Raw genomic sequence first — 72,089 nt, 5'->3', positions numbered from 1 at the left:
ACGATGACCCGTGACCTGTCGAACTTTCTCCAAATGGTCAGAAATGATCATTTTTTTTATGTTACATTTTTTGACTGTAGATTAATATTGAATGTGAATTAGAACTCTTGGAACTAAAATAGGTGTGTTTAGAGTCATTTTAATGCCTGAAATTGGTCAAAATAGAAGCTTCTGAGTAGGAGAAAAAGTCTGTAAAAATTGCAATTTTGGTCACATTGAGGATATAAAAAGTAGTTATTCAACATGGGGCACAATCCAAATGACATTTTGAATACATTTTTCTACAGTCCAAAAAATCAATTTTCTGATGAAAAACGATGACCCGTGACCTGTCGAACTTTTTCCAAATGGTCAGAAATGATCATTTTTTTTATGTTACATTTTTTGACTGTAGATTAATATTGAATGTGAATTAGAACTCTTGGAACTAAAATAGGTGTGTTTAGAGTCATTTTAATGCCTGAAATTGGTCGAAATAGAAGCTTCTGAGTAGGAGAAAAAGTCTGTAAAAATGGCAATTTTGGTCACATTGAGGATATAAAAAGTAGTTATTCAATAAGAGGCACAATCCAAATGACATTTTGGAATCAATTTTTCTACAGTCCAAAACATCAATTTTCTGATGAAAAACGATGACCCGTGACCTGTCGAACTTTCTACAAATGGTCAGAAATGATAATTTTTTAATGTTATATTGTTTGACTGTAAATGAATATTGAATGTGAATTCGAACTCTTGAAACTAAAATACATGTGTTTAAAGTCATTTTAATGCCTGAAATGGGTTGAAATAGAGGCTTCTGAGTAGGAGAAAAAGTCTGTAAAAATGGCAATTTTGGTCACTTTGAGGCTATAAAAAGTTGTTATTCAACATGAGACACAATCCAAATGACATTTTGAATTAATTTTTGTACATTCCAAAAAATCTATTTTCTGATGAAAAACGATGACCCGTACCTGTCGAACTTTTTCCAAATGGTCTGAAATGATCGTTTTTTTATGTTACATTTTTTGACTGTAGATGAATACCGAATGTGAATTAGAACTCTTGGAACTAAAATAGGTGTGTTTAGAGTCATTTTAATGCCTGAAATTGGTCGAAATAGAAGCTTCTGAGTAGGAGAAAAAGTCTGTAAAAATGGCAATTTTGGTCCCTTTGAGGCTATAAAAAGTAGTTATTCAACATGAGACACAATCCAAATGACATTTTGAATCAATTTCTCTACAGTCCAAAAAATCAATTTTCTGATGAAAAACGATGACCCGTGACCTGTCGAACTTTCTCCAAATGGTCAGAAATGATAAGTTTTTTAATGTTTAATTTTTTGACTGTAAATGAATATTGAATGTGAATTCGAACTCTTGGAACTAAAATAAGTGTGTTTAGAGTCATTTTAATGCCTGAAGTTGGTCAAAATAGAAGCTTCTGAGTAGGAGAAAATGTCTGTAAAAATTGCAATTTTGGTCACATTGAGGATATAAAAAGTAGTTATTCAACATGAGGCACAATCCAAATGACATTTTGAATAAATTTTTCTACAGTCCAAAAAATCAATTTTCTGATGAAAAACGATGAGCCGTGACCTGTCGAACTTTTTCCAAATGGTCAGAAATGATCATTTTTTTTATGTTACATTTTTTGACTGTAGATTAATATTGAATGTGAATTAGAACTCTTGGAACTAAAATAGGTGTGTTTAGAGTCATTTTAATGCCTGAAATTGGTCGAAATAGAAGCTTCTGAGTAGGAGAAAAAGTCTGTAAAAATGGCAATTTTGGTCACATTGAGGATATAAAAAGTAGTTATTCAACAAGAGGCACAATCCAAATGACATTTTGAATCAATTTTTCTACAGTCCAAAACATCAATTTTCTGATGAAAAGCGATGACCCGTGACCTGTCGAACTTTCTCCAAATGGTCAGAAATGATAATTTTTTAATGTTATATTGTTTGACTGTAAATGAATATTGAATGTGAATTCGAACTCTTGAAACTAAAATACGTGTGTTTAAAGTCATTTTAATGCCTGAAATGGGTCGAAATAGAGGCTTCTGAGTAGGAGAAAAAGTCTGTAAAAATTGCAATTTTGGTCACTTTGAGGCTATAAAAAGTTGTTATTCAACATGAGACACAATCCAAATGACATTTTGAATTAATTTTTGTACATTCCAAAAAATCAATTTTCTGATGAAAAACAATGACCCGTACCTGTCGAACTTTTTCCAAATGGTCTGAAATGATCATTTTTTTATGTTACATTTTTTGACTGTAGATGAATATTGAATGTGAATTAGAACTCTTGGAACTAAAATAGGTGTGTTTAGAGTCATTTTAATGCCTGAAATTGGTCATAATAGAAGCTTCTGAGTAGGAGAAAAAGTCTGTAAAAATGGCAATTTTGGTCACATTGAGGATATAAAAAGTAGTTATTCAACATGAGGCACAATCCAAATGACATTTTGAATCAATTTTTCTACAGTCTAAAAAATCAATTTTCGGATGAAAAACGATGACCCATGACCTGTCGAACTTTCTCCAAATGGTCAGAAATGATAATTTTTTAATGTTTAATTTTTTGACTGTAAATGAAAATTGAATGTGAATTAGAACTCTTGGAACTAAAATAAGTGTGTTTAGAGTCATTTTAATGCCTAAAATTGGTTGAAATAGAAGCTTCTAAGTAGGAGAAAAAGTCTGTAAAAATGGCGATTTTGGTCACTTTGAGGCTATAAAAAGTGGTTATTCAACATGAGACACAATCCAAATAACATTTTGAATCAATTTTTCTACAGTCCAAAAAATCAATTTTCTGATGGAAAACGATGACCCGTGACCTGTCGAAATTTCTCCAAATGGTCAGAAATGATCATTTTTTAATGTTTAATTTTTTGACTGTAAATGAATATTGAATGTGAATTAGAACTCTTGAAACTAAAATACGTGTGTTTAAAGTCATTTTAATGCCTGAAATTGGACGAAATAGAAGCTTCTGAGTAGGAGAAAAAGTCTGTAAAAATGGCAATTTTGGTCACTTTGAGGCTATAAAAAGTGGTTATTCAACATGAGACACAATCCAAATGACATTTTGAATCAATTTTTCTACAGTACAAAACATCAATTTTCTGATGAAAAACGATGACCCGTGACCTGTCGAACTTTCTCCAAATAGTCAGAAATTATAATTTTTTAATGTTTAATTTTTTGACTGTAAATGAATATTGAATGTGAATTAGAACTCTTGGAACTAAAATAAGTGTGTTTAGAGTCATTTTAAAGCCTGAAATTGGTCGAAATAGAAGCTTCTGAGTAGGAGAAAAAGTCTGTAACAATGGCAATTTTGGACACTTTGAGGCTATAAAAAGTAGTTATTCAACATGACACAATCCAAATGACGTTTTCAATCAATTTTTCTACAGTCCAAAAAATCAATTTTCTGATGAAAAATGATGACCCGTGACCTGTCGAACTTTCTCCAAATGGTCAGAAATGATAAGTTTTTTAATGTTTAATTTTTTGACTGTAAATGAATATTGAATGTGAATTAGAACTCTTGGAACTAAAATAAGTGTGTTTAGAGTCATTTTAATGCCTGAAGTTGGTCAAAATAGAAGCTTCTGAGTAGGAGAAAAAGTCTGTAAAAATTGCAATTTTTGTCACATTGAGGATATAAAAAGTAGTTATTCAACATGGGGCACAATCCAAATGACATTTTGAATACATTTTTCTACAGTCCAAAAAATCAATTTTCTGATGAAAAACGATGACCCGTGACCTGTCGAACTTTTTCCAAATGGTCAGAAATGATAATTTTTTTTATGTTACATTTTTTGACTGTAGATTAATATTGAATGTGAATTAGAACTCTTGGAACTAAAATAGGTGTGTTTAGAGTCATTTTAATGCCTGAAATTGGTCGAAATAGAAGCTTCTGAGTAGGAGAAAAAGTCTGTAAAAATGGCAATTTTGGTCACATTGAGGATATAAAAAGTAGTTATTCAACAAGAGGCACAATCCAAATGACATTTTGAATCAATTTTTCTACAGTCCAAAACATCAATTTTCTGATGAAAAGCGATGACCCGTGACCTGTCGAACTTTCTCCAAATGGTCAGAAATGATAATTTTTTAATGTTATATTGTTTGACTGTAAATGAATATTGAATGTGAATTCGAACTCTTGAAACTAAAATACATGTGTTTAAAGTCATTTTAATGCCTGAAATGGGTCGAAATAGAGGCTTCTGAGTAGGAGAAAAAGTCTGTAAAAATGGCAATTTTGGTCACTTTGAGGCTATAAAAAGTTGTTATTCAACATGAGACACAATCCAAATGACATTTTGAATTAATTTTTGTACATTCCAAAAAATCAATTTTCTGATGAAAAACGATGACCCGTACCTGTCGAACTTTTTCCAAATGGTCTGAAATGATCGTTTTTTTATGTTACATTTTTTGACTGTAGATGAATACTGAATGTGAATTAGAACTCTTGGAACTAAAATAGGTGTGTTTAGAGTCATTTTAATGCCTGAAATTGGTCGAAATAGAAGCTTCTGTGTAGGAGAAAAAGTCTGTAAAAATGGCAATTTTGGTCACATTGAGGGTATAAAAAGTAGTTATTCAACATGAGGCACAATCCAAATGACATTTTGAATCAATTTTTCTACAGTCTCAAAAATCAATTTTCTGATGAAAAACGATGACCCATGACCTGTCGAACTTTCTCCAAATGGTCAGAAATGATAATTTTTTAATGTTTAATTTTTTTACTGTAAATGAATATTGAATGTGAATTAGAACTCTTGGAACTAAAATAAGTGTGTTTAGAGTCATTTTAATGCCTAAAATTGGTTGAAATAGAAGCTTCTAAGTAGGAGAAAAAGTCTGTAAAAATGGCAATTTTGGTCACTTTGAGGCTATAAAAAGTGTATTCAACATGAGACACAATCCAAATGACATTTTGAATCAATTTTTCTACAGTCCAAAAAATCAATTTTCTGATGGAAAACGATGACCCGTGACCTGTCGAAATTTCTCCAAATGGTCAGAAATGATCATTTTTTAATGTTTAATTTTTTGACTGTAAATGAATATTGAATGTGAATTAGAACTCTTGAAACTAAAATACGTGTGTTTAAAGTCATTTTAATGCCTGAAATTGGACGAAATAGAAGCTTCTGAGTAGGAGAAAAAGTCTGTAAAAATGGCAATTTCGGTCACATTGAGGATATAAAAAGTAGTTATTCAACATGAGGCACAATCCAAATGACATTTTGAATCAATTTTTCTACAGTCCAAAACATCAATTTTCTGATGAAAAACGATGACCCGTGACCTGTCGAACTTTCTCCAAATGGTCAGAAATGATAATTTTTTAATGTTTAATTTTTTGACTGTAAATGAATATTGAATGTGAATTAGAACTCTTGGAACTCAAATAAGTGCGTTTAGAGTCATTTTAATGCCTGAAATTGGTCAAAATAGAAGCTTCTGAGTAGGAGAAAAAGTCTGTAAAAATTGCAATTTTGGTCACATTGAGGATATAAAAAGTAGTTATTCAACATGGGGCACAATCCAAATGACATTTTGAATACATTTTTCTACAGTCCAAAAAATCAATTTTCTGATGAAAAACGATGACCCATGACCTGTCGAACTTTCTCCAAATGGTCAGAAATGATAATTTTTTAATGTTTAATTTTTTTACTGTAAATGAATATTGAATGTGAATTAGAACTCTTGGAACTAAAATAAGTGTGTTTAGAGTCATTTTAATGCCTAAAATTGGTTGAAATAGAAGCTTCTAAGTAGGAGAAAAAGTCTGTAAAAATGGCAATTTTGGTCACTTTGAGGCTATAAAAAGTGTATTCAACATGAGACACAATCCAAATGACATTTTGAATCAATTTTTCTACAGTCCAAAAAATCAATTTTCTGATGGAAAACGATGACCCATGACCTGTCGAAATTTCTCCAAATGGTCAGAAATGATAATTTTTTAATGTTTAATTTTTTGACTGTAAATGAATATTGAATGTGAATTAGAACTCTTGGAACTCAAATAAGTGTGTTTAGTATCATTTTAATGCCTGAAATTACTCGAAATAGAAGCTTCTGAGTAGGAGAAAAAGTCTGTAAAAATGGCAATTTTGGTCACTTTGAGGCTATAAAAAGTAGTTATTCAACATGAGACACAATCCAAATGACATTTTGAATCAATTTTTTTACAGTCCAAAAAATCAATTTTCTGATGAAAAACGATGACCCGTGACCTGTCGAACTTTCTCCAAATGGTCAGAAATGATAATTTTTTAATGTTACATTTTTTGACTGTAAATGAATATTAAATGTGAATTAGAACTCTGAAACTAAAATAAGTGTGTTTAATGTCATTTTGATGCCTGAAATTGGTCAAAATAGAAGCTTCTGAGAAGGAGAAAAAGTCTGTAAAAATGGCAATTTTGGTCACATTGAGGATATAAAAAGTAGTTATTCAACATGAGGCACAATCCAAATGACATTTTGAATAAATTTTTCTACAGTCCAAAAAATCAATTTTCTGATAAAAAATGATGACCCGTGACCTGTCGAACTTTCTCCAAATGGTCAGAAATGATAATTTTTTTATGTTAAATTTTTTGACTGTAAATGAATATTGAATGTGAATTAGAACTCTTGAAACTAAAATACGTGTGTTTAAAGTCATTTTAATGCCTGAAATTGGACGAAATAGAAGCTTCTGAGTAGGAGAAAAAGTCTGTAAAAATGGCAATTTTGGTCACTTTGAGGCTATAAAAAGTTGTTATTCAACATGAGACACAATCCAAATGACATTTTGAATTAATTTTTGTACATTCCAAAAAATCAATTTTCTGATGAAAAACGATGACCCGTACCTGTCGAACTTTTTCCAAATGGTCTGAAATGATCGTTTTTTTATGTTACATTTTTTGACTGTAGATGAATACTGAATGTGAATTAGAACTCTTGGAACTAAAATAGGTGTGTTTAGAGTCATTTTAATGCCTGAAATTGGTCGAAATAGAAGCTTTTGTGTAGGAGAAAAAGTCTGTAAAAATGGCAATTTTGGTCACATTGAGGGTATAAAAAGTAGTTATTCAACATGAGGCACAATCCAAATGACATTTTGAATCAATTTTTCTACAGTCTAAAAAATCAATTTTCTGATGAAAAACGATGACCCATGACCTGTCGAACTTTCTCCAAATGGTCAGAAATGATAATTTTTTAATGTTTAATTTTTTTACTGTAAATGAATATTGAATGTGAATTAGAACTCTTGGAACTAAAATAAGTGTGTTTAGAGTCATTTTAATGCCTAAAATTGGTTGAAATAGAAGCTTCTAAGTAGGAGAAAAAGTCTGTAAAAATGGCAATTTTGGTCACTTTGAGGCTATAAAAAGTGTATTCAACATGAGACACAATCCAAATGACATTTTGAATCAATTTTTCTACAGTCCAAAAAATCAATTTTCTGATGGAAAACGATGACCCGTGACCTGTCGAAATTTCTCCAAATGGTCAGAAATGATCATTTTTTAATGTTTAATTTTTTGACTGTAAATGAATATTGAATGTGAATTAGAACTCTTGAAACTAAAATACGTGTGTTTAAAGTCATTTTAATGCCTGAAATTGGACGAAATAGAAGCTTCTGAGTAGGAGAAAAAGTCTGTAAAAATGGCAATTTCGGTCACATTGAGGATATAAAAAGTAGTTATTCAACATGAGGCACAATCCAAATGACATTTTGAATCAATTTTTCTACAGTCCAAAACATCAATTTTCTGATGAAAAACGATGACCCGTGACCTGTCGAACTTTCTCCAAATGGTCAGAAATGATAATTTTTTAATGTTTAATTTTTTGACTGTAAATGAATATTGAATGTGAATTAGAACTCTTGGAACTCAAATAAGTGCGTTTAGAGTCATTTTAATGCCTGAAATTGGTCAAAATAGAAGCTTCTGAGTAGGAGAAAAAGTCTGTAAAAATTGCAATTTTGGTCACATTGAGGATATAAAAAGTAGTTATTCAACATGGGGCACAATCCAAATGACATTTTGAATACATTTTTCTACAGTCCAAAAAATCAATTTTCTGATGAAAAACGATGACCCATGACCTGTCGAACTTTCTCCAAATGGTCAGAAATGATAATTTTTTAATGTTTAATTTTTTTACTGTAAATGAATATTGAATGTGAATTAGAACTCTTGGAACTAAAATAAGTGTGTTTAGAGTCATTTTAATGCCTAAAATTGGTTGAAATAGAAGCTTCTAAGTAGGAGAAAAAGTCTGTAAAAATGGCAATTTTGGTCACTTTGAGGCTATAAAAAGTGTATTCAACATGAGACACAATCCAAATGACATTTTGAATCAATTTTTCTACAGTCCAAAAAATCAATTTTCTGATGGAAAACGATGACCCATGACCTGTCGAAATTTCTCCAAATGGTCAGAAATGATAATTTTTTAATGTTTAATTTTTTGACTGTAAATGAATATTGAATGTGAATTAGAACTCTTGGAACTCAAATAAGTGTGTTTAGTATCATTTTAATGCCTGAAATTACTCGAAATAGAAGCTTCTGAGTAGGAGAAAAAGTCTGTAAAAATGGCAATTTTGGTCACTTTGAGGCTATAAAAAGTAGTTATTCAACATGAGACACAATCCAAATGACATTTTGAATCAATTTTTTTACAGTCCAAAAAATCAATTTTCTGATGAAAAACGATGACCCGTGACCTGTCGAACTTTCTCCAAATGGTCAGAAATGATAATTTTTTAATGTTACATTTTTTGACTGTAAATGAATATTAAATGTGAATTAGAACTCTGAAACTAAAATAACTGTGTTTAATGTCATTTTGATGCCTGAAATTGGTCAAAATAGAAGCTTCTGAGAAGGAGAAAAAGTCTGTAAAAATGGCAATTTTGGTCACATTGAGGATATAAAAAGTAGTTATTCAACATGAGGCACAATCCAAATGACATTTTGAATAAATTTTTCTACAGTCCAAAAAATCAATTTTCTGATAAAAAATGATGACCCGTGACCTGTCGAACTTTCTCCAAATGGTCAGAAATGATAATTTTTTGATGTTAAATTTTTTGACTGTAAATGAATATTGAATGTGAATTAGAACTCTTGAAACTAAAATACGTGTGTTTAAAGTCATTTTAATGCCTGAAATTGGACGAAATAGAAGCTTCTGAGTAGGAGAAAAAGTCTGTAAAAATGGCAATTTTGGTCACTTTGAGGCTATAAAAAGTTGTTATTCAACATGAGACACAATCCAAATGACATTTTGAATTAATTTTTGTACATTCCAAAAAATCAATTTTCTGATGAAAAACGATGACCCGTACCTGTCGAACTTTTTCCAAATGGTCTGAAATGATCGTTTTTTTATGTTACATTTTTTGACTGTAGATGAATACTGAATGTGAATTAGAACTCTTGGAACTAAAATAGGTGTGTTTAGAGTCATTTTAATGCCTGAAATTGGTCGAAATAGAAGCTTCTGAGTAGGAGAAAAAGTCTGTAAAAATGGCAATTTTGGTCACATTGAGGATATAAAAAGTAGTTATTCAACATGAGGCACAATCCAAATGACATTTTGAATCAATTTTTCTACAGTCTAAAAAATCAATTTTCTGATGAAAAACGATGACCCATGACCTGTCGAACTTTCTCCAAATGGTCAGAAATGATAATTTTTTAATGTTTAATTTTTTTACTGTAAATGAATATTGAATGTGAATTAGAACTCTTGGAACTAAAATAAGTGTGTTTAGAGTCATTTTAATGCCTAAAATTGGTTGAAATAGAAGCTTCTAAGTAGGAGAAAAAGTCTGTAAAAATGGCAATTTTGGTCACTTTGAGGCTATAAAAAGTGTATTCAACATGAGACACAATCCAAATGACATTTTGAATCAATTTTTCTACAGTCCAAAAAATCAATTTTCTGATGGAAAACGATGACCCGTGACCTGTCGAAATTTCTCCAAATGGTCAGAAATGATCATTTTTTAATGTTTAATTTTTTGACTGTAAATGAATATTGAATGTGAATTAGAACTCTTGAAACTAAAATACGTGTGTTTAATTTCATTTTAATGCCTGAAATTGGACGAAATAGAAGCTTCTGAGTAGGAGAAAAAGTCTGTAAAAATGGCAATTTTGGTCACATTGAGGATATAAAAAGTAGTTATTCAACATGAGGCACAATCCAAATGACATTTTGAATCAATTTTTCTACAGTCCAAAACATCAATTTTCTGATGAAAAACGATGACCCGTGACCTGTCGAACTTTCTCCAAATGGTCAGAAATGATAATTTTTTAATGTTTAATTTTTTGACTGTAAATGAATATTGAATGTGAATTAGAACTCTTGGAACTCAAATAAGTGTGTTTAGTATCATTTTAATGCCTGAAATTACTCGAAATAGAAGCTTCTGAGTAGGAGAAAAAGTCTGTAAAAATGGCAATTTTGGTCACTTTGAGGCTATAAAAAGTAGTTATTCAACATGAGACACAATCCAAATGACATTTTGAATCAATTTTTTTACAGTCCAAAAAATCAATTTTCTGATGAAAAACGATGACCCGTGACCTGTCGAACTTTCTCCAAATGGTCAGAAATGATAATTTTTTAATGTTACATTTTTTGACTGTAAATGAATATTAAATGTGAATTAGAACTCTGAAACTAAAATAAGTGTGTTTAATGTCATTTTGATGCCTGAAATTGGTCAAAATAGAAGCTTCTGAGAAGGAGAAAAAGTCTGTAAAAATGGCAATTTTGGTCACATTGAGGATATAAAAAGTAGTTATTCAACATGAGGCACAATCCAAATGACATTTTGAATCAATTTTTCTACAGTCCAAAAAATCAATTTTCTGATGAAAAACGATGACCCGTGACCTGTCGAACTTTCTCCAAATGGTCAGAAATGATAATTTTTTAATGTTATATTTTTTGACTGTAAATGAATATTGAATGTGAATTAGAACTCTTGAAACTAAAATACGTGTGTTTAAAGTCATTTTAATGCCTGAAATGGGTCGAAATAGAGGCTTCTGAGTAGGAGAAAAAGTCTGTAAAAATGGCAATTTTGGTCACTTTGAGGCTATAAAAAGTTGTTATTCAACATGAGACACAATCCAAATGACATTTTGAATTAATTTTTGTACATTCCAAAAAATCAATTTTCTGATGAAAAACAATGACCCGTACCTGTCGAACTTTTTCCAAATGGTCTGAAATGATCATTTTTTTATGTTACATTTTTTGACTGTAGATGAATATTGAATGTGAATTAGAACTCTTGGATCTAAAATAGGTGTGTTTAGAGTCATTTTAATGCCTGAAATTGGTCGAAATAGAAGCTTCTGAGTAGGAGAAAAAGTCTGTAAAAATGGCAATTTTGGTCACATTAAGGATATAAAAAGTAGTTATTCAACATGAGGCACAATCCAAATGACATTTTGAATAAATTTTTCTACAGTCCAAAAAATCAATTTTCTGATAAAAAATGATGACCCGTGACCTGTCGAACTTTCTCCAAATTGTCAGAAATGATCATTTTTTTATGTTAAATTTTTTGACTGTAAATGAATATTGAATGTGAATTAGAACTCTTGGAACTAAAATAAGTGTGTTTAGAGTCATTTTAAAGCCTGAAATTGGTCGAAATAGAAGCTTCTGAGTAGGAGAAAAAGTCTGTAACAATGGCAATTTTGGACACTTTGAGGCTATAAAAAGTAGTTATTCAACATGACACAATCCAAATGACATTTTCAATAAATTTTTCTACAGTCCAAAAAATCAATTTTCTGATGAAAAATGATGACCCGTGACCTGTCGAACTTTCTCCAAATGGTCAGAAATGATAAGTTTTTTAATGTTTAATTTTTTGACTGTAAATGAATATTGAATGTGAATTCGAACTCTTGGAACTAAAATAAGTGTGTTTAGAGTCATTTTAATGCCTGAAGTTGGTCAAAATAGAAGCTTCTGAGTAGGAGAAAAAGTCTGTAAAAATTGCAATTTTGGTCACATTGAGGATATAAAAAGTAGTTATTCAACATGGGGCACAATCCAAATGACATTTTGAATACATTTTTCTACAGTCCAAAAAATCAATTTTCTGATGAAAAACGATGACCTGTGACCTGTGACCTGTCGAACTTTTTCCAAATGGTCAGAAATGATCATTTTTTTTATGTTACATTTTTTGACTGTAGATTAATATTGAATGTGAATTAGAACTCTTGGAACTAAAATAGGTGTGTTTAGAGTCATTTTAATGCCTGAAATTGGTCGAAATAGAAGCTTCTGAGTAGGAGAAAAAGTCTGTAAAAATGGCAATTTTGGTCACATTGAGGATATAAAAAGTAGTTATTCAACAAGAGGCACAATCCAAATGACATTTTGAATCAATTTTTCTACAGTCCATAACATCAATTTTCTGATGAAAAACGATGACCCGTGACCTGTCGAACTTTCTCCAAATGGTCAGAAATGATAATTTTTTAATGTTATATTGTTTGACTGTAAATGAATATTGAATGTGAATTCGAACTCTTGAAACTAAAATACATGTGTTTAAAGTCATTTTAATGCCTGAAATGGGTCGAAATAGAGGCTTCTGAGTAGGAGAAAAAGTCTGTAAAAATGGCAATTTTGGTCACTTTGAGGCTATAAAAAGTTGTTATTCAACATGAGACACAATCCAAATGACATTTTGAATTAATTTTTGTACATTCCAAAAAATTAATTTTCTGATGAAAAACGATGACCCGTACCTGTCGAACTTTTTCCAAATGGTCTGAAATGATCGTTTTTTTATGTTACATTTTTTGACTGTAGATGAATACTGAATGTGAATTAGAACTCTTGGAACTAAAATAGGTGTGTTTAGAGTCATTTTAATGCCTGAAATTGGTCGAAATAGAAGCTTCTGTGTAGGAGAAAAAGTCTGTAAAAATGGCAATTTTGGTCACATTGAGGGTATAAAAAGTAGTTATTCAACATGAGGCACAATCCAAATGACATTTTGAATCAATTTTTCTACAGTCTAAAAAATCAATTTTCTGATGAAAAACGATGACCCATGACCTGTCGAACTTTCTCCAAATGGTCAGAAATGATAATTTTTTAATGTTTAATTTTTTTACTGTAAATGAATATTGAATGTGAATTAGAACTCTTGGAACTAAAATAAGTGTGTTTAGAGTCATTTTAATGCCTAAAATTGGTTGAAATAGAAGCTTCTAAGTAGGAGAAAAAGTCTGTAAAAATGGCAATTTTGGTCACTTTGAGGCTATAAAAAGTGTATTCAACATGAGACACAATCCAAATGACATTTTGAATCAATTTTTCTACAGTCCAAAAAATCAATTTTCTGATGGAAAACGATGACCCGTGACCTGTTGAAATTTCTCCAAATGGTCAGAAATGATCATTTTTTAATGTTTAATTTTTTGACTGTAAATGAATATTGAATGTGAATTAGAACTCTTGAAACTAAAATACGTGTGTTTAAAGTCATTTTAATGCCTGAAATTGGACGAAATAGAAGCTTCTGAGTAGGAGAAAAAGTCTGTAAAAATGGCAATTTTGGTCACTTTGAGGCTATAAAAAGTAGTTATTCAACATGAGACACAATCCAAATGACATTTTGAATCAATTTTTTTACAGTCCAAAAAATCAATTTTCTGATGAAAAACGATGACCCGTGACCTGTCGAACTTTCTCCAAATGGTCAGAAATGATCATTTTTTTTATGTTACATTTTTTGACTGTAGATTAATATTGAATGTGAATTAGAACTCTTGGAACTAAAATAGGTGTGTTTAGAGTCATTTTAATGCCTGAAATTGGTCAAAATAGAAGCTTCTGAGTAGGAGAAAAAGTCTGTAAAAATTGCAATTTTGGTCACATTGAGGATATAAAAAGTAGTTATTCAACATGGGGCACAATCCAAATGACATTTTGAATACATTTTTCTACAGTCCAAAAAATCAATTTTCTGATGAAAAACGATGACCCGTGACCTGTCGAACTTTTTCCAAATGGTCAGAAATGATCATTTTTTTTATGTTACATTTTTTGACTGTAGATTAATATTGAATGTGAATTAGAACTCTTGGAACTAAAATAGGTGTGTTTAGAGTCATTTTAATGCCTGAAATTGGTCGAAATAGAAGCTTCTGAGTAGGAGAAAAAGTCTGTAAAAATGGCAATTTTGGTCACATTGAGGATATAAAAAGTAGTTATTCAACAAGAGGCACAATCCAAATGACATTTTGGAATCAATTTTTCTACAGTCCAAAACATCAATTTTCTGATGAAAAACGATGACCCGTGACCTGTCGAACTTTCTACAAATGGTCAGAAATGATAATTTTTTAATGTTATATTGTTTGACTGTAAATGAATATTGAATGTGAATTCGAACTCTTGAAACTAAAATACATGTGTTTAAAGTCATTTTAATGCCTGAAATGGGTTGAAATAGAGGCTTCTGAGTAGGAGAAAAAGTCTGTAAAAATGGCAATTTTGGTCACTTTGAGGCTATAAAAAGTTGTTATTCAACATGAGACACAATCCAAATGACATTTTGAATTAATTTTTGTACATTCCAAAAAATCTATTTTCTGATGAAAAACGATGACCCGTACCTGTCGAACTTTTTCCAAATGGTCTGAAATGATCGTTTTTTTATGTTACATTTTTTGACTGTAGATGAATACCGAATGTGAATTAGAACTCTTGGAACTAAAATAGGTGTGTTTAGAGTCATTTTAATGCCTGAAATTGGTCGAAATAGAAGCTTCTGAGTAGGAGAAAAAGTCTGTAAAAATGGCAATTTTGGTCCCTTTGAGGCTATAAAAAGTAGTTATTTAACATGAGACACAATCCAAATGACATTTTGAATCAATTTTTCTACAGTCCAAAAAATCAATTTTCTGATGAAAAACGATGACCCGTGACCTGTCGAACTTTCTCCAAATGGTCAGAAATGATAAGTTTTTTAATGTTTAATTTTTTGACTGTAAATGAATATTGAATGTGAATTCGAACTCTTGGAACTAAAATAAGTGTGTTTAGAGTCATTTTAATGCCTGAAGTTGGTCAAAATAGAAGCTTCTGAGTAGGAGAAAATGTCTGTAAAAATTGCAATTTTGGTCACATTGAGGATATAAAAAGTAGTTATTCAACATGAGGCACAATCCAAATGACATTTTGAATAAATTTTTCTACAGTCCAAAAAATCAATTTTCTGATGAAAAACGATGAGTCGTGACCTGTCGAACTCTTTCCAAATGGTCAGAAATGATCATTTTTTTTATGTTACATTTTTTGACTGTAGATTAATATTGAATGTGAATTAGAACTCTTGGAACTAAAATAGGTGTGTTTAGAGTCATTTTAATGCCTGAAATTGGTCGAAATAGAAGCTTCTGAGTAGGAGAAAAAGTCTGTAAAAATGGCAATTTTGGTCACATTGAGGATATAAAAAGTAGTTATTCAACAAGAGGCACAATCCAAATGACATTTTGAATCAATTTTTCTACAGTCCAAAACATCAATTTTCTGATGAAAAGCGATGACCCGTGACCTGTCGAACTTTCTCCAAATGGTCAGAAATGATAATTTTTTAATGTTATATTGTTTGACTGTAAATGAATATTGAATGTGAATTCGAACTCTTGAAACTAAAATACGTGTGTTTAAAGTCATTTTAATGCCTGAAATGGGTCGAAATAGAGGCTTCTGAGTAGGAGAAAAAGTCTGTAAAAATGGCAATTTTGGTCACTTTGAGGCTATAAAAAGTTGTTATTCAACATGAGACACAATCCAAATGACATTTTGAATTAATTTTTGTACATTCCAAAAAATCAATTTTCTGATGAAAAACAATGACCCGTACCTGTCGAACTTTTTCCAAATGGTCTGAAATGATCATTTTTTTATGTTACATTTTTTGACTGTAGATGAATATTGAATGTGAATTAGAACTCTTGGAACTAAAATAGGTGTGTTTAGAGTCATTTTAATGCCTGAAATTGGTCATAATAGAAGCTTCTGAGTAGGAGAAAAAGTCTGTAAAAATGGCAATTTTGGTCACATTGAGGATATAAAAAGTAGTTATTCAACATGAGGCACAATCCAAATGACATTTTGAATCAATTTTTCTACAGTCTAAAAAATCAATTTTCGGATGAAAAACGATGACCCATGACCTGTCGAACTTTCTCCAAATGGTCAGAAATGATAATTTTTTAATGTTTAATTTTTTGACTGTAAATGAAAATTGAATGTGAATTAGAACTCTTGGAACTAAAATAAGTGTGTTTAGAGTCATTTTAATGCCTAAAATTGGTTGAAATAGAAGCTTCTAAGTAGGAGAAAAAGTCTGTAAAAATGGCGATTTTGGTCACTTTGAGGCTATAAAAAGTGGTTATTCAACATGAGACACAATCCAAATAACATTTTGAATCAATTTTTCTACAGTCCAAAAAATCAATTTTCTGATGGAAAACGATGACCCGTGACCTGTCGAAATTTCTCCAAATGGTCAGAAATGATCATTTTTTAATGTTTAATTTTTTGACTGTAAATGAATATTGAATGTGAATTAGAACTCTTGAAACTAAAATACGTGTGTTTAAAGTCATTTTAATGCCTGAAATTGGACGAAATAGAAGCTTCTGAGTAGGAGAAAAAGTCTGTAAAAATGGCAATTTTGGTCACTTTGAGGCTATAAAAAGTGGTTATTCAACATGAGACACAATCCAAATGACATTTTGAATCAATTTTTCTACAGTACAAAACATCAATTTTCTGATGAAAAACGATGACCCGTGACCTGTCGAACTTTCTCCAAATAGTCAGAAATTATAATTTTTTAATGTTTAATTTTTTGACTGTAAATGAATATTGAATGTGAATTAGAACTCTTGGAACTAAAATAAGTGTGTTTAGAGTCATTTTAAAGCCTGAAATTGGTCGAAATAGAAGCTTCTGAGTAGGAGAAAAAGTCTGTAACAATGGCAATTTTGGACACTTTGAGGCTATAAAAAGTAGTTATTCAACATGACACAATCCAAATGACATTTTCAATCAATTTTTCTACAGTCCAAAAAATCAATTTTCTGATGAAAAATGATGACCCGTGACCTGTCGAACTTTCTCCAAATGGTCAGAAATGATACGTTTTTTAATGTTTAATTTTTTGACTGTAAATGAATATTGAATGTGAATTAGAACTCTTGGAACTAAAATAAGTGTGTTTAGAGTCATTTTAATGCCTGAAGTTGGTCAAAATAGAAGCTTCTGAGTAGGAGAAAAAGTCTGTAAAAATTGCAATTTTGGTCACATTGAGGATATAAAAAGTAGTTATTCAACATGGGGCACAATCCAAATGACATTTTGAATACATTTTTCTACAGTCCAAAAAATCAATTTTCTGATGAAAAACGATGACCCGTGACCTGTCGAACTTTTTCCAAATGGTCAGAAATGATCATTTTTTTATGTTACATTTTTTGACTGTAGATTAATATTGAATGTGAATTAGAACTCTTGGAACTAAAATAGGTGTGTTTAGAGTCATTTTAATGCCTGAAATTGGTCGAAATAGAAGCTTCTGAGTAGGAGAAAAAGTCTGTAAAAATGGCAATTTTGGTCACATTGAGGATATAAAAAGTAGTTATTCAACAAGAGGCACAATCCAAATGACATTTTGAATCAATTTTTCTACAGTCCAAAACATCAATTTTCTGATGAAAAGCGATGACCCGTGACCTGTCGAACTTTCTCCAAATGGTCAGAAATGATAATTTTTTAATGTTATATTGTTTGACTGTAAATGAATATTGAATGTGAATTCGAACTCTTGAAACTAAAATACATGTGTTAAAAGTCATTTTAATGCCTGAAATGGGTCGAAATAGAGGCTTCTGAGTAGGAGAAAAAGTCTGTAAAAATGGCAATTTTGGTCACTTTGAGGCTATAAAAAGTTGTTATTCAACATGAGACACAATCCAAATGACATTTTGAATTAATTTTTGTACATTCCAAAAAATCAATTTTCTGATGAAAAACGATGACCCGTACCTGTCGAACTTTTTCCAAATGGTCTGAAATGATCGTTTTTTTATGTTACATTTTTTGACTGTAGATGAATACTGAATGTGAATTAGAACTCTTGGAAGTAAAATAGGTGTGTTTAGAGTCATTTTAATGCCTGAAATTGGTCGAAATAGAAGCTTCTGTGTAGGAGAAAAAGTCTGTAAAAATGGCAATTTTGGTCACATTGAGGGTATAAAAAGTAGTTATTCAACATGAGGCACAATCCAAATGACATTTTGAATCAATTTTTCTACAGTCTAAAAAATCAATTTTCTGATGAAAAACGATGACCCATGACCTGTCGAACTTTCTCCAAATGGTCAGAAATGATAATTTTTTAATGTTTAATTTTTTTACTGTAAATGAATATTGAATGTGAATTAGAACTCTTGGAACTAAAATAAGTGTGTTTAGAGTCATTTTAATGCCTAAAATTGGTTGAAATAGAAGCTTCTAAGTAGGAGAAAAAGTCTGTAAAAATGGCAATTTTGGTCACTTTGAGGCTATAAAAAGTGTATTCAACATGAGACACAATCCAAATGACATTTTGAATCAATTTTTCTACAGTCCAAAAAATCAATTTTCTGATGGAAAACGATGACCCGTGACCTGTCGAAATTTCTCCAAATGGTCAGAAATGATCATTTTTTAATGTTTAATTTTTTGACTGTAAATGAATATTGAATGTGAATTAGAACTCTTGAAACTAAAATACGTGTGTTTAAAGTCATTTTAATGCCTAAAATTGGACGAAATAGAAGCTTCTGAGTAGGAGAAAAAGTCTGTAAAAATGGCAATTTCGGTCACATTGAGGATATAAAAAGTAGTTATTCAACATGAGGCACAATCCAAATGACATTTTGAATCAATTTTTCTACAGTCCAAAACATCAATTTTCTGATGAAAAACGATGACCCGTGACCTGTCGAACTTTCTCCAAATGGTCAGAAATGATAATTTTTTAATGTTTAATTTTTTGACTGTAAATGAATATTGAATGTGAATTAGAACTCTTGGAATTCAAATAAGTGTGTTTAGTATCATTTTAATGCCTGAAATTACTCGAAATAGAAGCTTCTGAGTAGGAGAAAAAGTCTGTAAAAATGGCAATTTTGGTCACTTTGAGGCTATAAAAAGTAGTTATTCAACATGAGACACAATCCAAATGACATTTTGAATCAATTTTTTTACAGTCCAAAAAATCAATTTTCTGATGAAAAACGATGACCCGTGACCTGTCGAACTTTCTCCAAATGGTCAGAAATGTTCATTTTTTTGATGTTACATTTTTTGACTGTAGATTAATATTGAATGTGAATTAGAACTCTTGGAACTAAAATAGGTGTGTTTAGAATCATTTTAATGCCTGAAATTGGTCAAAATAGAAGCTTCTGAGTAGGAGAAAAAGTCTGTAAAAATTGCAATTTTGGTCACATTGAGGATATAAAAAGTAGTTATTCAACATGGGGCACAATCCAAATGACATTTTGAATCAATTTTTCTACAGTCTAAAAAATCAATTTTCTGATGAAAAACGATGACCCATGACCTGTCGAACTTTCTCCAAATGGTCAGAAATGATAATTTTTTAATGTTTAATTTTTTTACTGTAAATGAATATTGAATGTGAATTAGAACTCTTGGAACTAAAATAAGTGTGTTTAGAGTCATTTTAATGCCTAAAATTGGTTGAAATAGAAGCTTCTAAGTAGGAGAAAAAGTCTGTAAAAATGGCAATTTTGGTCACTTTGAGGCTATAAAAAGTGTATTCAACATGAGACACAATCCAAATGACATTTTGAATCAATTTTTCTACAGTCCAAAAAATCAATTTTCTGATGGAAAACGATGACCCGTGACCTGTCGAAATTTCTCCAAATGGTCAGAAATGATCATTTTTTAATGTTTAATTTTTTGACTGTAAATGAATATTGAATGTGAATTAGAACTCTTGAAACTAAAATACGTGTGTTTAAAGTCATTTTAATGCCTGAAATTGGACGAAATAGAAGCTTCTGAGTAGGAGAAAAAGTCTGTAAAAATGGCAATTTTGGTCACATTGAGGATATAAAAAGTAGTTATTCAACATGAGGCACAATCCAAATGACATTTTGAATCAATTTTTCTACAGTCCAAAACATCAATTTTCTGATGAAAAACGATGACCCGTGACCTGTCGAACTTTCTCCAAATGGTCAGAAATGATAATTTTTTAATGTTTAATTTTTTGACTGTAAATGAATATTGAATGTGAATTAGAACTCTTGGAACTCAAATAAGTGTGTTTAGTATCATTTTAATGCCTGAAATTACTCGAAATAGAAGCTTCTGAGTAGGAGAAAAAGTCTGTAAAAATGGCAATTTTGGTCACTTTGAGGCTATAAAAAGTAGTTATTCAACATGAGACACATTCCAAATGACATTTTGAATCAATTTTTTTACAGTCCAAAAAATCAATTTTCTGATGAAAAACGATGACCCGTGACCTGTCGAACTTTCTCCAAATGGTCAGAAATGATAATTTTTTAATGTTACATTTTTTGACTGTAAATGAATATTAAATGTGAATTAGAACTCTGAAACTAAAATAAGTGTGTTTAATGTCATTTTGATGCCTGAAATTGGTCAAAATAGAAGCTTCTGAGAAGGAGAAAAAGTCTGTAAAAATGGCAATTTTGGTCACATTGAGGATATAAAAAGTAGTTATTCAACATGAGGCACAATCCAAATGACATTTTGAATAAATTTTTCTACAGTCCAAAAAATCAATTTTCTGATAAAAAATGATGACCCGTGACCTGTCGAACTTTCTCCAAATGGTCAGAAATGATAATTTTTTGATGTTAAATTTTTTGACTGTAAATGAATATTGAATGTGAATTAGAACTCTTGAAACTAAAATACGTGTGTTTAAAGTCATTTTAATGCCTGAAATTGGACGAAATAGAAGCTTCTGAGTAGGAGAAAAAGTCTGTAAAAATGGCAATTTTGGTCACATTGAGGATATAAAAAGTAGTTATTCAACATGAGGCACAATCCAAATGACATTTTGAATCAATTTTTCTACAGTCCAAAACATCAATTTTCTGATGAAAAACGATGACCCGTGACCTGTCGAACTTTCTCCAAATGGTCAGAAATGATAATTTTTTAATGTTTAATTTTTTGACTGTAAATGAATATTGAATGTGAATTAGAACTCTTGGAACTCAAATAAGTGTGTTTAGTATCATTTTAATGCCTGAAATTACTCGAAATAGAAGCTTCTGAGTAGGAGAAAAAGTCTGTAAAAATGGCAATTTTGGTCACTTTGAGGCTATAAAAAGTAGTTATTCAACATGAGACACAATCCAAATGACATTTTGAATCAATTTTTTTACAGTCCAAAAAATCAATTTTCTGATGAAAAACGATGACCCGTGACCTGTCGAACTTTCTCCAAATGGTCAGAAATGTTCATTTTTTTTATGTTACATTTTTTGACTGTAGATTAATATTGAATGTGAATTAGAACTCTTGGAACTAAAATAGGTGTGTTTAGAGTCATTTTAATGCCTGAAATTGGTCAAAATAGAAGCTTCTGAGTAGGAGAAAAAGTCTGTAAAAATTGCAATTTTGGTCACATTGAGGATATAAAAAGTAGTTATTCAACATGGGGCACAATCCAAATGACATTTTGAATACATTTTTCTACAGTCCAAAAAATCAATTTTCTGATGAAAAACGATGACCCGTGACCTGTCGAACTTTTTCCAAATGGTCAGAAATGATCATTTTTTTTATGTTACATTTTTTGACTGTAGATTAATATTGAATGTGAATTAGAACTCTTGGAACTAAAATAGGTGTGTTTAGAGTCATTTTAATGCCTGAAATTGGTCGAAATAGAAGCTTCTGAGTAGGAGAAAAAGTCTGTAAAAATGGCAATTTTGGTCACATTGAGGATATAAAAAGTAGTTATTCAACAAGAGGCACAATCCAAATGACATTTTGAATCAATTTTTCTACAGTCTAAAAAATCAATTTTCTGATGAAAAACGATGACCCGTGACCTGTCGAACTTTCTCCAAATAGTCAGAAATTATAATTTTTTAATGTTTAATTTTTTGACTGTAAATGAATATTGAATGTGAATTAGAACTCTTGGAACTAAAATAAGTGTGTTTAGAGTCATTTTAATGCCTGAAATTGGTCGAAATAGAAGCTTCTGAGTAGGAGAAAAAGTCTGTAAAAATGGCAATTTTGGTCACATTGAGGATATAAATAGTAGTTATTCAACATGAGGCACAATCCAAATGACATTTTGAATAAATTTTTCTACAGTCCAAAAAATCCATTTTCTGATAAAAAATGATGACCCGTGACCTGTCGAACTTTCTCCAAATGGTCAGAAATGATCATTTTTTGATGTTAAATTTTTTGACTGTAAATGAATATTGAATGTGAATTAGAACTCTTGGAACTAAAATAAGTGTGTTTAGAGTCATTTAAAAGCCTGAAATTGGTCGAAATAGAAGCTTCTGAGTAGGAGAAAAAGTCTGTAACAATGGCAATTTTGGACACTTTGAGGCTATAAAAAGTAGTTATTCAACATGACACAATCCACATGACATTTTCAATCAATTTTTCTACAGTCCAAAAAAATCAATTTTCTGATGAAAAACGATGACCCGTGACCTGTCGAACTTTCTCCAAATGGTCAGAAATGATAAGTTTTTTAATGTTTAATTTTTTGACTGTAAATGAATATTGAATGTGAATTAGAACTCTTGGAACTAAAATAAGTGTGTTTAGAGTCATTTTAATGCCTGAAGTTGGTCAAAATAGAAGCTTCTGAGTAGGAGAAAAAGTCTGTAAAAATTGCAATTTTGGTCACATTGAGGATATAAAAAGTAGTTATTCAACATGGGGCACAATCCAAATGACATTTTGAATAAATTTTGCTACAGTCCAAAAAATCAATTTTCTGATGAAAAACGATGACCCGTGACCTGTCGAACTTTCTCCAAATGGTCAGAAATTATAATTTTTTTAATGTTTAATTTTTTGACTGTAAATGAATATTGAATGTGAATTAGAACTCTTGGAACTAAAATAAGTGTGTTTAGAGTCATTTTAATGCCTAAAATTGGTTGAAATAGAAGCTTCTAAGTAGGAGAAAAAGTCTGTAAAAATGGCAATTTTGGTCACTTTGAGGCGATAAAAATAGTTATTCAACATGAGACACAATCCAAATGACATTTTGAATCAATTTTTCTACAGTCCAAAAAATCAATTTTCTGATGAAAAACGATGACCCGTGACCTGTCGAACTTTCTCCAAATGGTCAGAAATGATAATTTTTTTAATGTTTAATTTTTTGACTGTAAATGAATATTGAATGTGAATTAGGACTCTTGAAACTAAAATACGTGTGTTTAAAGTCATTTTAATGCCTGAAATTGGTCGAAATAGAAGCTTCTGAGTAGGAGAAAAAGTCTGTAAAAATGGCAATTTTGGTCACTTTGAGGCTATAAAAAGTAGTTATTCAACATGAGACACAATCCAAATGACATTTTGAATCAATTTTTCTACAGTCCAAAAAATCAATTTTCTGATGAAAAACGATGACCCGTGACCTGTCGAACTTTCTCCAAATGGTCAGAAACGATAATTTTTTAATGTTTAAAATTTTGATTGTAAATGAATATTGAATGTGAATTAGAACTCTTTGGAACTAAAATAAGTGTGTTTAGTATCATTTTAATGCCTGAAATTGGTCGAAATAGAAGCTTCTGAGTAGGAGAAAAAGTCTGTAAAAATGGCAATTTTGGTCACATTGAGGCTATAAAAAGTGGTTATTCAACATGAGACACAATCCAAATGACATTTTGAATCAATTTTTCTACAGTCCAAAAAAATCAATTTTCTGATGAAAAACAATGACCCGTGACCTGTCGAGCATTCTCCAAATAGTCAGAAATGATAATTTTTTAATGTTTAATTTTTTGACTGTAAATGAATATTGAATGTGAATTCGAACTCTTGAAACTAAAATAAGTGTGTTTAAAGTCATTTTAATGCCTGAAATTGGTCGAAATAGAAGCTTCTGAGTAGGAGAAAAAGTCTGTAAAAATGGCAATTTTGGTCACTTTGAGGCTATAAAAAGTTGTTATTCAACATGAGACACAATCCAAATGACATTTTGAATTAATTTTTGTACATTCCAAAAAATCAATTTTCTGATGAAAAACGATGACCCGTACCTGTCGAACTTTTTCCAAATGGTCTGAAATGATCATTTTTTTATGTTAGATTTTTTGACTGTAGATGAATATTGAATGTGAATTAGAACTCTTGGAACTAAAATAGGTGTGTTTAGAGTCATTTTAATGCCTGAAATTGGTCGAAATAGAAGCTTCTGAGTAGGAGAAAAAGTCTGTAAAAATGGCAATTTTGGTCACATTGAGGATATAAAAAGTAGTTATTCAACATGAGGCACAATCCAAATGACATTTTGAATCAATTTTTCTACAGTCTAAAAAATCAATTTTCTGATGAAAAACTATGACCCATGACCTGTCGAACTTTCTCTAAATGGTCAGAAATGATAATTTTTTAATGTTTAATTTTTTGACTGTAAATGAATATTGAATGTGAATTAGAACTCTTGGAACTAAAATAAGTGTGTTTAGAGTCATTTTAATGCCTAAAATTGGTTGAAATAGAAGCTTCTAAGTAGGAGAAAAAGTCTGTAAAAATGACAATTTTGGTCACTTTGAGGCTATAAAAAGTGCTTATTCAACATGAGACACAATCCAAATGACATTTTGAATCAATTTTTCTACAGTCCAAAAAATCAATTTTCTGATGGAAAACGATGACCCGTGACCTGTCGAAATTTCTCCAAATGGTCAGAAATGATAATTTTTTAATGTTTAATTTTTTGACTGTAAATGAATATTGAATGCGAATTCGAACTCTTGAAACTAAAATACATGTGTTTAAAGTCATTTTAATGCCTGAAATGGGTCGAAATAGAGGCTTCTGAGTAGGAGAAAAAGTCTGTAAAAATGGCAATTTTGGTCACATTGAGGATATAAAAAGTAGTTATTCAACAAGAGGCACAATCCAAATGACATTTTTAATCAATTTTTCTACAGTCCAAAAAATCAATTTTCTGATGAAAAACGATGACCCGTGACCTGTCGAACTTTCTCCAAATGGTCAGAAATGATAATTTTTTTAATGTTTAATTTTTTGACTGTAAATGAATATTGAATGTGAATTAGAACTCTTGGAACTAAAATAAGTGTGTTTAGAGTCATTTTAATGCCTAAAATTGGTTGAAATAGAAGCTTTAAGTAGGAGAAAAAGTCTGTAAAAATGGCAATTTTGGTCACTTTGAGGCTATAAAAATAGTTATTCAACATGAGACACAATCAAAATGACATTTTGAATCAATTTTTCTACAGTCCAAAAAATCAATTTTCTGATGAAAAACGATGACCCGTGACCTGTCGAACTTTTTCCAAATGGTCAGAAATGATAATTTTTTTTATGTTACATTTTTTGACTGTAGATTAACATTGAATGTGAATTAGAACTCTTGGAACTAAAATAGATGTGTTTAGAGTCATTTTAATGCCTGAAATTGGTCGAAATAGAAGCTTCTGAGTAGGAGAAAAAGTCTGTAAAAATGGCAATTTTGGTCACATTGAGGATATAAAAAGTAGTTATTCAACATGAGGCACAATCCAAATGACATTTTGAATCAATTTTTCTACAGTCCAAAACATCAATTTTCTGATGAAAAACGATGACCCGTGACCTGTCAAACTTTCTCCAAATGGTCAGAAATGATAATTTTTTAATGTTATATTTTTTGACTGTAAATGAATATTGAATGTGAATTCGAACTCTTGAAACTAAAATACGTGTGTTTAAAGTCATTTTAATGCCTGAAATGGGTCGAAATAGAGGCTTCTGAGTAGGAGAAAAAGTCTGTAAAAATGGCAATTTTGGTCACTTTGAGGCTATAAAAAGTTGTTATTCAACATGAGACACAATCCAAATGACATTTTGAATTAATTTTTGTACAGTCCAAAAAATCAATTTTCTGATGAAAAACGATGACCCGTACCTGTCGATCTTTTTCCAAATGGTCTGAAATGATCATTTTTTTATGTTTCATTTTTTGACTGTAGATGAATATTGAATGTGAATTAGAACTCTTGGAACTAAAATAAGTGCGTTTAGAGTCATTTTAATGCCTAAAATTGGTTGAAATAGAAGCTTCTAAGTAGGAGAAAAAGTCTGTAAAAATGGCGATTTTGGTCACTTTGAGGCTATAAAAAGTGGTTATTCAACATGAGACACAATCCAAATGACATTTTGAATCAATTTTTCTACAGTCCAAAAAATCAATTTTCTGATGGAAAACGATGACCCGTGACCTGTCGAAATTTCTCCAAATGGTCAGAAATGATCATTTTTTAATGTTTAATTTTTTGACTGTAAATGAATATTGAATGTGAATTAGAACTCTTGAAACTAAAATACGTGTGTTTAAAGTCATTTTAATGCCTGAAATTGGACGAAATAGAAGCTTCTGAGTAGGAGAAAAAGTCCGTAAAAATGGCAATTTTGGTCACTTTGAGGCTATAAAAAGTGGTTATTCAACATGAGACACAATCCAAATGACATTTTGAATCAATTTTTCTACAGTACAAAAAAATCAATTTTCTGATGAAAAACGATGACCCGTGACCTGTCGAACTTTCTCCAAATAGTCAGAAATTATAATTTTTTAATGTTTAATTTTTTGACTGTAAATGAATATTGAATGTGAATTAGAACTCTTGGAACTAAAATAAGTGTGTTTAGAGTCATTTTAAAGCCTGAAATTGGTCGAAATAGAAGCTTCTGAGTAGGAGAAAAAGTCTGTAACAATGGCAATTTTGGACACTTTGAGGCTATAAAAAGTAGTTATTCAACATGACACAATCCAAATGACATTTTCAATAAATTTTTCTACAGTCCAAAAAATCAATTTTCTGATGAAAAATGATGACCCGTGACCTGTCGAACTTTCTCCAAATGGTCAGAAATGATACGTTTTTTAATGTTTAATTTTTTGACTGTAAATGAATATTGAATGTGAATTAGAACTCTTGGAACTAAAATAAGTGTGTTTAGAGTCATTTTAATGCCTGAAGTTGGTCAAAATAGAAGCTTCTGAGTAGGAGAAAAAGTCTGTAAAAATTGCAATTTTGGTCACATTGAGGATATAAAAAGTAGTTATTCAACATGGGGCACAATCCAAATGACATTTTGAATACATTTTTCTACAGTCCAAAAAATCAATTTTCTGATGAAAAACGATGACCCGTGACCTGTCGAACTTTCTCCAAATGGTCAGAAATGATAATTTTTTTAATGTTTAATTTTTTGACTGTAAATGAATATTGAATGTGAATTAGGACTCTTGAAACTAAAATACGTGTGTTTAAAGTCATTTTAATGCCTGAAATTGGTCGAAATAGAAGCTTCTGAGTAGGAGAAAAAGTCTGTAAAAATGGCAATTTTGGTCACTTTGAGGCTATAAAAAGTAGTTATTCAACATGAGACACAATCCAAATGACATTTTGAATCAATTTTTCTACAGTCCAAAAAATCAATTTTCTGATGAAAAACGATGACCCGTGACCTGTCGAACTTTCTCCAAATGGTCAGAAATTATAATTTTTTAATGTTTAAAATTTTGATTGTAAATGAATATTGAATGTGAATTAGAACTCTTTGGAACTAAAATAAGTGTGTTTAGTATCATTTTAATGCCTGAAATTGGTCGAAATAGAAGCTTCTGAGTAGGAGAAAAAGTCTGTAAAAATGGCAATTTTGGTCACATTGAGGCTATAAAAAGTGGTTATTCAACATGAGACACAATCCAAATGACATTTTGAATCAATTTTTCTACAGTCCAAAAAAATCAATTTTCTGATGAAAAACAATGACCCGTGACCTGTCGAACATTCTCCAAATAGTCAGAAATGATAATTTTTTAATGTTTAATTTTTTGACTGTAAATGAATATTGAATGTGAATTCGAACTCTTGAAACTAAAATAAGTGTGTTTAAAGTCATTTTAATGCCTGAAATTGGTCGAAATAGAAGCTTCTGAGTAGGAGAAAAAGTCTGTAAAAATGGCAATTTTGGTCACTTTGAGGCTATAAAAAGTTGTTATTCAACATGAGACACAATCCAAATGACATTTTGAATTAATTTTTGTACATTCCAAAAAATCAATTTTCTGATGAAAAACGATGACCCGTACCTGTCGAACTTTTTCCAAATGGTCTGAAATGATCATTTTTTTATGTTACATTTTTTGACTGTAGATGAATATTGAATGTGAATTAGAACTCTTGGAACTAAAATAGGTGTGTTTAGAGTCATTTTAATGCCTGAAATTGGTCGAAATAGAAGCTTCTGAGTAGGAGAAAAAGTCTGTAAAAATGGCAATTTTGGTCACATTGAGGATATAAAAAGTAGTTATTCAACATGAGGCACAATCCAAATGACATTTTGAATCAATTTTTCTACAGTCTAAAAAATCAATTTTCTGATGAAAAACAATGACCCATGACCTGTCGAACTTTCTCTAAATGGTCAGAAATGATAATTTTTTAATGTTTAATTTTTTGACTGTAAATGAATATTGAATGTGAATTAGAACTCTTGGAACTAAAATAAGTGTGTTTAGAGTCATTTTAATGCCTAAAATTGGTTGAAATAGAAGCTTCTAAGTAGGAGAAAAAGTCTGTAAAAATGACAATTTTGGTCACTTTGAGGCTATAAAAAGTCGTTATTCAACATGAGACACAATCCAAATGACATTTTGAATCAATTTTTCTACAGTCCAAAAAATCAATTTTCTGATGGAAAACGATGACCCGTGACCTGTCGAAATTTCTCCAAATGGTCAGAAATGATCATTTTTTAATGTTTAATTTTTTGACTGTAAATGAATATTGAATGTGAATTAGAACTCTTGAAACTAAAATACGTGTGTTTAAAGTCATTTTAATGCCTGAAATTGGACGAAATAGAAGCTTCTGAGTAGGAGAAAAAGTCTGTAAAAATGGCAATTTTGGTCACATTGAGGATATAAAAAGTAGTTATTCAACATGAGGCACAATCCAAATGACATTTTGAATCAATTTTTCTACAGTCCAAAACATCAATTTTCTGATGAAAAATGATGACCCGTGACCTGTCGAACTTTCTCCAAATGGTCAGAAATGATCATTTTTTTTATGTTACATTTTTTGACTGTAGATTAATATTGAATGTGAATTAGAACTCTTGGAACTAAAATAGGTGTGTTTAGAGTCATTTTAATGCCTGAAATTGGTCGAAATAGAAGCTTCTGAGTAGGAGAAAAAGTCTGTAAAAATGGCAATTTTGGTCACATTGAGGATATAAAAAGTAGTTATTCAACATGAGGCACAATCCAAATGACATTTTGAATCAATTTTTCTACAGTCTAAAAAATCAATTTTCTGATGAAAAACGATGACCCATGACCTGTCGAACTTTCTCTAAATGGTCAGAATTGATAATTTTTTAATGTTTAATTTTTTGACTGTAAATGAATATTGAATGTGAATTAGAACTCTTGGAACTAAAATAAGTGTGTTTAGAGTCATTTTAATGCCTAAAATTGGTTGAAATAGAAGCTTCTAAGTAGGAGAAAAAGTCTGTAAAAATGGCAATTTTGGTCACTTTGAGGCTATAAAAATAGTTATTCAACATGAGACACAATCCAAATGACATTTTGAATCAATTTTTCTACAGTCCAAAAAATCAATTTTCTGATGAAAAACGATGACCCGTGACCTGTCGAACTTTCTCCAAATGGTCAGAAATGATAATTTTTTTAATGTTTAATTTTTTGACTGTAAATTAATATTGAATGTGAATTAGGACTCTTGAAACTAAAATACGTGTGTTTAAAGTCATTTTAATGCCTGAAATTGGTCGAAATAGAAGCTTCTGAGTAGGAGAAAAAGTCTGTAAAAATGGCAATTTTCGTCACTTTGAGGCTATAAAAAGTAGTTATTCAACATGAGACACAATCCAAATGACATTTTGAATCAATTTTTCTACAGTCCAAAAAATCAATTTTCTGATGAAAAACGATGACCCGTGACATGTCGAACTTTCTCCAAATGGTCAGAAATGATAATTTTTTAATGTTTAAAATTTTGATTGTAAATGAATATTGAATGTGAATTAGAACTCTTGGAACTCAAATAGGTGTGTTTAGAGTCATTTTAATGCCTGAAATTGGTCGAAATAGAAGCTTCTGAGTAGGAGAAAAAGTCTGTAAAAATGGCAATTGTGGTCACATTGAGGCTATAAAAAGTAGTTATTCAACATGAGGCACAATCCAAATGACATTTTGAATCAATTTTTCTACAGTCCAAAACATCAATTTTCTGATGAAAAACGATGACCCGTGACCTGTCGAACTTTCTCCAAATGGTCAGAAATGATAATTTTTTAATGTTATATATTTTGACTGTAAATGAATATTGAATGTGAATTCGAACTCTTGAAACTAAAATACGTGTGTTTAAAGTCATTTTAATGCCTGAAATGGGTCGAAATAGAGGCTTCTGAGTAGGAGAAAAAGTCTGTAAAAATGGCAATTTTGGTCACTTTGAGGCTATAAAAAGTTGTTATTCAACATGAGACACAATCCAAATGACATTTTGAATTAATTTTTGTACAGTCCAAAAAATCAATTTTCTGATGAAAAACGATGACCCGTACCTGTCGAACTTTTTCCAAATGGTCTGAAATGATCATTTTTTTATGTTACATTTTTTGACTGTAGATGAATATTGAATGTGAATTAGAACTCTTGGAACTAAAATAGGTGTGTTTAGAGTCATTTTAATGCCTAAAATTGGTTGAAATAGAAGCTTCTAAGTAGGAGAAAAAGTCTGTAAAAATGGCAATTTTGGTCACTTTGAGGCTATAAAAATAGTTATTCAACATGAGACACAATCCAAATGACATTTTGAATCAATTTTTCTACAGTCCAAAAAATCAATTTTCTGATGAAAAACGATGACCCGTGACCTGTCGAACTTTCTCCAAATGGTCAGAAATGATAATTTTTTTAATGTTTAATTTTTTGACTGTAAATTAATATTGAATGTGAATTAGGACTCTTGAAACTAAAATACGTGTGTTTAAAGTCATTTTAATGCCTGAAATTGGTCGAAATAGAAGCTTCTGAGTAGGAGAAAAAGTCTGTAAAAATGGCAATTTTCGTCACTTTGAGGCTATAAAAAGTAGTTATTCAACATGAGACACAATCCAAATGACATTTTAAATCAATTTTTCTACAGTCCAAAAAATCAATTTTCTGATGAAAAACGATGACCCGTGACATGTCGAACTTTATCCAAATGGTCAGAAATGATAATTTTTTAATGTTTAAAATTTTGATTGTAAATGAATATTGAATGTGAATTAGAACTCTTGGAACTCAAATAGGTGTGTTTAGAGTCATTTTAATGCCTGAAATTGGTCGAAATAGAAGCTTCTGAGTAGGAGAAAAAGTCTGTAAAAATGGCAATTGTGGTCACATTGAGGCTATAAAAAGTAGTTATTCAACATGAGGCACAATCCAAATGACATTTTGAATCAATTTTTCTACAGTCCAAAACATCAATTTTCTGATGAAAAACGATGACCCGTGACCTGTCGAACTTTCTCCAAATGGTCAGAAATGATAATTTTTTAATGTTATATATTTTGACTGTAAATGAATATTGAATGTGAATTCGAACTCTTGAAACTAAAATACGTGTGTTTAAAGTCATTTTAATGCCTGAAATGGGTCGAAATAGAGGCTTCTGAGTAGGAGAAAAAGTCTGTAAAAATGGCAATTTTGGTCACTTTGAGGCTATAAAAAGTTGTTATTCAACATGAGTCACAATCCAAATGAGATTTTGAATTAATTTTTGTACAGTCCAAAAAATCAATTTTCTGATGAAAAACGATGACCCGTACCTGTCGAACTTTTTCCAAATGGTCTGAAATGATCATTTTTTTATGTTACATTTTTTGACTGTAGATGAATATTGAATGTGAATTAGAACTCTTGGAACTAAAATAGGTGTGTTTAGAGTCATTTTAATGCCTGAAATTGGTCGAAATAGAAGCTTCTGAGTAGGAGAAAAAGTCTGTAAAAATGGCAATTTTGGTCACATTGAGGATGTAAAAAGTAGTTATTCAACATGAGGCACAATCCAAATGACATTTTGAATCAATTTTTCTACAGTCTAAAAAATCAATTTTCTGATGAAAAACGATGACCCGTGACCTGTCGAACTTTCTCCAAATGGTCAGAAATGATAATTTTTTAATGTTAAATTTTTTGACTGTAAATGAATATTGAATGTGAATTAGAACTCTTGGAACTAAAATAAGTGTGTTTAGAGTCTTTTTAATGCCTAAAATTGGTTGAAATAGAAGCTTCTAAGTAGGAGAAAAAGTCTGTAAAAATGGCAATTTTGGTCACTTTGAGGCTATAAAAAGTGGTTATTCAACATGAGACACAATCCAAATGACATTTTGAATCAATTTTTCTACAGTCCAAAAAATCAATTTTCTGATGGAAAACGATGACCCGTGACCTGTCGAAATTTCTCCAAATGGTCAGAAATGATCATTTTTTAATGTTTAATTTTTTGGCTGTAAATGAATATTGAATGTGAATTAGAACTCTTGAAACTAAAATACGTGTGTTTAAAGTCATTTTAATGCCTGAAATTGGACGAAATAGAAGCTTCTGAGTAGGAGAAAAAGTCTGTAAAAATGGCAATTTTGGTCACTTTGAGGCTATAAAAAGTGGTTATTCAACATGAGACACAATCCAAATGACATTTTGAATCAATTTTTCTACAGTACAAAAAAATCAATTTTCTGATGAAAAATGATGACCCGTGACCTGTCGAACTTTCTCTAAATATTCAGAAATTATAATTTTTTAATGTTTAATTTTTTGACTGTAAATGAATATTGAATGTGAATTAGAACTCTTGGAACTAAAATAAGTGTGTTTAGAGTCTTTTTAATGCCTGAAATTGGTTGAAATAGAAGCTTCTAAGTAGGAGAAAAAGTCTGTAAAAATGGCAATTTTGGTCACATTGAGGATATAAAAAGTAGTTATTCAACATGAGGCACAATCCAAATGACATTTTGAATAAATTTTTCTACAGTCCAAAACATCTATTTTCTGATAAAAAATGATGACCCGTGCGTGACCTGTCGAACTTTCTCCAAATGGTCAGAAATGATCATTTTTTGATGTTAAATTTTTTGACTGTAAATGAATATTGAATGTGAATTAGAACTCTTGGAACTAAAATAAGTGTGTTTAGAGTCATTTTAAAGCCTGAAATTGGTCGAAATAGAAGCTTCTGAGTAGGAGAAAAAGTCTGTAAAAATGGCAATTTTGGACACTTTGAGGCTATAAAAAGTAGTTATTCAACATGACACAATCCAAATGACATTTTCAATCAATTTTTCTACAGTCCAAAATATCAATTTTCTGATGAAAAACGATGACCCGTGACCTGTCGAACTTTCTCCAAATGGTCAGAAATGATAATTTTTTTAATGTTTAATTTTTTGACTGTAAATGAATATTGAATGTGAATTAGGACTCTTGAAACTAAAATACGTGTGTTTAAAGTCATTTTAATGCCTGAAATTGGTCGAAATAGAAGCTTCTGAGTAGGAGAAAAAGTCTGTAAAAATGGCAATTTTGGTCACTTTGAGGCTATAAAAAGTAGTTATTCAACATGAGACACAATCCAAATGACATTTTGAATCAATTTTTCTACAGTCCGAAAAATCAATTTTCTGATGAAAAACGATGACCCGTGACCTGTCGAACTTTCTCCAAATGGTCAGAAATGATAATTTTTTAATGTTTAAAATTTTGATTGTAAATGAATATTGAATGTGAATTAGAACTCTTTGGAACTAAAATAAGTGTGTTTAGTATCATTTTAATGCCTGAAATTGGTCGAAATAGAAGCTTCTGAGTAGGAGAAAAAGTCTGTAAAAATGGCAATTTTGGTCACATTGAGGCTATAAAAAGTGGTTATTCAACATGAGACACAATCCAAATGACATTTTGAATCAATTTTTCTACAGTCCAAAAAATCAATTTTCTGATGAAAAACGATGACCCGTGACATGTCGAACTTTCTCCAAATGGTCAGAAATGATAATTTTTTAATGTTTAAAATTTTGATTGTAAATGAATATTGAATGTGAATTAGAACTCTTGGAACTCAAATAGGTGTGTTTAGAGTCATTTTAATGCCTGAAATTGGTCGAAATAGAAGCTTCTGAGTAGGAGAAAAAGTCTGTAAAAATGGCAATTGTGGTCACATTGAGGCTATAAAAAGTAGTTATTCAACATGAGGCACAATCCAAATGACATTTTGAATCAATTTTTCTACAGTCCAAAACATCAATTTTCTGATGAAAAACGATGACCCGTGACCTGTCGAACTTTCTCCAAATGGTCAGAAATGATAATTTTTTAATGTTATATATTTTGACTGTAAATGAATATTGAATGTGAATTCGAACTCTTGAAACTAAAATACGTGTGTTTAAAGTCATTTTAATGCCTGAAATGGGTCGAAATAGAGGCTTCTGAGTAGGAGAAAAAGTCTGTAAAAATGGCAATTTTGGTCACTTTGAGGCTATAAAAAGTTGTTATTCAACATGAGACACAATCCAAATGACATTTTGAATTAATTTTTGTACAGTCCAAAAAATCAATTTTCTGATGAAAAACGATGACCCGTACCTGTCGAACTTTTTCCAAATGGTCTGAAATGATCATTTTTTTATGTTACATTTTTTGACTGTAGATGAATATTGAATGTGAATTAGAACTCTTGGAACTAAAATAGGTGTGTTTAGAGTCATTTTAATGCCTGAAATTGGTCGAAATAGAAGCTTCTGAGTAGGAGAAAAAGTCTGTAAAAATGGCAATTTTGGTCACATTGAGGATGTAAAAAGTAGTTATTCAACATGAGGCACAATCCAAATGACATTTTGAATCAATTTTTCTACAGTCTAAAAAATCAATTTTCTGATGAAAAACGATGACCCGTGACCTGTCGAACTTTCTCCAAATGGTCAGAAATGATAATTTTTTAATGTTTAATTTTTTGACTGTAAATGAATATTGAATGTGAATTAGAACTCTTGGAACTAAAATAAGTTTGTTTAGAGTCATTTTAATGCCTAAAATTGGTTGAAATAGAAGCTTCTAAGTAGGAGAAAAAGTCTGTAAAAATGGCAATTTTGGTCACTTTGAGGCTATAAAAATAGTTATTCAACATGAGACACAATCCAAATGACATTTTGAATCAATTTTTCTACAGTCCAAAAAATCAATTTTCTGATGAAAAACGATGACCCGTGACCTGTCGAACTTTCTCCAAATGGTCAGAAATGATAATTTTTTTAATGTTTAATTTTTTGACTGTAAATTAATATTGAATGTGAATTAGGACTCTTGAAACTAAAATACGTGTGTTTAAAGTCATTTTAATGCCTGAAATTGGTCGAAATAGAAGCTTCTGAGTAGGAGAAAAAGTCTGTAAAAATGGCAATTTTCGTCACTTTGAGGCTATAAAAAGTAGTTATTCAACATGAGACACAATCCAAATGACATTTTGAATCAATTTTTCTACAGTCCAAAAAATCAATTTTCTGATGAAAAACGATGACCCGTGACATGTCGAACTTTATCCAAATGGTCAGAAATGATAATTTTTTAATGTTTAAAATTTTGATTGTAAATGAATATTGAATGTGAATTAGAACTCTTGGAACTCAAATAGGTGTGTTTAGAGTCATTTTAATGCCTGAAATTGGTCGAAATAGAAGCTTCTGAGTAGGAGAAAAAGTCTGTAAAAATGGCAATTGTGGTCACATTGAGGCTATAAAAAGTAGTTATTCAACATGAGGCACAATCCAAATGACATTTTGAATCAATTTTTCTACAGTCCAAAACATCAATTTTCTGATGAAAAACGATGACCCGTGACCTGTCGAACTTTCTCCAAATGGTCAGAAATGATAATTTTTTAATGTTATATATTTTGACTGTAAATGAATATTGAATGTGAATTCGAACTCTTGAAACTAAAATACGTGTGTTTAAAGTCATTTTAATGCCTGAAATGGGTCGAAATAGAGGCTTCTGAGTAGGAGAAAAAGTCTGTAAAAATGGCAATTTTGGTCACTTTGAGGCTATAAAAAGTTGTTATTCAACATGAGACACAATCCAAATGAGATTTTGAATTAATTTTTGTACAGTCCAAAAAATCAATTTTCTGATGAAAAACGATGACCCGTACCTGTCGAACTTTTTCCAAATGGTCTGAAATGATCATTTTTTTATGTTACATTTTTTGACTGTAGATGAATATTGAATGTGAATTAGAACTCTTGGAACTAAAATAGGTGTGTTTAGAGTCATTTTAATGCCTGAAATTGGTCGAAATAGAAGCTTCTGAGTAGGAGAAAAAGTCTGTAAAAATGGCAATTTTGGTCACATTGAGGATGTAAAAAGTAGTTATTCAACATGAGGCACAATCCAAATGACATTTTGAATCAATTTTTCTACAGTCTAAAAAATCAATTTTCTGATGAAAAACGATGACCCGTGACCTGTCGAACTTTCTCCAAATGGTCAGAAATGATAATTTTTTAATGTTAAATTTTTTGACTGTAAATGAATATTGAATGTGAATTAGAACTCTTGGAACTAAAATAAGTGTGTTTAGAGTCTTTTTAATGCCTAAAATTGGTTGAAATAGAAGCTTCTAAGTAGGAGAAAAAGTCTGTAAAAATGGCAATTTTGGTCACTTTGAGGCTATAAAAAGTGGTTATTCAACATGAGACACAATCCAAATGACATTTTGAATCAATTTTTCTACAGTCCAAAAAATCAATTTTCTGATGGAAAACGATGACCCGTGACCTGTCGAACTTTCTCTAAATATTCAGAAATTATAATTTTTTAATGTTTAATTTTTTGACTGTAAATGAATATTGAATGTGAATTAGAACTCTTGGAACTAAAATAAGTGTGTTTAGAGTCTTTTTAATGCCTGAAATTGGTTGAAATAGAAGCTTCTAAGTAGGAGAAAAAGTCTGTAAAAATGGCAATTTTGGTCACATTGAGGATATAAAAAGTAGTTATTCAACATGAGGCACAATCCAAATGACATTTTGAATAAATTTTTCTACAGTCCAAAAAATCTATTTTCTGATAAAAAATGATGACCCGTGCGTGACCTGTCGAACTTTCTCCAAATGGTCAGAAATGATCATTTTTTGATGTTAAATTTTTTGACTGTAAATGAATATTGAATGTGAATTAGAACTCTTGGAACTAAAATAAGTGTGTTTAGAGTCATTTTAAAGCCTGAAATTGGTCGAAATAGAAGCTTCTGAGTAGGAGAAAAAGTCTGTAAAAATGGCAATTTTGGACACTTTGAGGCTATAAAAAGTAGTTATTCAACATGACACAATCCAAATGACATTTTCAATCAATTTTTCTACAGTCCAAAAAATCAATTTTCTGATGAAAAACGATGACCCGTGACCTGTCGAACTTTCTCCAAATGGTCAGAAATGATAATTTTTTTAATGTTTAATTTTTTGACTGTAAATGAATATTGAATGTGAATTAGGACTCTTGAAACTAAAATACGTGTGTTTAAAGTCATTTTAATGCCTGAAATTGGTCGAAATAGAAGCTTCTGAGTAGGAGAAAAAGTCTGTAAAAATGGCAATTTTGGTCACTTTGAGGCTATAAAAAGTAGTTATTCAACATGAGACACAATCCAAATGACATTTTGAATCAATTTTTCTACAGTCCGAAAAATCAATTTTCTGATGAAAAACGATGACCCGTGACCTGTCGAACTTTCTCCAAATGGTCAGAAATGATAATTTTTTAATGTTTAAAATTTTGATTGTAAATGAATATTGAATGTGAATTAGAACTCTTTGGAACTAAAATAAGTGTGTTTAGTATCATTTTAATGCCTGAAATTGGTCGAAATAGAAGCTTCTGAGTAGGAGAAAAAGTCTGTAAAAATGGCAATTTTGGTCACATTGAGGCTATAAAAAGTGGTTATTCAACATGAGACACAATCCAAATGACATTTTGAATCAATTTTTCTACAGTCCAAAAAAATCAATTTTCTGATGAAAAACGACCTGTCGAACATTCTCCAAATAGTCAGAAATGATAATTTTTTAATGTTTCATTTTTTGACTGTAAATGAATATTGAATGTGAATTCGAACTCTTGAAACTAAAATAAGTGTGTTTAAAGTCATTTTAATGCCTGAAATTGGTCGAAATAGAAGCTTCTGAGTAGGAGAAAAAGTCTGTAAAAATGGCAATTTTGGTCACTTTGAGGCTATAAAAAGTTGTTATTCAACATGAGGCACAATCCAAATGACATTTTGAATCAATTTTTCTACAGTCCAAAAAATCAATTTTCTGATGGAAAACGTTGACCTGTGACCTGTCGAAATTTCTCCAAATGGTCAGAAATGATCATTTTTTAATGTTTAATTTTTTGACTGTAAATGAATATTGAATGTGAATTAGAACTCTTGAAACTAAAATACGTGTGTTTAAAGTCATTTTAATGCCTGAAATTGGACGAAATAGAAGCTTCTGAGTAGGAGAAAAAGTCTGTAAAAATGGCAATTTTAGGTCACATTGAGGATATAAAAAGTATTCAACATGAGGCACAATCCAAATGACATTTTGAATCAACTTTTCTACAGTCCAAAACATCAATTTTCTGATGAAAAACGATGACCCTTGACCTGTCGAACTTTCTCCAAATGGTCAGAAATGATCATTTTTTAATGTTTAATTTTTGGACTGTAAATGAATATTGAATGTGAATTAGAACTCTTGGAACTAAAATAAGTGTGTTTAGTATCATTTTAATGCCTGAAATTGGTTGAAATAGAAGCTTCTGAGTAGGAGAAAAAGTCTGTAAAAATGGCAATTTTGGTCACATTGAGGCTATAAAAAGTGGTTATTCAACATGAGACACAATCCAAATGACATTTTGAATCAATTTTTCTACAGTCCAAAAAAATCAATTTTCTGATGAAAAACGATGACCCGTGACCTGTCGAACATTCTCCAAATAGTCAGAAATGATAATTTTTTAATGTTTAATTTTTTGACTGTAAATGAAAATTGAATGTGAATTAGAACTCTTGGAACTAAAATAAGTGTGTTTAGAGTCATTTTAATGCCTAAAATTGGTTGAAATAGAAGCTTCTATGTAGGAGAAAAAGTCTGTAAAAATGGCAATTTTGGTCACTTTGAGGCTATAAAAATAGTTATTCAACATGAGACACAATCCAAATGACATTTTGAATCAATTTTTCTACAGTACAAAAAAATCAATTTTCTGATGAAAAATGATGACCCGTGACCTGTCGAAATTTCTCCAAATGGTCAGAAATGATCATTTTTTAATGTTTAATTTTTTGACTGTAAATGAATATTGAATGTGAATTAGAACTCTTGGAACTAAAATAAGTGTGTTTAGAGTCTTTTTAATGCCTGAAATTGGTTGAAATAGAAGCTTCTTAGTAGGAGAAAAAGTCTGTAAAAATGGCAATTTTGGTCACATTGAGGATATAAAAAGTAGTTATTCAACATGAGGCACAATCCAAATGACATTTTGAATCAATTTTTCTACAGTCCAAAAAATCTATTTTCTGATGAAAAACAATGACCCGTACCTGTCGAACTTTTTCCAAATGGTCTGAAATGATCATTTTTTTATGTTACATTTTTTGACTGTAGATGAATATTGAATGTGAATTAGAACTCTTGGAACTAAAATAGGTGTGTTTAGAGTCATTTTAATGCCTGAAATTGGTCGAAATAGAAGCTTCTGAGTAGGAGAAAAAGTCTGTAAAAATGGCAATTTTGGTCACATTGAGGATATAAAAAGTAGTTATTCAACATGAGGCACAATCCAAATGACATTTTGAATCAATTTTTCTACAGTCTAAAAAATCAATTTTCTGATGAAAAACGATGACCCATGACCTGTCGAACTTTCTCTAAATGGTCAGAAATTATAATTTTTTAATGTTTAAAATTTTGATTGTAAATGAATATTGAATGTGAATTAGAACTCTTGGAACTCAAATAGGTGTGTTTAGAGTCATTTTAATGCCTGAAATTGGTCGAAATAGAAGCTTCTGAGTAGGAGAAAAAGTCTGTAAAAATGGCAATTGTGGTCACATTGAGGCTATAAAAAGTAGTTTTTCAACATGAGGCACAATCCAAATGACATTTTGAATCAATTTTTCTACAGTCCAAAACATCAATTTTCTGATGAAAAAGGATGACCCGTGACCTGTCGAACTTTCTCCAAATGGTCAGAAATGATAATTTTTTAATGTTATATTTTTTGACTGTAAATGAATATTGAATGTGAATTCGAACTCTTGAAACTAAAATACGTGTGTTTAGAGTCATTTTAATGCCTGAAATTGGTCGAAATAGAAGCTTCTGAGTAGGAGAAAAAGTCTGTAAAAATGGCAATTTTGGTCACATTGAGGATGTAAAAAGTAGTTATTCAACATGAGGCACAATCCAAATGACATTTTGAATCAATTTTTGTACAGTCCAAAAAATCAATTTTCTGATGAAAAACGATGACCCGTACCTGTCGAACTTTTTCCAAATGGTCTGAAATGATCATTTTTTTATGTTACATTTTTTGACTGTAGATGAATATTGAATGTGAATTAGAACTCTTGGAACTAAAATAGGTGTGTTTAGAGTCATTTTAATGCCTGAAATTGGTCGAAATAGAAGCTTCTGAGTAGGAGAAAAAGTCTGTAAAAATGGCAATTTTGGTCACATTGAGGATGTAAAAAGTAGTTATTCAACATGAGGCAAAATCCAAATGACATTTTGAATCAATTTTTCTACAGTCTAAAAAATCAATTTTCTGATGAAAAACGATGACCCGTGACCTGTCGAACTTTCTCCAAATGGTCAGAAATGATAATTTTTTAATGTTTAATTTTTTGACTGTAAATGAATATTGAATGTGAATTAGAACTCTTGGAACTAAAATAAGTGTGTTTAGAGTCATTTTAATGCCTAAAATTGGTTGAAATAGAAGCTTCTAAGTAGGAGAAAAAGTCTGTAAAAATGGCAATTTTGGTCACTTTGAGGCTATAAAAAGTGGTTATTCAACATGAGACACAATCCAAATGACATTTTGAATCAATTTTTCTACAGTCCAAAAAATCAATTTTCTGATGGAAAACGATGACCCGTGACCTGTCGAAATTTCTCCAAATGGTCAGAAATGATCATTTTTTAATGTTTAATTTTTTGACCGTAAATGAATATTGAATGTGAATTAGAACTCTTGAAACTAAAATACGTGTGTTTAAAGTCATTTTAATGCCTGAAATTGGACGAAATAGAAGCTTCTGAGTAGGAGAAAAAGTCTGTAAAAATGGCAATTTTGGTCACTTTGAGGCTATAAAAAGTGGTTATTCAACATGAGACACAATCCAAATGACATTTTGAATCAATTTTTCTACAGTACAAAAAATCAATTTTCTGATAAAAAATGATGACCCGTGCGTGACCTGTCGAACTTTCTCCAAATGGTCAGAAATGATCATTTTTTGATGTTAAATTTTTTGACTGTAAATGAATATTGAATGTGAATTAGAACTCTTGGAACTAAAATAAGTGTGTTTAGAGTCATTTTAAAGCCTGAAATTGGTCGAAATAGAAGCTTCTGAGTAGGAGAAAAAGTCTGTAAAAATGGCAATTTTGGTCACTTTGAGGCTATAAAAAGTAGTTATTCAACATGAGACACAATCCAAATGACATTTTGAATCAATTTTTCTACAGTCCGAAAAATCAATTTTCTGATGAAAAACGATGACCCGTGACTTGTCGAACTTTCTCCAAATGGTCAGAAATGATAATTTTTTAATGTTTAAAATTTTGATTGTAAATGAATATTGAATGTGAATTAGAACTCTTTGGAACTAAAATAAGTGTGTTTAGTATCATTTTAATGCCTGAAATTGGTCGAAATAGAAGCTTCTGAGTAGGAGAAAAAGTCTGTAAAAATGGCAATTTTGGTCACATTGAGGCTATAAAAAGTGGTTATTCAACATGAGACACAATCCAAATGACATTTTGAATCAATTTTTCTACAGTCCAAAAAAATCAATTTTCTGATGAAAAACGATGACCCGTGACCTGTCGAACTTTCTCCAAATGGTCAGAAATGATAATTTTTTTAATGTTTAATTTTTTGACTGTAAATGAAAATTGAATGTGAATTAGAACTCTTGGAACTAAAATAAGTGTGTTTAGAGTCATTTTAATGCCTAAAATTGGTTGAAATAGAAGCTTCTAAGTAGGAGAAAAAGTCTGTAAAAATGGCAATTTTGGTCACTTTGAGGCTATAAAAATAGTTATTCAACATGAGACACAATCCAAATGACATTTTGAATCAATTTTTCTACAGTACAAAAAAATCAATTTTCTGATGAAAAATGATGACCCGTGACCTGTCGAAATTTCTCCAAATGGTCAGAAATGATCATTTTTTAATGTTTAATTTTTTGACTGTAAATGAATATTGAATGTGAATTAGAACTCTTGGAACTAAAATAAGTGTGTTTAGAGTCTTTTTAATGCCTGAAATTGGTTGAAATAGAAGCTTCTAAGTAGGAGAAAAAGTCTGTAAAAATGGCAATTTTGGTCACATTGAGGATATAAAAAGTAGTTATTCAACATGAGGCACAATCCAAATGACATTTTGAATAAATTTTTCTACAGTCCAAAAAATCTATTTTCTGATAAAAAATGATGACCCGTGCGTGACCTGTCGAACTTTCTCCAAATGGTCAGAAATGATCATTTTTTGATGTTAAATTTTTTGACTGTAAATGAATATTGAATGTGAATTAGAACTCTTGGAACTAAAATAAGTGTGTTTAGAGTCATTTTAAAGCCTGAAATTGGTCGAAATAGAAGCTTCTGAGTAGGAGAAAAAGTCTGTAAAAATGGCAATTTTGGACACTTTGAGGCTATAAAAAGTAGTTATTCAACATGACACAATCCAAATGACATTTTCAATCAATTTTTCTACAGTCCAAAAAATCAATTTTCTGATGAAAAACGATGACCCGTGACCTGTCGAACTTTCTCCAAATGGTCAGAAATGATAATTTTTTTAATGTTTAATTTTTTGACTGTAAATGAATATTGAATGTGAATTAGGACTCTTGAAACTAAAATACGTGTGTTTAAAGTCATTTTAATGCCTGAAATTGGTCGAAATAGAAGCTTCTGAGTAGGAGAAAAAGTCTGTAAAAATGGCAATTTTGGTCACTTTGAGGCTATAAAAAGTAGTTATTCAACATGAGACACAATCCAAATGACAATTTGAATCAATTTTTCTACAGTCCGAAAAATCAATTTTCTGATGAAAAACGATGACCCGTGACCTGTCGAACTTTCTCCAAATGGTCAGAAATGATAATTTTTTAATGTTTAAAATTTTGATTGTAAATGAATATTGAATGTGAATTAGAACTCTTTGGAACTAAAATAAGTGTGTTTAGTATCATTTTAATGCCTGAAATTGGTCGAAATAGAAGCTTCTGAGTAGGAGAAAAAGTCTGTAAAAATGGCAATTTTGGTCACATTGAGGCTATAAAAAGTGGTTATTCAACATGAGACACAATCCAAATGACATTTTGAATCAATTTTTCTACAGTCCAAAAAAATCAATTTTCTGATGAAAAACGATGACCCGTGACCTGTCGAACATTCTCCAAATAGTCAGAAATGATAATTTTTTAATGTTTAATTTTTTGACTGTAAATGAATATTGAATGTGAATTCAAACTCTTGAAACTAAAATAAGTGTGTTTAAAGTCATTTTAATGCCTGAAATTGGTCGAAATAGAAGCTTCTGAGTAGGAGAAAAAGTCTGTAAAAATGGCAATTTTGGTCACATTGAGGATATAAAAAGTAGTTATTCAACAAGAGGCACAATCCAAATGACATTTTTAATCAATTTTTCTACAGTCCAAAAAATCAATTTTCTGATGAAAAACGATGACCCGTGACCTGTCGAACTTTCTCCAAATGGTCAGAAATGATAATTTTTTTAATGTTTAATTTTTTGACTGTAAATGAAAATTGAATGTGAATTAGAACTCTTGGAACTAAAATAAGTGTGTTTAGATTCATTTTAATGCCTAAAATTGGTTGAAATAGAAGCTTCTAAGTAGGAGAAAAAGTCTGTAAAAATGGCAATTTTGGTCACATTGAGGATATAAAAAGTAGTTATTCAACATGAGGCACAATCCAAATGACATTTTGAATAAATTTTTCTACAGTCCAAAAAATCTATTTTCTGATAAAAAATGATGACCCGTGCTTGACCTGTCGAACTTTCTCCAAATGGTCAGAAATGATCATTTTTTGATGTTAAATTTTTTGACTGTAAATGAATATTGAATGTGAATTAGAACTCTTGGAACTAAAATAAGTGTGTTTAGAGTCATTTTAAAGCCTGAAATTGGTCGAAATAGAAGCTTCTGAGTAGGAGAAAAAGTCTGTAAAAATGGCAATTTTGGACACTTTGAGGCTATAAAAAGTAGTTATTCAACATGACACAATCCAAATGACATTTTCAATCATCTTTTCTACAGTCCAAAAAATCAATTTTCTGATGAAAAACGATGACCCGTGACCTGTCGAACTTTCTCCAAATGGTCAGAAATGATAACTTTTTTTAATGTTTAATTTTTTGACTGTAAATGAATATTGAATGTGAATTAGGACTCTTGAAACTAAAATACGTGTGTTTAAAGTCATTTTAATGCCTGAAATTGGTCGAAATAGAAGCTTCTGAGTAGGAGAAAAAGTCTGTAAAAATGGCAATTTTGGTCACTTTGAGGTTATAAAAAGTAGTTATTCAACATGAGACACAATCCAAATGACATTTTGAATCAATTTTTCTACAGTCCGAAAAATCAATTTTCTGATGAAAAACGATGACCCGTGACCTGTCGAACTTTCTCCAAATGGTCAGAAATGATAATTTTTTAATGTTTAAAATTTTGATTGTAAATGAATATTGAATGTGAATTAGAACTCTTTGGAACTAAAATAAGTGTGTTTAGTATCATTTTAATGCCTGAAATTGGTTGAAATAGAAGCTTCTAAGTAGGAGAAAAAGTCTGTAAAAATGGCAATTTTGGTCACATTGAGGATATAAAAAGTAGTTATTCAACATGAGGCACAATCCAAATGACATTTTGAATACATTTTTCTACAGTCCAAAAAATCTATTTTCTGATGAAAAACAATGACCCGTACCTGTCGAACTTTTTCCAAATGGTCTGAAATGATCATTTTTTTATGTTACATTTTTTGACTGTAGATGAATATTGAATGTGAATTAGAACTCTTGGAACTAAAATAAGTGTGTTTAGAGTCATTTTAATGCCTGAAGTTGGTCAAAATAGAAGCTTCTGAGTAGGAGAAAAAGTCTGTAAAAATTGCAATTTTGGTCACATTGAGGATATAAAAAGTAGTTATTCAACATGAGACACAATCCAAATGACATTTTGAATCAATTTTTCTACAGTCCGAAAAATCAATTTTCTGATGAAAAACGATGACCCGTGACCTGTCGAACTTTCTCCAAATGATCAGAAATGATAATTTTTTAATGTTTAAAATTTTGATTGTAAATGAATATTGAATGTGAATTAGAACTCTTTGGAACTAAAATAAGTGTGTTTAGTATCATTTTAATGCCTGAAATTGGTCGAAATAGAAGCTTCTGAGTAGGAGAAAAAGTCTGTAAAAATGGCAATTTTGGTCACATTGAGGCTATAAAAAGTGGTTATTCAACATGAGACACAATCCAAATGACATTTTGAATCAATTTTTCTACAGTCCAAAAAAATCAATTTTCTGATGAAAAACGATGACCCGTGACCTGTCGAACATTCTCCAAATAGTCAGAAATGATAATTTTTTAATGTTTAATTTTTTGACTGTAAATGAATATTGAATGTGAATTCGAACTCTTGAAACTAAAATAAGTGTGTTTAAAGTCATTTTAATGCCTGAAATTGGTCGAAATAGAAGCTTCTGAGTAGGAGAAAAAGTCTGTAAAAATGGCAATTTTGGTCACATTGAGGATATAAAAAGTAGTTATTCAACAAGAGGCACAATCCAAATGACATTTTTAATCAATTTTTCTACAGTCCAAAAAATCAATTTTCTGATGAAAAACGATGACCCGTGACCTGTCGAACTTTCTCCAAATGGTCAGAAATGATAATTTTTTTAATGTTTAATTTTTTGACTGTAAATGAAAATTGAATGTGAATTAGAACTCTTGGAACTAAAATAAGTGTGTTTAGAGTCATTTTAATGCCTAAAATTGGTTGAAATAGAAGCTTCTAAGTAGGAGAAAAGTCTGTAAAAATGGCAATTTTGGTCACTTTGAGGCTATAAAAATAGTTATTCAACATGAGACACAATCCAAATGACATTTTGAATCAATTTTTCTACAGTACAAAAAAATCAATTTTCTGATGAAAAATGATGACCCGTGACCTGTCGAAATTTCTCCAAATGGTCAGAAATGATCATTTTTTAATGTTTAATTTTTTGACTGTAAATGAATATTGAATGTGAATTAGAACTCTTGGAACTAAAATAAGTGTGTTTAGAGTCTTTTTAATGCCTGAAATTGGTTGAAATAGAAGCTTCTAAGTAGGAGAAAAAGTCTGTAAAAATGGCAATTTTGGTCACATTGAGGATATAAAAAGTAGTTATTCAACATGAGGCACAATCCAAATGACATTTTGAATAAATTTTTCTACAGTCCAAAAAATCTATTTTCTGATGAAAAACAATGACCCGTACCTGTCGAACTTTTTCCAAATGGTCTGAAATGATCATTTTTTTATGTTACATTTTTTGACTGTAGATGAATATTGAATGTGAATTAGAACTCTTGGAACTAAAATAGGTGTGTTTAGAGTCATTTTAATGCCTGAAATTGGTCGAAATAGAAGCTTCTGAGTAGGAGAAAAAGTCTGTAAAAATGGTAATTTTGGTCACTTTGAGGCTATAAAAAGTAGTTATTCAACATGAGACACAATCCAAATGACATTTTGAATCAATTTTTCTACAGTCCGAAAAATCAATTTTCTGATGAAAAACGATGACCCGTGACTTGTCGAACTTTCTCCAAATGGTCAGAAATGATCATTTTTTAATGTTTAAAATTTTGATTGTAAATGAATATTGAATGTGAATTAGAACTCTTTGGAACTAAAATAAGTGTGTTTAGTATCATTTTAATGCCTGAAATTGGTCGAAATAGAAGCTTCTGAGTAGGAGAAAAAGTCTGTAAAAATGGCAATTTTGGTCACTTTGAGGCTATAAAAAGTGGTTATTCAACATGAGACACAATCCAAATGACATTTTGAATCAATTTTTCTACAGTCCAAAAAATCAATTTTCTGATGGAAAACGATGACCCGTGACCTGTCGAAATTTCTCCAAATGGTCAGAAATGATCATTTTTTAATGTTTAATTTTTTGACCGTAAATGAATATTGAATGTGAATTAGAACTCTTGAAACTAAAATACGTGTGTTTAAAGTCATTTTAATGCCTGAAATTGGACGAAATAGAAGCTTCTGAGTAGGAGAAAAAGTCTGTAAAAATGGCAATTTTGGTCACTTTGAGGCTATAAAAAGTGGTTATTCAACATGAGACACAATCCAAATGACATTTTGAATCAATTTTTCTACAGTACAAAAAATCAATTTTCTGATAAAAAATGATGACCCGTGCGTGACCTGTCGAACTTTCTCCAAATGGTCAGAAATGATCATTTTTTGATGTTAAATTTTTTGACTGTAAATGAATATTGAATGTGAATTAGAACTCTTGGAACTAAAATAAGTGTGTTTAGAGTCATTTTAAAGCCTGAAATTGGTCGAAATAGAAGCTTCTGAGTAGGAGAAAAAGTCTGTAAAAATGGCAATTTTGGACACTTTGAGGCTATAAAAAGTAGTTATTCAACATGACACAATCCAAATGACATTTTCAATCAATTTTTCTACAGTCCAAAAAATCAATTTTCTGATGAAAAACGATGACCCGTGACCTGTCGAACTTTCTCCAAATGGTCAGAAATGATAATTTTTTTAATGTTTAATTTTTTGACTGTAAATGAATATTGAATGTGAATTAGGACTCTTGAAACTAAAATACGTGTGTTTAAAGTCATTTTAATGCCTGAAATTGGTCGAAATAGAAGCTTCTGAGTAGGAGAAAAAGTCTGTAAAAATGGCAATTTTGGTCACTTTGAGGCTATAAAAAGTAGTTATTCAACATGAGACACAATCCAAATGACATTTTGAATCAATTTTTCTACAGTCCGAAAAATCAATTTTCTGATGAAAAACGATGACCCGTGACTTGTCGAACTTTCTCCAAATGGTCAGAAATGATAATTTTTTAATGTTTAAAATTTTGATTGTAAATGAATATTGAATGTGAATTAGAACTCTTTGGAACTAAAATAAGTGTGTTTAGTATCATTTTAATGCCTGAAATTGGTCGAAATAGAAGCTTCTGAGTAGGAGAAAAAGTCTGTAAAAATGGCAATTTTGGTCACATTGAGGCTATAAAAAGTGGTTATTCAACATGAGACACAATCCAAATGACATTTTGAATCAATTTTTCTACAGTCCAAAAAAATCAATTTTCTGATGAAAAACGATGACCCGTGACCTGTCGAACTTTCTCCAAATGGTCAGAAATGATAATTTTTTTAATGTTTAATTTTTTGACTGTAAATGAAAATTGAATGTGAATTAGAACTCTTGGAACTAAAATAAGTGTGTTTAGAGTCATTTTAATGCCTAAAATTGGTTGAAATAGAAGCTTCTAAGTAGGAGAAAAAGTCTGTAAAAATGGCAATTTTGGTCACTTTGAGGCTATAAAAATAGTTATTCAACATGAGACACAATCCAAATGACATTTTGAATCAATTTTTCTACAGTACAAAAAAATCAATTTTCTGATGAAAAATGATGACCCGTGACCTGTCGAAATTTCTCCAAATGGTCAGAAATGATCATTTTTTAATATTTAATTTTTTGACTGTAAATGAATATTGAATGTGAATTAGAACTCTTGGAACTAAAATAAGTGTGTTTAGAGTCTTTTTAATGCCTGAAATTGGTTGAAATAGAAGCTTCTAAGTAGGAGAAAAAGTCTGTAAAAATGGCAATTTTGGTCACATTGAGGATATAAAAAGTAGTTATTCAACATGAGGTACAATCCAAATGACATTTTGAATAAATTTTTCTACAGTCCAAAAAATCTATTTTCTGATAAAAAATGATGACCCGTGCGTGACCTGTCGAACTTTCTCCAAATGGTCAGAAATGATCATTTTTTGATGTTAAATTTTTTGACTGTAAATGAATATTGAATGTGAATTAGAACTCTTGGAACTAAAATAAGTGTGTTTAGAGTCATTTTAAAGCCTGAAATTGGTCGAAATAGAAGCTTCTGAGTAGGAGAAAAAGTCTGTAAAAATGGCAATTTTGGACACTTTGAGGCTATAAAAAGTAGTTATTCAACATGACACAATCCAAATGACATTTTCAATCAATTTTTCTACAGTCCAAAAAATCAATTTTCTGATGAAAAACGATGACCCGTGACCTGTCGAACTTTCTCCAAATGGTCAGAAATGATAATTTTTTTAATGTTTAATTTTTTGACTGTAAATGAATATTGAATGTGAATTAGGACTCTTGAAACTAAAATACGTGTGTTTAAAGTCATTTTAATGCCTGAAATTGGTCGAAATAGAAGCTTCTGAGTAGGAGAAAAAGTCTGTAAAAATGGCAATTTTGGTCACTTTGAGGCTATAAAAAGTAGTTATTCAACATGAGACACAATCCAAATGACATTTTGAATCAATTTTTCTACAGTCCGAAAAATCAATTTTCTGATGAAAAACGATGACCCGTGACCTGTCGAACTTTCTCCAAATGGTCAGAAATGATAATTTTTTAATGTTTAAAATTTTGATTGTAAATGAATATTGAATGTGAATTAGAACTCTTTGGAACTAAAATAAGTGTGTTTAGTATCATTTTAATGCCTGAAATTGGTCGAAATAGAAGCTTCTGAGTAGGAGAAAAAGTCTGTAAAAATGGCAATTTTGGTCACATTGAGGCTATAAAAAGTGGTTATTCAACATGAGACACAATCCAAATGACATTTTGAATCAATTTTTCTACAGTCCAAAAAAATCAATTTTCTGATGAAAAACGATGACCCGTGACCTGTCGAACATTCTCCAAATAGTCAGAAATGATAATTTTTTAATGTTTAATTTTTTGACTGTAAATGAATATTGAATGTGAATTCGAACTCTTGAAACTAAAATAAGTGTGTTTAAAGTCATTTTAATGCCTGAAATTGGTCGAAATAGAAGCTTCTGAGTAGGAGAAAAAGTCTGTAAAAATGGCAATTTTGGTCACATTGAGGATATAAAAAGTAGTTATTCAACAAGAGGCACAATCCAAATGACATTTTTAATCAATTTTTCTACAGTCCAAAAAATCAATTTTCTGATGAAAAACGATGACCCGTGACCTGTCGAACTTTCTCCAAATGGTCAGAAATGATAATTTTTTTAATGTTTAATTTTTTGACTGTAAATGAAAATTGAATGTGAATTAGAACTCTTGGAACTAAAATAAGTGTGTTTAGATTCATTTTAATGCCTAAAATTGGTTGAAATAGAAGCTTCTAAGTAGGAGAAAAAGTCTGTAAAAATGGCAATTTTGGTCACATTGAGGATATAAAAAGTAGTTATTCAACATGAGGCACAATCCAAATGACATTTTGAATAAATTTTTCTACAGTCCAAAAAATCTATTTTCTGATAAAAAATGATGACCCGTGCTTGACCTGTCGAACTTTCTCCAAATGGTCAGAAATGATCATTTTTTGATGTTAAATTTTTTGACTGTAAATGAATATTGAATGTGAATTAGAACTCTTGGAACTAAAATAAGTGTGTTTAGAGTCATTTTAAAGCCTGAAATTGGTCGAAATAGAAGCTTCTGAGTAGGAGAAAAAGTCTGTAAAAATGGCAATTTTGGACACTTTGAGGCTATAAAAAGTAGTTATTCAACATGACACAATCCAAATGACATTTTCAATCAATTTTTCTACAGTCCAAAAAATCAATTTTCTGATGAAAAACGATGACCCGTGACCTGTCGAACTTTCTCCAAATGGTCAGAAATGATAATTTTTTTAATGTTTAATTTTTTGACTGTAAATGAATATTGAATGTGAATTAGGACTCTTGAAACTAAAATACGTGTGTTGAAAGTCATTTTAATGCCTGAAATTGGTCGAAATAGAAGCTTCTGAGTAGGAGAAAAAGTCTGTAAAAATGGCAATTTTGGTCACTTTGAGGTTATAAAAAGTAGTTATTCAACATGAGACACAATCCAAATGACATTTTGAATCAATTTTTCTACAGTCCGAAAAATCAATTTTCTGATGAAAAACGATGACCCGTGACCTGTCGAACTTTCTCCAAATGGTCAGAAATGATAATTTTTTTAATGTTTAATTTTTTGACTGTAAATGAATATTGAATGTGAATTAGGACTCTTGAAACTAAAATACGTGTGTTTAAAGTCATTTTAATGCCTGAAATTGGTCGAAATAGAAGCTTCTGAGTAGGAGAAAAAGTCTGTAAAAATGGCAATTTTGGTCACTTTGAGGTTATAAAAAGTAGTTATTCAACATGAGACACAATCCAAATGACATTTTGAATCAATTTTTCTACAGTCCGAAAAATCAATTTTCTGATGAAAAACGATGACCCGTGACCTGTCGAACTTTCTCCAAATGGTCAGAAATGATAATTTTTTAATGTTTAAAATTTTGATTGTAAATGAATATTGAATGTGAATTAGAACTCTTTGGAACTAAAATAAGTGTGTTTAGTATCATTTTAATGCCTGAAATTGGTTGAAATAGAAGCTTCTAAGTAGGAGAAAAAGTCTGTAAAAATGGCAATTTTGGTCACATTGAGGATATAAAAAGTAGTTATTCAACATGAGGCACAATCCAAATGACATTTTGAATACATTTTTCTACAGTCCAAAAAATCTATTTTCTGATGAAAAACAATGACCCGTACCTGTCGAACTTTTTCCAAATGGTCTGAAATGATCATTTTTTTATGTTACATTTTTTGACTGTAGATGAATATTGAATGTGAATTAGAACTCTTGGAACTAAAATAAGTGTGTTTAGAGTCATTTTAATGCCTGAAGTTGGTCAAAATAGAAGCTTCTGAGTAGGAGAAAAAGTCTGTAAAAATTGCAATTTTGGTCACATTGAGGATATAAAAAGTAGTTATTCAACATGAGACACAATCCAAATGACATTTTGAATCAATTTTTCTACAGTCCGAAAAATCAATTTTCTGATGAAAAACGATGACCCGTGACCTGTCGAACTTTCTCCAAATGATCAGAAATGATAATTTTTTAATGTTTAAAATTTTGATTGTAAATGAATATTGAATGTGAATTAGAACTCTTTGGAACTAAAATAAGTGTGTTTAGTATCATTTTAATGCCTGAAATTGGTCGAAATAGAAGCTTCTGAGTAGGAGAAAAAGTCTGTAAAAATGGCAATTTTGGTCACATTGAGGCTATAAAAAGTGGTTATTCAACATGAGACACAATCCAAATGACATTTTGAATCAATTTTTCTACAGTCCAAAAAAATCAATTTTCTGATGAAAAACGATGACCCGTGACCTGTCGAACATTCTCCAAATAGTCAGAAATGATAATTTTTTAATGTTTAATTTTTTGACTGTAAATGAATATTGAATGTGAATTCGAACTCTTGAAACTAAAATAAGTGTGTTTAAAGTCATTTTAATGCCTGAAATTGGTCGAAATAGAAGCTTCTGAGTAGGAGAAAAAGTCTGTAAAAATGGCAATTTTGGTCACATTGAGGATATAAAAAGTAGTTATTCAACAAGAGGCACAATCCAAATGACATTTTTAATCAATTTTTCTACAGTCCAAAAAATCAATTTTCTGATGAAAAACGATGACCCGTGACCTGTCGAACTTTCTCCAAATGATCAGAAATGATAATTTTTTAATGTTTAAAATTTTGATTGTAAATGAATATTGAATGTGAATTAGAACTCTTTGGAACTAAAATAAGTGTGTTTAGTATCATTTTAATGCCTGAAATTGGTCGAAATAGAAGCTTCTGAGTAGGAGAAAAAGTCTGTAAAAATGGCAATTTTGGTCACATTGAGGCTATAAAAAGTGGTTATTCAACATGAGACACAATCCAAATGACATTTTGAATCAATTTTTCTACAGTCCAAAAAAATCAATTTTCTGATGAAAAACGATGACCCGTGACCTGTCGAACATTCTCCAAATAGTCAGAAATGATAATTTTTTAATGTTTAATTTTTTGACTGTAAATGAATATTGAATGTGAATTCGAACTCTTGAAACTAAAATAAGTGTGTTTAAAGTCATTTTAATGCCTGAAATTGGTCGAAATAGAAGCTTCTGAGTAGGAGAAAAAGTCTGTAAAAATGGCAATTTTGGTCACATTGAGGATATAAAAAGTAGTTATTCAACAAGAGGCACAATCCAAATGACATTTTTAATCAATTTTTCTACAGTCCAAAAAATCAATTTTCTGATGAAAAACGATGACCCGTGACCTGTCGAACTTTCTCCAAATGGTCAGAAATGATAATTTTTTTAATGTTTAATTTTTTGACTGTAAATGAAAATTGAATGTGAATTAGAACTCTTGGAACTAAAATAAGTGTGTTTAGAGTCATTTTAATGCCTAAAATTGGTTGAAATAGAAGCTTCTAAGTAGGAGAAAAAGTCTGTAAAAATGGCAATTTTGGTCACTTTGAGGCTATAAAAATAGTTATTCAACATGAGACACAATCCAAATGACATTTTGAATCAATTTTTCTACAGTACAAAAAAATCAATTTTCTGATGAAAAATGATGACCCGTGACCTGTCGAAATTTCTCCAAATGGTCAGAAATGATCATTTTTTAATGTTTAATTTTTTGACTGTAAATGAATATTGAATGTGAATTAGAACTCTTGGAACTAAAATAAGTGTGTTTAGAGTCTTTTTAATGCCTGAAATTGGTTGAAATAGAAGCTTCTAAGTAGGAGAAAAAGTCTGTAAAAATGGCAATTTTGGTCACATTGAGGATATAAAAAGTAGTTATTCAACATGAGGCACAATCCAAATGACATTTTGAATAAATTTTTCTACAGTCCAAAAAATCTATTTTCTGATGAAAAACAATGACCCGTACCTGTCGAACTTTTTCCAAATGGTCTGAAATGATCATTTTTTTATGTTACATTTTTTGACTGTAGATGAATATTGAATGTGAATTAGAACTCTTGGAACTAAAATAGGTGTGTTTAGAGTCATTTTAATGCCTGAAATTGGTCGAAATAGAAGCTTCTGAGTAGGAGAAAAAGTCTGTAAAAATGGTAATTTTGGTCACTTTGAGGCTATAAAAAGTAGTTATTCAACATGAGACACAATCCAAATGACATTTTGAATCAATTTTTCTACAGTCCGAAAAATCAATTTTCTGATGAAAAACGATGACCCGTGACTTGTCGAACTTTCTCCAAATGGTCAGAAATGATAATTTTTTAATGTTTAAAATTTTGATTGTAAATGAATATTGAATGTGAATTAGAACTCTTTGGAACTAAAATAAGTGTGTTTAGTATCATTTTAATGCCTGAAATTGGTCGAAATAGAAGCTTCTGAGTAGGAGAAAAAGTCTGTAAAAATGGCAATTTTGGTCACATTGAGGCTATAAAAAGTGGTTATTCAACATGAGACACAATCCAAATGACATTTTGAATCAATTTTTCTACTGTCCAAAAAAATCAATTTTCTGATGAAAAACGATGACCCGTGACCTGTCGAACATTCTCCAAATAGTCAGAAATGATAATTTTTTAATGTTTAATTTTTTGACTGTAAATGAATATTGAATGTGAATTCGAACTCTTGAAACTAAAATAAGTGTGTTTAAAGTCATTTTAATGCCTGAAATTGGTCGAAATAGAAGCTTCTGAGTAGGAGAAAAAGTCTGTAAAAATGGCAATTTTGGTCACATTGAGGATATAAAAAGTAGTTATTCAACAAGAGGCACAATCCAAATGACATTTTTAATCAATTTTTCTACAGTCCAAAAAATCAATTTTCTGATGAAAAACGATGACCCGTGACCTGTCGAACTTTCTCCAAATGGTCAGAAATGATAATTTTTTTAATGTTTAATTTTTTGACTGTAAATGAAAATTGAATGTGAATTAGAACTCTTGGAACTAAAATAAGTGTGTTTAGAGTCATTTTAATGCCTAAAATTGGTTGAAATAGAAGCTTCTAAGTAGGAGAAAAAGTCTGTAAAAATGGCAATTTTGGTCACTTTGAGGCTATAAAAATAGTTATTCAACATGAGACACAATCCAAATGACATTTTGAATCAATTTTTCTACAGTACAAAAAAATCAATTTTCTGATGAAAAATGATGACCCGTCGAAATTTCTCCAAATGGTCAGAAATGATCATTTTTTAATGTTTAATTTTTTGACTGTAAATGAATATTGAATGTGAATTAGAACTCTTGGAACTAAAATAAGTGTGTTTAGAGTCTTTTTAATGCCTGAAATTGGTTGAAATAGAAGCTTCTAAGTAGGAGAAAAAGTCTGTAAAAATGGCAATTTTGGTCACATTGAGGATATAAAAAGTAGTTATTCAACATGAGGCACAATCCAAATGACATTTTGAATAAATTGTTCTACAGTCCAAAAAATCTATTTTCTGATAAAAAATGATGACCCGTGCGTGACCTGTCGAACTTTCTCCAAATGGTCAGAAATGATCATTTTTTGATGTTAAATTTTTTGACTGTAAATGAATATTGAATGTGAATTAGAACTCTTGGAACTAAAATAAGTGTGTTTAGAGTCATTTTAAAGCCTGAAATTGGTCGAAATAGAAGCTTCTGAGTAGGAGAAAAAGTCTGTAAAAATGGCAATTTTGGACACTTTGAGGCTATAAAAAGTAGTTATTCAACATGACACAATCCAAATGACATTTTCAATCAATTTTTCTACAGTCCAAAAAATCAATTTTCTGATGAAAAACGATGACCCGTGACCTGTCGAACTTTCTCCAAATGGTCAGAAATGATAATTTTTTTAATGTTTAATTTTTTGACTGTAAATGAATATTGAATGTGAATTAGGACTCTTGAAACTAAAATACGTGTATTTAAAGTCATTTTAATGCCTGAAATTGGTCGAAATAGAAGCTTCTGAGTAGGAGAAAAAGTCTGTAAAAATGGCAATTTTGGTCACTTTGAGGCTATAAAAAGTAGTTATTCAACATGAGACACAATCCAAATGACATTTTGAATCAATTTTTCTACAGTCCGAAAAATCAATTTTCTGATGAAAAACGATGACCCGTGACCTGTCGAACTTTCTCCAAATGGTCAGAAATGATAATTTTTTAATGTTTAAAATTTTGATTGTAAATGAATATTGAATGTGAATTAGAACTCTTTGGAACTAAAATAAGTGTGTTTAGTATCATTTTAATGCCTGAAATTGGTCGAAATAGAAGCTTCTGAGTAGGAGAAAAAGTCTGTAAAAATGGCAATTTTGGTCACATTGAGGCTATAAAAAGTGGTTATTCAACATGAGACACAATCCAAATGACATTTTGAATCAATTTTTCTACAGTCCAAAAAAATCACTTTTCTGATGAAAAACGATGACCCGTGACCTGTCGAACATTCTCCAAATAGTCAGAAATGATAATTTTTTAATGTTTAATGTTTTGACTGTAAATGAATATTGAATGTGAATTCGAACTCTTGAAACTAAAATAAGTGTGTTTAAAGTCCTTTTAATGCCTGAAATTGGTCGAAATAGAAGCTTCTGAGTAGGAGAAAAAGTCTGTAAAAATGGCAATTTTGGTCACATTGAGGATATAAAAAGTAGTTATTCAACAAGAGGCACAATCCAAATGACATTTTTAATCAATTTTTCTACAGTCCAAAAAATCAATTTTCTGATGAAAAACGATGACCCGTGACCTGTCGAACTTTCTCCAAATGGTCAGAAATGATCATTTTTTTAATGTTTAATTTTTTGACTGTAAATGAAAATTGAATGTGAATTAGAACTCTTGGAACTAAAATAAGTGTGTTTAGATTCATTTTAATGCCTAAAATTGGTTGAAATAGAAGCTTCTAAGTAGGAGAAAAAGTCTGTAAAAATGGCAATTTTGGTCACTTTGAGGCTATAAAAATAGTTATTCAACATGAGACACAATCCAAATGACATTTTGAATCAATTTTTCTACAGTCCGAAAAATCAATTTTCTGATGAAAAACGATGACCCGTGACTTGTCGAACTTTCTCCAAATGGTCAGAAATGATAATTTTTTAATGTTTAAAATTTTGATTGTAAATGAATATTGAATGTGAATTAGAACTCTTTGGAACTAAAATAAGTGTGTTTAGTATCATTTTAATGCCTGAAATTGGTCGAAATAGAAGCTTCTGAGTAGGAGAAAAAGTCTGTAAAAATGGCAATTTTGGTCACATTGAGGCTATAAAAAGTGGTTATTCAACATGAGACACAATCCAAATGACATTTTGAATCAATTTTTCTACTGTCCAAAAAAATCAATTTTCTGATGAAAAACGATGACCCGTGACCTGTCGAACATTCTCCAAATAGTCAGAAATGATAATTTTTTAATGTTTAATTTTTTGACTGTAAATGAATATTGAATGTGAATTCGAACTCTTGAAACTAAAATAAGTGTGTTTAAAGTCATTTTAATGCCTGAAATTGGTCGAAATAGAAGCTTCTGAGTAGGAGAAAAAGTCTGTAAAAATGGCAATTTTGGTCACATTGAGGATATAAAAAGTAGTTATTCAACAAGAGGCACAATCCAAATGACATTTTTAATCAATTTTTCTACAGTCCAAAAAATCAATTTTCTGATGAAAAACGATGACCCGTGACCTGTCGAACTTTCTCCAAATGGTCAGAAATGATAATTTTTTTAATGTTTAATTTTTTGACTGTAAATGAAAATTGAATGTGAATTAGAACTCTTGGAACTAAAATAAGTGTGTTTAGAGTCATTTTAATGCCTAAAATTGGTTGAAATAGAAGCTTCTAAGTAGGAGAAAAAGTCTGTAAAAATGGCAATTTTGGTCACTTTGAGGCTATAAAAATAGTTATTCAACATGAGACACAATCCAAATGACATTTTGAATCAATTTTTCTACAGTACAAAAAAATCAATTTTCTGATGAAAAATGATGACCCGTCGAAATTTCTCCAAATGGTCAGAAATGATCATTTTTTAATGTTTAATTTTTTGACTGTAAATGAATATTGAATGTGAATTAGAACTCTTGGAACTAAAATAAGTGTGTTTAGAGTCTTTTTAATGCCTGAAATTGGTTGAAATAGAAGCTTCTAAGTAGGAGAAAAAGTCTGTAAAAATGGCAATTTTGGTCACATTGAGGATATAAAAAGTAGTTATTCAACATGAGGCACAATCCAAATGACATTTTGAATAAATTGTTCTACAGTCCAAAAAATCTATTTTCTGATAAAAAATGATGACCCGTGCGTGACCTGTCGAACTTTCTCCAAATGGTCAGAAATGATCATTTTTTGATGTTAAATTTTTTGACTGTAAATGAATATTGAATGTGAATTAGAACTCTTGGAACTAAAATAAGTGTGTTTAGAGTCATTTTAAAGCCTGAAATTGGTCGAAATAGAAGCTTCTGAGTAGGAGAAAAAGTCTGTAAAAATGGCAATTTTGGACACTTTGAGGCTATAAAAAGTAGTTATTCAACATGACACAATCCAAATGACATTTTCAATCAATTTTTCTACAGTCCAAAAAATCAATTTTCTGATGAAAAACGATGACCCGTGACCTGTCGAACTTTCTCCAAATGGTCAGAAATGATAATTTTTTTAATGTTTAATTTTTTGACTGTAAATGAATATTGAATGTGAATTAGGACTCTTGAAACTAAAATACGTGTATTTAAAGTCATTTTAATGCCTGAAATTGGTCGAAATAGAAGCTTCTGAGTAGGAGAAAAAGTCTGTAAAAATGGCAATTTTGGTCACTTTGAGGCTATAAAAAGTAGTTATTCAACATGAGACACAATCCAAATGACATTTTGAATCAATTTTTCTACAGTCCGAAAAATCAATTTTCTGATGAAAAACGATGACCCGTGACCTGTCGAACTTTCTCCAAATGGTCAGAAATGATAATTTTTTAATGTTTAAAATTTTGATTGTAAATGAATATTGAATGTGAATTAGAACTCTTTGGAACTAAAATAAGTGTGTTTAGTATCATTTTAATGCCTGAAATTGGTCGAAATAGAAGCTTCTGAGTAGGAGAAAAAGTCTGTAAAAATGGCAATTTTGGTCACATTGAGGCTATAAAAAGTGGTTATTCAACATGAGACACAATCCAAATGACATTTTGAATCAATTTTTCTACAGTCCAAAAAAATCAATTTTCTGATGAAAAACGATGACCCGTGACCTGTCGAACATTCTCCAAATAGTCAGAAATGATAATTTTTTAATGTTTAATGTTTTGACTGTAAATGAATATTGAATGTGAATTCGAACTCTTGAAACTAAAATAAGTGTGTTTAAAGTCCTTTTAATGCCTGAAATTGGTCGAAATAGAAGCTTCTGAGTAGGAGAAAAAGTCTGTAAAAATGGCAATTTTGGTCACATTGAGGATATAAAAAGTAGTTATTCAACAAGAGGCACAATCCAAATGACATTTTTAATCAATTTTTCTACAGTCCAAAAAATCAATTTTCTGATGAAAAACGATGACCCGTGACCTGTCGAACTTTCTCCAAATGGTCAGAAATGATCATTTTTTTAATGTTTAATTTTTTGACTGTAAATGAAAATTGAATGTGAATTAGAACTCTTGGAACTAAAATAAGTGTGTTTAGATTCATTTTAATGCCTAAAATTGGTTGAAATAGAAGCTTCTAAGTAGGAGAAAAAGTCTGTAAAAATGGCAATTTTGGTCACTTTGAGGCTATAAAAATAGTTATTCAACATGAGACACAATCCAAATGACATTTTGAATCAATTTTTCTACAGTCCAAAAAATCAATTTTCTGATGAAAAACGATGACCCGTGACCTGTCGAACTTTCTCCAAATGGTCAGAAATGATAATTTTTTTAATGTTTAATTTTTTGACTGTAAATGAATATTGAATGTGAATTAGAACTCTTGGAACTAAAATAAGTGTGTTTAGAGTCTTTTTAATGCCTGAAATTGGTTGAAATAGAAGCTTCTAAGTAGGAGAAAAAGTCTGTAAAAATGGCAATTTTGGTCACATTGAGGATATAAAAAGTAGTTATTCAACATGAGGCACAATCCAAATGACATTTTGAATAAATTTTTCTACAGTCCAAAAAATCTATTTTCTGATAAAAAATGATGACCCGTGCTTGACCTGTCGAACTTTCTCCAAATGGTCAGAAATGATAATTTTTTGATGTTAAATTTTTTGACTGTAAATGAATATTGAATGTGAATTAGAACTCTTGGAACTAAAATAAGTGTGTTTAGAGTCATTTTAAAGCCTGAAATTGGTCGAAATAGAAGCTTCTGAGTAGGAGAAAAAGTCTGTAAAAATGGCAATTTTGGACACTTTGAGGCTATAAAAAGTAGTTATTCAACATGACACAATCCAAATGACATTTTCAATCAATTTTTCTACAGTCCAAAAAATCAATTTTCTGATGAAAAACGATGACCCGTGACCTGTCGAACTTTCTCCAAATGGTCAGAAATGATAATTTTTTTAATGTTTAATTTTTTGACTGTAAATGAATATTGAATGTGAATTAGGACTCTTGAAACTAAAATACGTGTGTTTAAAGTCATTTTAATGCCTGAAATTGGTCGAAATAGAAGCTTCTGAGCAGGAGAAAAAGTCTGTAAAAATGGCAATTTTGGTCACTTTGAGGTTATAAAAAGTAGTTATTCAACATGAGGCACAATCCAAATGACATTTTGAATCAATTTTTCTACAGTCTAAAAAATCAATTTTCTGATGAAAAACGATGACCCGTGACCTGTCGAACTTTCTCCAAATGGTCAGAAATGATAATTTTTTAATGTTTAATTTTTTGACTGTAAATGAATATTGAATGTGAATTAGAACTCTTGGAACTAAAATAAGTGTGTTTAGAGTCATTTTAATGCCTAAAATTGGTTGAAATAGAAGCTTCTAAGTAGGAGAAAAAGTCTGTAAAAATGGCAATTTTGGTCACTTTGAGGCTATAAAAAGTGGTTATTCAACATGAGACACAATCCAAATGACATTTTGAATCAATTTTTCTACAGTCCAAAAAATCAATTTTCTGATAGAAAACGATGACCCGTGACCTGTCGAAATTTCTCCAAATGGTCAGAAATGATCATTTTTTAATGTTTAATTTTTTGACTGTAAATGAATATTGAATGTGAATTAGAACTCTTGAAACTAAAATACGTGTGTTTAAAGTCATTTTAATGCCTGAAATTGGACAAAATAGAAGCTTCTGAGTAGGAGAAAAAGTCTGTAAAAATGGCAATTTTGGTCACTTTGAGGCTATAAAAAGTGGTTATTCAACATGAGACACAATCCAAATGACATTTTGAATCAATTTTTCTACAGTACAAAAAAATCAATTTTCTGATGAAAAATGATGACCCGTGACCTGTCGAAATTTCTCCAAATGGTCAGAAATGATCATTTTTTAATGTTTAATTTTTTGACTGTAAATGAATATTGAATGTGAATTAGAACTCTTGGAACTAAAATAAGTGTGTTTAGAGTCTTTTTAATGCCTGAAATTGGTTGAAATAGAAGCTTCTAAGTAGGAGAAAAAGTCTGTAAAAATGGCAATTTTGGTCACATTGAGGATATAAAAAGTAGTTATTCAACATGAGGCACAATCCAAATGACATTTTGAATAAATTTTTCTACAGTCCAAAAAATCTATTTTCTGATAAAAAATGATGACCCGTGCGTGACCTGTCGAACTTTCTCCAAATGGTCAGAAATGATCATTTTTTGATGTTAAATTTTTTGACTGTAAATGAATATTGAATGTGAATTAGAACTCTTGGAACTAAAATAAGTGTGTTTAGAGTCATTTTAAAGCCTGAAATTGGTCGAAATAGAAGCTTCTGAGTAGGAGAAAAAGTCTGTAAAAATGGCAATTTTGGACACTTTGAGGCTATAAAAAGTAGTTATTCAACATGACACAATCCAAATGACATTTTCAATCAATTTTTCTACAGTCCAAAAAATCAATTTTCTGATGAAAAACGATGACCCGTGACCTGTCGAACTTTCTCCAAATGGTCAGAAATGATAATTTTTTTAATGTTTAATTTTTTGACTGTAAATGAATATTGAATGTGAATTAGGACTCTTGAAACTAAAATACGTGTGTTTAAAGTCATTTTAATGCCTGAAATTGGTCGAAATAGAAGCTTCTGAGTAGGAGAAAAAGTCTGTAAAAATGGCAATTTTGGTCACTTTGAGGCTATAAAAAGTAGTTATTCAACATGAGACACAATCCAAATGACATTTTGAATCAATTTTTCTACAGTCCGAAAAATCAATTTTCTGATGAAAAACGATGACCCGTGACTTGTCGAACTTTCTCCAAATGGTCAGAAATGATAATTTTTTAATGTTTAAAATTTTGATTGTAAATGAATATTGAATGTGAATTAGAACTCTTTGGAACTAAAATAGGTGTGTTTAGTATCATTTTAATGCCTGAAATTGGTCGAAATAGAAGCTTCTGAGTAGGAGAAAAAGTCTGTAAAAATGGCAATTTTGGTCACATTGAGGCTATAAAAAGTGGTTATTCAACATGAGACACAATCCAAATGACATTTTGAATCAATTTTTCTACAGTCCAAAAAAATCAATTTTCTGATGAAAAACGATGACCCGTGACCTGTCGAACATTCTCCAAATAGTCAGAAATTATAATTTTTTAATGTTTAATTTTTTGACTGTAAATGAATATTGAATGTGAATTCGAACTCTTGAAACTAAAATAAGTGTGTTTAAAGTCATTTTAATGCCTGAAATTGGTCAAAATAGAAGCTTCTGAGTAGGAGAAAAAGTCTGTAAAAATGGCAATTTTGGTCACATTGAGGATATAAAAAGTAGTTATTCAACAAGAGGCACAATCCAAATGACATTTTTAATCAATTTTTCTACAGTCCAAAAAATCAATTTTCTGATGAAAAACGATGACCCGTGACCTGTCGAACTTTCTCCAAATGGTCAGAAATGATAATTTTTTTAATGTTTAATTTTTTGACTGTAAATGAAAATTGAATGTGAATTAGAACTCTTGGAACTAAAATAAGTGTGTTTAGAGTCATTTTAATGCCTAAAATTGGTTGAAATAGAAGCTTCTAAGTAGGAGAAAAAGTCTGTAAAAATGGCAATTTTGGTCACTCTGAGGCTATAAAAAGTGGTTATTCAACATGAGACACAATCCAAATGACATTTTGAATCAATTTTTCTACAGTCCAAAAAATCAATTTTCTGATGGAAAACGATGACCCGTGACCTGTCGAAATTTCTCCAAATGGTCAGAAATGATCATTTTTTAATGTTTAATTTTTTGACTGTAAATGAATATTGAATGTGAATTAGAACTCTTGAAACTAAAATACGTGTGTTTAAAGTCATTTTAATGCCTGAAATTGGACGAAATAGAAGCTTCTGAGTAGGAGAAAAAGTCTGTAAAAATGGCAATTTTGGTCACTTTGAGGCTATAAAAAGTGGTTATTCAACATGAGACACAATCCAAATGACATTTTGAATCAATTTTTCTATAGTACAAAAAAATCAATTTTCTGATGAAAAATGATGACCCGTGACCTGTCGAACTTTCTCCAAATAGTCAGAAATTATAATTTTTTAATGTTTAATTTTTTGACTGTAAATGAATATTGAATGTGAATTAGAACTCTTGGAACTAAAATAAGTGTGTTTAGAGTCTTTTTAATGCCTGAAATTGGTTGAAATAGAAGCTTCTAAGTAGGAGAAAAAGTCTGTAAAAATGGCAATTTTGGTCACATTGAGGATATAAAAAGTAGTTATTCAACATGAGGCACAATCCAAATGACATTTTGAATAAATTTTTCTACAGTCCAAAAAATCTATTTTCTGATAAAAAATGATGACCCGTGCGTGACCTGTCGAACTTTCTCCAAATGGTCAGAAATGATCATTTTTTGATGTTAAATTTTTTAACTGTAAATGAATATTGAATGTGAATTAGAACTCTTGGAAATATAATAAGTGTGTTTAGAGTCATTTTAAAGCCTGAAATTGGTCGAAATAGAAGCTTCTGAGTAGGAGAAAAAGTCTGTAAAAATGGCAATTTTGGACACTTTGAGGCTATAAAAAGTAGTTATTCAACATGACACAATCCAAATGACATTTTCAATCAATTTTTCTACAGTCCAAAAAATCAATTTTCTGATGAAAAACGATGACCCGTGACCTGTCGAACTTTCTCCAAATGGTCAGAAATGATAATTTTTTTAATGTTTAATTTTTTGACTGTAAATGAATATTGAATGTGAATTAGGACTCTTGAAACTAAAATACGTGTGTTTAAAGTCATTTTAATGCCTGAAATTGGTCGAAATAGAAGCTTCTGAGTAGGAGAAAAAGTCTGTAAAAATGGCAATTTTGGTCACTTTGAGGCTATAAAAAGTAGTTATTCAACATGAGACACAATCCAAATGACATTTTGAATCAATTTTTCTACAGTCCGAAAAATCAATTTTCTGATGAAAAACGATGACCCGTGACTTGTCGAACTTTCTCCAAATGGTCAGAAATGATAATTTTTTAATGTTTAAAATTTTGATTGTAAATGAATATTGAATGTGAATTAGAACTCTTTGGAACTAAAATAGGTGTGTTTAGTATCATTTTAATGCCTGAAATTGGTCGAAATAGAAGCTTCTGAGTAGGAGAAAAAGTCTGTAAAAATGGCAATTTTGGTCACATTGAGGCTATAAAAAGTGGTTATTCAACATGAGACACAATCCAGATGACATTTTGAATCAATTTTTCTACAGTCCAAAAAAATCAATTTTCTTATGAAAAACGATGACCCGTGACCTGTCGAACATTCTCCAAATAGTCAGAAATGATAATTTTTTAATGTTTAATTTTTTGACTGTAAATGAATATTGAATGTGAATTCGAACTCTTGAAACTAAAATAAGTGTGTTTAAAGTCATTTTAATGCCTGAAATTGGTCGAAATAGAAGCTTCTGAGTAGGAGAAAAAGTCTGTAAAAATGGCAATTTTGGTCACATTGAGGATATAAAAAGTAGTTATTCAACAAGAGGCACAATCCAAATGACATTTTTAATCAATTTTTCTACAGTCCAAAAAATCAATTTTCTGATGAAAAACGATGACCCGTGACCTGTCGAAATTTCTCCAAATGGTCAGAAATGATCATTTTTTAATGTTTAATTTTTTGACTGTAAATGAATATTGAATGTGAATTAGAACTCTTGGAACTAAAATAAGTGTGTTTAGAGTCTTTTTAATGCCTGAAATTGGTTGAAATAGAAGCTTCTAAGTAGGAGAAAAAGTCTGTAAAAATGGCAATTTTGGTCACATTGAGGATATAAAAAGTAGTTATTCAACATGAGGCACAATCCAAATGACATTTTGAATAAATTTTTCTACAGTCCAAAAAATCTATTTTCTGATAAAAAATGATGACCCGTGCGTGACCTGTCGAACTTTCTCCAAATGGTCAGAAATGATCATTTTTTGATGTTAAATTTTTTGACTGTAAATGAATATTGAATGTGAATTAGAACTCTTGGAACTAAAATAAGTGTGTTTAGAGTCATTTTAAAGCCTGAAATTGGTCGAAATAGAAGCTTCTGAGTAGGAGAAAAAGTCTGTAAAAATGGCAATTTTGGACACTTTGAGGCTATAAAAAGTAGTTATTCAACATGACACAATCCAAATGACATTTTCAATCAATTTTTCTACAGTCCAAAAAATCAATTTTCTGATGAAAAACGATGACCCATGACCTGTCGAACTTTCTCCAAATGGTCAGAAATGATAATTTTTTTAATGTTTAATTTTTTGACTGTAAATGAATATTGAATGTGAATTAGGACTCTTGAAACTAAAATACGTGTGTTTAAAGTCATTTTAATGCCTGAAATTGGTCGAAATAGAAGCTTCTGAGTAGGAGAAAAAGTCTGTAAAAATGGCAATTTTGGTCACTTTGAGGCTATAAAAAGTAGTTATTCAACATGAGACACAATCCAAATGACATTTTGAATCAATTTTTCTACAGTCCGAAAAATCAATTTTCTGATGAAAAACGATGACCCGTGACCTGTCGAACTTTCTCCAAATGGTCAGAAATGATAATTTTTTAATGTTTAAAATTTTGATTGTAAATGAATATTGAATGTGAATTAGAACTCTTTGGAACTAAAATAAGTGTGTTTAGTATCATTTTAATGCCTGAAATTGGTCGAAATAGAAGCTTCTGAGTAGGAGAAAAAGTCTGTAAAAATGGCAATTTTGGTCACATTGAGGCTATAAAAAGTGGTTATTCAACATGAGACACAATCCAAATGACATTTTGAATCAATTTTTCTACAGTCCAAAAAAATCAATTTTCTGATGAAAAACGATGACCCGTGACCTGTCGAACATTCTCCAAATAGTCAGAAATGATAATTTTTTAATGTTTAATTTTTTGACTGTAAATGAATATTGAATGTGAATTCGAACTCTTGAAACTAAAATAAGTGTGTTTAAAGTCATTTTAATGCCTGAAATTGGTCGAAATAGAAGCTTCTGAGTAGGAGAAAAAGTCTGTAAAAATGGCAATTTTGGTCACATTGAGGATATAAAAAGTAGTTATTCAACAAGAGGCACAATCCAAATGACATTCTTAATCAATTTTTCTACAGTCCAAAAAATCAATTTTCTGATGAAAAACGATGACCCGTGACCTGTCGAACTTTCTCCAAATGGTCAGAAATGATAATTTTTTTAATGTTTAATTTTTTGACTGTAAATGAAAATTGAATGTGAATTAGAACACTTGGAACTAAAATAAGTGTGTTTAGATTCATTTTAATGCCTAAAATTGGTTGAAATAGAAGCTTCTAAGTAGGAGAAAAAGTCTGTAAAAATGGCAATTTTGGTCACATTGAGGATATAAAAAGTAGTTATTCAACATGAGGCACAATCCAAATGACATTTTGAATAAATTTTTCTACAGTCCAAAAAATCTATTTTCTGATAAAAAATGATGACCCGTGCTTGACCTGTCGAACTTTCTCCAAATGGTCAGAAATGATCATTTTTTGATGTTAAATTTTTTGACTGTAAATGAATATTGAATGTGAATTAGAACTCTTGGAACTAAAATAAGTGTGTTTAGAGTCATTTTAAAGCCTGAAATTGGTCGAAATAGAAGCTTCTGAGTAGGAGAAAAAGTCTGTAAAAATGGCAATTTTGGACACTTTGAGGCTATAAAAAGTAGTTATTCAACATGACACAATCCAAATGACATTTTCAATCAATTTTTCTACAGTCCAAAAAATCAATTTTCTGATGAAAAACGATGACCCGTGACCTGTCGAACTTTCTCCAAATGGTCAGAAATGATAATTTTTTTAATGTTTAATTTTTTGACTGTAAATGAATATTGAATGTGAATTAGGACTCTTGAAACTAAAATACGTGTGTTTAAAGTCATTTTAATGCCTGAAATTGGTCGAAATAGAAGCTTCTGAGTAGGAGAAAAAGTCTGTAAAAATGGCAATTTTGGTCACTTTGAGGTTATAAAAAGTAGTTATTCAACATGAGACACAATCCAAATGACATTTTGAATCAATTTTTCTACAGTCCGAAAAATCAATTTTCTGATGAAAAACGATGACCCGTGACCTGTCGAACTTTCTCCAAATGGTCAGAAATGATAATTTTTTAATGTTTAAAATTTTGATTGTAAATGAATATTGAATGTGAATTAGAACTCTTTGGAACTAAAATAAGTGTGTTTAGTATCATTTTAATGCCTGAAATTGGTTGAAATAGAAGCTTCTAAGTAGGAGAAAAAGTCTGTAAAAATGGCAATTTTGGTCACATTGAGGATATAAAAAGTAGTTATTCAACATGAGGCACAATCCAAATGACATTTTGAATACATTTTTCTACAGTCCAAAAAATCTATTTTCTGATGAAAAACAATGACCCGTACCTGTCGTACTTTTTCCAAATGGTCTGAAATGATCATTTTTTTATGTTACATTTTTTGACTGTAGATGAATATTGAATGTGAATTAGAACTCTTGGAACTAAAATAAGTGTGTTTAGAGTCATTTTAATGCCTGAAGTTGGTCAAAATAGAAGCTTCTGAGTAGGAGAAAAAGTCTGTAAAAATTGCAATTTTGGTCACATTAAGGATATAAAAAGTAGTTATTCAACATGAGACACAATCCAAATGACATTTTGAATCAATTTTTCTACAGTCCGAAAAATCAATTTTCTGATGAAAAACGATGACCCGTGACCTGTCGAACTTTCTCCAAATGATCAGAAATGATAATTTTTTAATGTTTAAAATTTTGATTGTAAATGAATATTGAATGTGAATTAGAACTCTTTGGAACTAAAATAAGTGTGTTTAGTATCATTTTAATGCCTGAAATTGGTCGAAATAGAAGCTTCTGAGTAGGAGAAAAAGTCTGTAAAAATGGCAATTTTGGTCACATTGAGGCTATAAAAAGTGGTTATTCAACATGAGACACAATCCAAATGACATTTTGAATCAATTTTTCTACAGTCCAAAAAAATCAATTTTCTGATGAAAAACGATGACCCGTGACCTGTCGAACATTCTCCAAATAGTCAGAAATTATAATTTTTTAATGTTTAATTTTTTGACTGTAAATGAATATTGAATGTGAATTCGAACTCTTGAAACTAAAATAAGTGTGTTTAAAGTCATTTTAATGCCTGAAATTGGTCAAAATAGAAGCTTCTGAGTAGGAGAAAAAGTCTGTAAAAATGGCAATTTTGGTCACATTGAGGATATAAAAAGTAGTTATTCAACAAGAGGCACAATCCAAATGACATTTTTAATCAATTTTTCTACAGTCCAAAAAATCAATTTTCTGATGAAAAACGATGACCCGTGACCTGTCGAACTTTCTCCAAATGGTCAGAAATGATAATTTTTTTAATGTTTAATTTTTTGACTGTAAATGAAAATTGAATGTGAATTAGAACTCTTGGAACTAAAATAAGTGTGTTTAGAGTCATTTTAATGCCTAAAATTGGTTGAAATAGAAGCTTCTAAGTAGGAGAAAAAGTCTGTAAAAATGGCAATTTTGGTCACTTTGAGGCTATAAAAATAGTTATTCAACATGAGACACAATCCAAATGACATTTTGAATCAATTTTTCTACAGTACAAAAAAATCAATTTTCTGATGAAAAATGATGACCCGTGACCTGTCGAAATTTCTCCAAATGGTCAGAAATGATCATTTTTTAATGTTTAATTTTTTGACTGTAAATGAATATTGAATGTGAATTAGAACTCTTGGAACTAAAATAAGTGTGTTTAGAGTCTTTTTAATGCCTGAAATTGGTTGAAATAGAAGCTTCTAAGTAGGAGAAAAAGTCTGTAAAAATGGCAATTTTGGTCACATTGAGGATATAAAAAGTAGTTATTCAACATGAGGCACAATCCAAATGACATTTTGAATAAATTTTTCTACAGTCCAAAAAATCTATTTTCTGATGAAAAACAATGACCCGTACCTGTCGAACTTTTTCCAAATGGTCTGAAATGATCATTTTTTTATGTTACATTTTTTGACTGTAGATGAATATTGAATGTGAATTAGAACTCTTGGAACTAAAATAGGTGTGTTTAGAGTCATTTTAATGCCTGAAATTGGTCGAAATAGAAGCTTCTGAGTAGGAGAAAAAGTCTGTAAAAATGGTAATTTTGGTCACTTTGAGGCTATAAAAAGTAGTTATTCAACATGAGACACAATCCAAATGACATTTTGAATCAATTTTTCTACAGTCCGAAAAATCAATTTTCTGATGAAAAACGATGACCCGTGACCTGTCGAAATTTCTCCAAATGGTCAGAAATGATCATTTTTTAATGTTTAATTTTTTGACTGTAAATGAATATTGAATGTGAATTAGAACTCTTGGAACTAAAATAAGTGTGTTTAGAGTCTTTTTAATGCCTGAAATTGGTTGAAATAGAAGCTTCTAAAGTAGGAGAAAAAGTCTGTAAAAATGGCAATTTTGGTCACATTGAGGATATAAAAAGTAGTTATTCAACATGAGGCACAATCCAAATGACATTTTGAATAAATTTTTCTACAGTCCAAAAAATCTATTTTCTGATAAAAAATGATGACCCGTGCGTGACCTGTCGAACTTTCTCCAAATGGTCAGAAATGATCATTTTTTGATGTTAAATTTTTTGACTGTAAATGAATATTGAATGTGAATTAGAACTCTTGGAACTAAAATAAGTGTGTTTAGAGTCATTTTAAAGCCTGAAATTGGTCGAAATAGAAGCTTCTGAGTAGGAGAAAAAGTCTGTAAAAATGGCAATTTTGGACACTTTGAGGCTATAAAAAGTAGTTATTCAACATGACACAATCCAAATGACATTTTCAATCAATTTTTCTACAGTCCAAAAAATCAATTTTCTGATGAAAAACGATGACCCATGACCTGTCGAACTTTCTCCAAATGGTCAGAAATGATAATTTTTTTAATGTTTAATTTTTTGACTGTAAATGAATATTGAATGTGAATTAGGACTCTTGAAACTAAAATACGTGTGTTTAAAGTCATTTTAATGCCTGAAATTGGTCGAAATAGAAGCTTCTGAGTAGGAGAAAAAGTCTGTAAAAATGGCAATTTTGGTCACTTTGAGGCTATAAAAAGTAGTTATTCAACATGAGACACAATCCAAATGACATTTTGAATCAATTTTTCTACAGTCCGAAAAATCAATTTTCTGATGAAAAACGATGACCCGTGACCTGTCGAACTTTCTCCAAATGGTCAGAAATGATAATTTTTTAATGTTTAAAATTTTGATTGTAAATGAATATTGAATGTGAATTAGAACTCTTTGGAACTAAAATAAGTGTGTTTAGTATCATTTTAATGCCTGAAATTGGTCGAAATAGAAGCTTCTGAGTAGGAGAAAAAGTCTGTAAAAATGGCAATTTTGGTCACATTGAGGCTATAAAAAGTGGTTATTCAACATGAGACACAATCCAAATGACATTTTGAATCAATTTTTCTACAGTCCAAAAAAATCAATTTTCTGATGAAAAACGATGACCCGTGACCTGTCGAACATTCTCCAAATAGTC

The sequence above is a fragment of the Triturus cristatus genome, chromosome 9 (assembly GCF_964204655.1).
Source record: "Triturus cristatus chromosome 9, aTriCri1.1, whole genome shotgun sequence".
Taxonomy (NCBI): Eukaryota; Metazoa; Chordata; class Amphibia; order Caudata; family Salamandridae; genus Triturus; species Triturus cristatus.
This window is presented reverse-complemented; position numbering follows the sequence as displayed.